Raw genomic sequence first — 72,089 nt, 5'->3', positions numbered from 1 at the left:
GTAACGCGTTTCGGAGCATGCATATCAGAGCTCCTTCGGCAGACCGATGCGTTGTTAGCGTGGATGGAGGAATCTGTTAGTCTGAATTTAAAAAATCATATAGCATGTGGCCAACTTCATTTTCCTAGACACCATAAACAAATTGGAGTGAACTGTTTACAAAATGTGTTCTACCCTCAGTTCATGTTCCTAATGATGATGACAGTAGTCAACTTTATTTTTATCTTTAGTGTGACACTTGCTGTTCCTGGTCAACATAAAGTAACAGTGAAACAAGATAAGAAGAGATGTGGGGAAAGCAGTGTACACACATAAGTAAACTATAAAAAAAAGTAGACCATGCCTAAAATGACCAACATCTGTAGGTAGCTGTAATGTTTTTTGCATGTGCCGAATGAATCAAATGCCATTTCCATTGACAAGAGAGCAAGAAAACATTTCTTGTTGCCTTGGATCAAAATGAAATTCTAGCCTAGCACTTGTGACTTCAAAAAATAGCTTGTACTCCTAATTGCTGCAAGAGATTATAAGATCGTTGTGTCAGGGCACCGTGCCTGGAACACTGTGTATGGCTATAAGCGCCTTTCTGAATGCAAAATGTGAGTTGTGTTCTGCATCATATCCATGGCTGTCTACAGGAATCCATTATTAGCTGAGACAAATCACAGCCAAATCTAGCTGGGCCCCCAATTCTACAACCAGTGCCAATATGTTAACCACTTCAGCTTCAGAAGATTTACATGACCAGGCCTTTTTTTTTTTTTGCGATATGGCACTGCGTTACTTTAACTGAAAATTGCGCAGTTGTGCGATAATGTACCCAAATAAAACATACAGTGGATATTAAAAGTCTACACACCCCTGTTAACCACTTCCCCCTAGGTGGACGTCGTATGACGTCCAAACTTTGCGGGGGTATACCGGGATGATGCCTCTAGCTAGAGGCATCATCCCGGTACCGTTGTTTGAAGCCGACGGTCGGCTTTCCGTCGGAACCGATCGATGCGGCTGGATGGAGTCCCGATGAATGCCGGAAACGGCATCGATCGGGTCTCCGATGACGTAACCCGGAGGCGGCGTCCATGACGTCACTTCCGGGTTAGTGTGCTGCAAAACGGCGCCAAATTTGAAAAACGGCTGTATGCAAAAATGCCGTTTTCGGCGTTTTGCATACAGGGAAGTGTAGTGGAGGGGTCTAGGGTCTTTTAGACCCTCGATCCCTCCATAATGTGTACCTGTCACTGCATATTGCTGTCACAAGGGATGTTTACATTGCTTGTGACAGCAATAAAAGTGATCAGATTTTTTTTTTAAAAAACTGTAATAAAGTTAAAAAAATAAATAAAATAAATGGGAAAAAAAAAAAAAAAATTTAGCCGCCCCGATGACCGTTAGCTCGCGCACAAAAAAAATATATACGGAAGTCGAGCCGCGAATGAAATCGCTGTTCAAATCACACATGTGAGGTATCGCCGCGATCGCCAGAGCATGAGCAATAATTTAAAAAAAAGAGCTACACTCTAACTCTAAACTGGTAACCGTTAAATAAATTTAAAGTGTCGCCTATTGAGATCTCTATTGACCGTAGTTTGTCGCCATCCCACGGGGGGGGGCGCAATTTTAAACCGTAACATGTTGGGTATCTATTTACTCGGCATGACATCATCTTTCAATCTTTCACAATATACAAAAAAAAATTGGCTAACTTTACTATTTAGTATTTTTTAAATGCAGTGAAATGTAATTTTCCCCAAAAAAACGGCGTTTTAAAGACCGCTGCGCAAATACCGCGTGACAAAAAATATTGCAATGACCGCCATTTTATTCTCCAGAGTCTTTGCTAAAAAAATATATATAATGTTTGGGGGTTCTAAGTAGTTTTCTAGGAAAAAATACTGGTTTTAACTTGTAAACACAAAGTGTCCGAAATAGGCCTGGTATGGAAGTGGTTAAAGTGTCAGGCATCTGTGATGTAAAAAAATTAGACAAAGAGAAATAATTTCAGAACTTTTTCCACCTTAAATGTAACCTATAAATGTGTTCAACTCAGTTGAACAACAAACTGAAATCTTTTAGGTGGAGGGAGGTAAAAATAAAAAAATGTAATGGTTGCATAAGTGTGCACACCCTTAAACTAATACTTTGTTGAAGCGCCAAGTGTATCAGCATGGCACATCATGACTTGGCAATATTTGCCCACTCTTCTTTGCAAAAACACTCCAATTCTGACAGATTGTGAGGGCATCTCATGTACACAGCGCTCTTCAGATAAACCCACAGATTTTCAATCTGATTCAGGTCTGGGCTCTGGCTGGGCCACTCCAAAACTTGAATCTTCTTCTGGTGAAGCCATTCCTTTGTTGATTTGGATGTATGCTTTGGGTCATTGTCATGCTGAAAGATGAAGTTCTTCTTCATGTTCAGCTTTCTAGCAGAAGCCTGAAGGTTTTTTGCTAATATAGACTGGTATTAGGAACTGTTCATAATTCCCTCTACCTTGACTAAGGCCCCTGTTCCAGTGGAAGAAAAACAGCCCCAAAGCATGATGCTGCCACTGCGACGAGCCAGAACCACAGGGGCGACACGTGAGGTGCACGGTGGGCCGATGAGAGACAGCAATAATACAGTTCATCGGTTTACTCACGGTTAGCAGAAAGCCTCCCTGGGCTGGTCGCACAGTGAAGAGGAAGACAGCACGAAATCCTCCGGGGCACGCTCTGTGATAGGGAAACGCCAGCCAAGATGGTGGTTGAGGTGCCCGTGATGACAGGGGTGTTTAGAGTGCTTGTGGCGGCTGGGTCCCTTGATGGTATTTGTCGTGACGCCAGTACCGTTAATGGTGTTACAACCAGTTGTAATAGCAATAGTGAAGAATGAGGTAGACAGTGGTAGGATACAACGCACAACTTTTACTGTGACTGGTTTTGATTGCAGCATAAACATCCAGATAGAATACAGTCTCTGGGTAAATAGAGGAATTCTGCTGATCCACTGTTAATAGGTTTTGGTAGGTCTTGACTCAGGCTGTGATTCAGTATAATGCTTACTTGTAAGTGATTTGGCTTCTGGTACCTTTTGAATCCAGTGAAAATTTGGTGAGGTTGCCAGTGGCTAAGGAATCCTTCACCTTTATTCTCAAAGGTCTTGCTGCTGTTTGGTGGCTTTTACCCTTTGATTTTAGCAGTTCCAATTTGTCCCTTCTCTGGACTGACCTTCACTAACCTTCTACATGGTGCTTCTCTCCTGTGTACACTGACTTCCTGAACTGAACAACTGACCACAGATAAACCTGAGCTGGGATAGATATCCCAGGGTGGTGCTATCCCCATCTTGTGGTGGGAAGTATGAAGCACACTTGACCAGCCTATGAACAGGGATTAAACAGGTGTAGCAATGCACATGCAAAATATAGCAATGACAAAGAAATAATACATTTGCAGTTCCCACGTGTCCTGAGTGGGATGCTGCATACCCCCATGGTAAAACGTGTGTCGACCTCGACACATATTTGACTCGATGTTGTGTCTTCCTGTAAGATATAAGAGAAAGGGAAAAGCATGCATGCATAGGAAATAACAACATAACCCCATTCTTGTACTTCTTGTATCTGCAAGTAAAATGGGTTAGGCAAACATATCTCAGGCAACAACGAAATGTGTCAAAAGGTGACAAAAAGGGGTGTAGTTTTTCCTCTGAAGACTGGTGATGTATGGCAAAACCAGAATAGTCCACAATGAGATGGAAAAAGGAAAACAAAACAAAAATAACATCTCAGGAGGCTCACAGGGTATGAGTCCGTTCCCTGGGCACAGGAAAACGTCAACAGAAGAATATCACAGAGGCTCAGGTACGTGAAAGTCTATCTCCGGGTGCAGGCTTGAACGTTGCAAAACAGTAGGTAAGTAGTCCTTTTAAAAAGTCCTTTAAAGGAAATGAACCTGACATCACAAGTAAGTCTTCTTCTCACTCTGGAACTCCAGACGATGTAAGGATGCATTCAACGATGAGATGGCAGGGCTGGTAGTTGTCTTCTTGGCTGCTGGTGCAGGAAATCCTAATAACGGACAGGTGGTTGTCCTCTTGTAGTCCTGTCGGATCTTCGTAGCGGCTGAGTTTCTACAGGCCTTGTTTCAAGGGAACTTGGTGTCTCTTGAGCTGTAGTAGACACTTCTTGAGATAGCTCCTCTGGTTGAAGTGTGGTTGTATTGGTCTTGGCAGGCACTAAGATATTGAGCCATGGTGTAAGGAACCACTGTAAAGGATCAGAGTCTAATAATGCTTTTCCAAAAGACTGTAGTGGACCCTCTGAATCAGATGATTTTGTAGGCTCTGGTTCCATGGATTGAGTTTCCTCTTGGACAGCTTCTTCTTGAAGAGTTTCTTCTTGAGTACTTTCCTTGAGACATAACTTAAGGCGATTGCGATGTACTACACGTGATTTGTTTTCTTTGGTGATCTCATAAGTATGAGTCTCTGGATTGCGAATAGCTGTAATGGTGTAAGGTTCTCTCTCCCATTTGCTATCTAACTTGCTGGTGCGATGGTCGTTTTTTAACAACACATGGTCACCTATTTTGAGAGGTTCTGCTTTGGCAGATTGGTTATAATCTTTTTGTTGCTTTTCATGAGCATGTTCCATGCGATGTTGAACAATTTCTTGTGCATCAATTAAACGTCTTTGGTGTTCACTCACCCAATCAGTCTTTGGTAGAGGGTTGATTGCATCAGGCACTTGTACGCCCAAAGTATGGTCAGCAGGTAGTTTACCTTGTCGGCCAAACATGAGATAGTAAGGTGTATACCCAGTAGAACAGTGAATGGTGTTATTGTAGGTGTACATCAATTGAGGCAATAGAGTAGGCCAATCACTTCTTGTAGCAGGTGGTACTGCTCTTAACATCTCAATTAAAGTTTGGTTCATTTTCTCACAAAGTCCATTCCCTTGGGGGTGGTAGGCTGTGGTCCTGATTTTCTGGCAATTGTGAAGTGTACACAGTTCTTTGAAGAGTTGCGACTCAAAGGCAGATCCCTGATCTGTAAGGATTCTTTCTGGGCATCCATATGGCAATAGGAAATGTTTCCAGAAGGCATCTGCAGTTGTTTTAGCGGTCAAGTCCTTGACAGGTACGGCTACAACAAATTTGGTATAGTGATCAATGATGGTCATGGCATATGTGTAACCTGAGCGACTTGGTTCCAGCTTCACATGGTCAATTGCAACTATTTCTAGCGGTGTTTGGCTTACAATGGGATGTAAGGGTGCTTTTTGGTCATGTTTTTCATTTCTTCCAACAGCACAGGTGGAACATTCTCGACACCACTTTTCAATGTCTCCTCTCATCCCAATCCAGTAGAATCTCCTACGGATGGTAGCTTCTGTCTTCTGCACGCCAAAGTGTCCCGATTGGTCATGATACATCTCAAGAATGATTCTTGCATCTCGGCGTGGTATTAAGATTTGGTATAGACGATCCCAGGTAATTGGGTCTAAAGTTCTTCTTAATAGTAGGCCCTTCTGTAGGAAGAGATGTTTTCTGTGTCTCCAAAGTTTTGACAATTCTGGATCAGCATTTCTTCTGCGAATTCTTTCAGTTGTTCTTCCGCTGGTGAAGAAATCTTGCAGTTCTCCCAACACTCTGCTTTCATTTTGCAGCTTGATCCACCTTTCTTTGTCCTCTTGGGATCTTGGATCCACTTGTTGTTGAAGGTTAAGAACTTTTCTTCCTTTGATGGTGATAATGTCTTGTTGGGCAAAATTTTTGTAAAAAGCTGGCATTTCTACCTCTTCCCAAACCTCTTCCTGTGTAGTAGGGTCTTCTTGGGTAGGCAGACGGGATAATGCATCCGCATTTTCATTTGCTTTTCCTGTTCTGTATTTTATGGTGAAATCGTAGTTAGCTAGGCGTGAGGCCCATCTTTGTTCCAATGCTCCCAATAGGCTTGTGACGGTATCAGATTTTCATGCTGCGATTAATTGATTAAGGTTTTGCCACGGTATACGGTATTATCACGGTATTCTATTATTAAATTTAAATTATTAAATTTCCACCTCACTTCAATTTCATTGCTGAATTTAGGGGCTTTGGTTCACTTATGCACATTATTATATAGTCAGTCAGTACAGACTCTGTGAACCAGGCCTAAAATAGGTCATCAAGCAGTGTCTGGCCTAACTGGTGATAACTGGTTCTGGCGCTCGGCTCCGATCCGATGGCCTGGTCATTAAGAGGGCAAATCCTTGTGGTCAAGAAGTGGTTAAACCTGAAGGAGGTGTTGTTTATAAATTACTTTACTATTGCTTTAGGCCTGGTTCACATGTATGCGGGTTGGTGGTTCACATTTGCACAGGCATAGCAGCCCATTGATTTGAATGGGCTGCTATGCCCTCATTTTCCGCAGAAAAAAGGTGCATGCAGCATTTTTTTAAAATTCAGTGGCCTTGAAATCCATCCTGCTTTTGCACCATGCGACTAACCTGCAGTTCCTGCTCTGGCAAGCTTTCTGCATTTTTTGTATACGTGGGCACGGCATTTAAAAATAAACAGTTTGCGTGTGCAGCAACGGCAGGTAAGTCGCATGGTGCAAAAGAAGGATGGATTTCATGGCCACTGCATTTTTTTAAATTCTGCATGCACCTTTTTTCAGCTGAAAACGCAGGCATAGCAGCTCAAGCCCATTCACATCAATGGGCTGCTATGCCTGTGCAAATGTGGGCCCCCAACCCGCATACATGTGAACCAGGCCTAAAGCAATAGTAAAGTCATTAATTGGTTAAACCTGCAGGAGGACCGGTGTTTTTATCTATTAATGACTTTACTATTGCTTTAGGCCTGGTTCACATGTATGCGGGTTGGGGGCCCACATTTGCACAGGCATAGCAGCCCATTGATGTGAATGGGCTTGAGCTGCTATGCCTGCGTTTTCAGCTGAAAAAAGGTGCATGCAGAATTTAAAAAAATGCAGTGGCCATGAAATCCATCCTTCTTTTGCACCATGCGACTTACCTGCCGTTGCTGCACACGCAAACTGTTTATTTTTAAATGCCGTGCCCACGTATACAAAAAATGCAGAAAGCTTGCCAGAGCAGGAACTGCAGGTTAGTCGCATGGTGCAAAAGCAGGATGGATTTCAAGGCCACTGAATTTAAAAAAAATGCTGCATGCACCTTTTTTCTGCGGAAAATGAGGGCATAGCAGCCCGTTCAAATCAATGGGCTGCTATGCCTGTGCAAATGTGGGCCGCCAACCCGCATACATGTGAACCGCCAACCCGCATACATGTGAACCACCAACCCGCATACATGTGAACCAGGCCTAAAGCAATAGTAAAGTCATTAATAGATAAAAACACCGGTCCTCCTGCAGGTTTAACCACTTCTGGATCGCAAGGATTTGCCCCTTTAAAGACCAGGCCATCGGATCAGAGCGCCAGGACCAGTCATCACCAGGTAGGCCAGACACTGCTTGATGGCTATATAATAATGTAATGTGGGCTGCTAGGCGTGTGTGTGTGTATATATATATTTATTAGAGCTGCACGATTCTGGCCAAAATGAGAATCACGATTTTTTAGCTTGGAATAAAGATCACGATTCTCTCACGATTCTCTGTGTAACAAAAAAAAAAAAAATTGGGATAACTTTACTGTTACGTTTTTTTTTTTTTTTTTTATTCATTAAAGTCTAATCATTGCGTTTGAAAGACTGCTGCGCAAATACAGTGTGACATAAAATATTACAACAATCGCCATTTTATTCTGTAGGGTCTCTGCTAAAAAAATATATAAAATGTTTGGGGGTTCTAAGTACTTTTCTAGCAAAAAAAAAACTGATTTTAACTTGCAAACAGCAAGTGTCAGAAAAAGATCCAGTCTTTAAGAGGTTAAACTTCCTTTCTCCCTGGCAGAGGGAAGGAAAAGATACAAATGTAATCATTTTTGTTTATAGTTAGGAGACTTAATGCTGAAAGGTGTTAGCTGAGTGAGTGAATGAGTCATCCAGCTCACTGAAATGTATCAATTCACAAGTCAGGCAGACTTGACAGAGAAACTCGGTATTTTAAAAATGCCACAATAACAATACCGTGGCTATGCAATACCGCGATATATCGAATTACCGAAAACCGGCATATGTCTAGCTCCCAACTTAGCGGTATTAAGATGTGCTAGTGGGTTGTTATCTGTGAAGGCCACAAATGGTGTTGCGGCAAGGTAATCTTTAAATTTTTCTGTAACAGCCCACACGAGTGCGAGGAATTCCAATTTGAAGGAACTATAGTTTTGGTCATTTCTTTCAGTACCTCTAAGAGATCTACTAGCGTAGGAAATAACTCTTTCTTTTCCTTCTTGTACTTGCGACAGGACAGCTCCCAGACCTTTCTTACTAGCATCTGTGTAAAGATGAAATGGCTGCTGGTAATCTGGATAGCCTAGGATTGGTGGTTCTGTTAACTTCTTCTTCAGGAGCTGGAAGGCAATTTCTCTTTCTGTGTTCCATTCAACTGGTATTGGAGACTTTTGGTACCTCTTAGGATGTCCTCTCAGAAGTTCTAGTATTGGCCCCGCAATTTGGGCAAAATGAGGAATAAAGCGTCTGTAGTATCCTGCGAAACTGAGAAAACTCCTCACTTCTTTCACTGTAGTAGGAGTAGGCCAATTTCGAACTGCGGCTATCTTCTCTGGATCCGGTTTAACACCTTCAGAGCTTACAATATGCCCTAAGTATTTGACTTCTGACTTCAGTAGATAGCACTTAGATGGTTTGACTTTGAGTCCATGTTTAATGAGGACTTGAAAAACTTCGGCCAAATGTTTCAAGTGATCTTCATAAGATTTGGAGTAGATGATGACATCGTCCAAGTACAACAGGACGGTTTCAAAATTTTTGTGTCCTAAGCAACGCTCCATTAATCTTTGAAAAGTTCCGGGCGCATTGCAAAGTCCAAAAGGCATGCAGTTGAACTCAAATTGGCCCATAGGGGTGGTAAATGCAGTCTTCTCACGATCTTCAGGTGCCATTGGTACTTGCCAGTATCCACTGGTTAAATCAAGGGTAGAGAAGTAGGCTGAAGATCCTAAAGCTGTCAAAGATTCCTCTATGCGTGGTAAAGGGTAAGCATCCTTGTGGGTGATTTGGTTAATTTTTCTGTAATCCACACAGAATCTGATGTTACCATCCTTTTTACGGACAAGGACTAGAGGTGCAGCCCATGGACTATGGCTGTCTCTAATGACATTGGAGTCCTTCATCTCTTGGATCATTTGCTTTACTGATTGGTACATAGTTGGTGGTATAGGCCGATATCTTTCCTTGATCGGTGGGTGTGAACCTGTAGGGATGGAGTGCTTGATGATATCCACTTCTCCATAGTCTGTGGAATGCTTACTGAAGGCACGGTGAAGCTCCTTCACAATTTTTAGTACTCCCTCAATTTGGTTTGCTGGTGTGGAAGCATCTCCCACATGAAGTTCTTTCCACCAGGATGTGTTTACATTTTGGTCCTGTGGGTTCTGTCTCTTGGTAATTTGCTCTGTGGTAGCTGTAGCCACACTGATGACATCTTGAAAAGTGACTTGGATTAGCTGTGCGATAGGACGGTGTTTTGTTAGTGTTACACTGCTATCACTCAAGTTTAGGAGTCGTATAGGCACTTTACCTTCAGAGACAGTTACTAGGCTCCTTGCAGCTCTAACTAGAGGATAGTCTTCCAAAACAACAGGCTCTACCAGGGCTTGGTAGTCTTGACCCTGAATTCCGACTACAGCTCGGCACCACAAGAGAGTTTCGGTGTTGGGTTTGAGGATCACAGGTTGCTTATCTCGGATGCGGGCACAGCAAATTTCTCCTTTTTCGTTGGTGAATCTCTGTTGCGCATTTAGTACACGGATGGTTTGTTGGATAACCTTCTTAGAATCAGGAGAGGCAGTAGGCACTAACTGGTGCAAGGCTTCTAGCATCTCAACATAACAGTTCCTGAGGACATTCATTCCTAGGACGATTGGAGGGTTAGGGTTATTGTCTCTGACTCGTACCACAATAAGGCCTTGTCGAGGTAGTGTAGTTCCTCCTACTTGAATGGTAGGTTCCCAATAACCATGGACTGGTACGGGTTTGCCGTTACTGGCTATGAGACTCAGCCAGGATTCTGGAGGCTGGGTAAGCTGATTTTGATCCCAGTATTTTTCAAAGGCTGCTTGTTGGATGGTGGTGACTTGGGATCCGGTGTCAACTAGGGCAACAAAAGGAACTCCATTTATTTGAAGTGTCACTTCAGGACGGGATCCAACATATCTTGGCATCCAGTGGGGATCTTCTGGACCTATTGGTTTACCTCCCGAGGGGTGGTCCTTGGCCTCGGGGGTTTCCCTGTTTAACTGCCAGCAGGTTGCTTCTGTATGGCCTGGTTTGTGACAGTATGTGCAGATTGGCCGCTTAGGGGTACTAGTGCGGTCAGGGGGGCGTCCGCCAGAATTTCTGGAATAAGTCTCTCTATAATTAGAGGGGAAGAGTCTTCTGGACACAGGTTTCTCATCCTCTAGCATTAATGGTTTCTCCCATTGTTCCAACTTTTGGTGGACTTTCTCCAGACTTTTAGTCAGGAAATGGACTTGCTCAGTCAAGGCAGCAACTGCGTCAGGAACTGGAGCTTGGGTTGTCTGACTGACTATAGGTAAAGACTTTACAGGGGTAACCAGCTGTGATAAAGGCACTTCAACAGATCTAACAGGTTCTGTTGGTGGGCTTTTTCCCAGTATGCTGATAGCTAATTCTTTAAAATCTAAGAAGGTAGCTCCTGGATGTTGGGCGGCTAACATTCTTAGTTGGCTCTTTAGATTGTCTGTATGGACGCCTTCAATAAATTGTTCTTTCAGGGTTTTGTCCTGATTCTCTGCCTCACGGGGGTCTACTTGGATAACAGCTCTAAGGGATTCCTGCAAAGATAATGCAAAATCTCTGAGTGACTCACCAGATTGCTGTTTCTTGCTGAAGAACCTCATCTTGACCTCTGACACGGTCCTGGGTTCAAAGGTGGTGTAGAGACGTTCAAAAATCTGCTCCATGGTCTTTCTTTCTGAGCTCGGCCAAGATTTCACTTCTCTGAGCGCAGCTCCTTCCAATTGCGCAAGAAGAATCTCCATCTGTTGCTCTGAGGATACAGGGTACAATCTGAACACAGCAAGAATTTTTTCTTTAAAGTCCCTTAAAGTATGAATTTCTCCAGAATATCGTGGGAACCAGGGGGCCCCAAAATAATAAGGCATGGTTAAAGGCATTAAGCTTGGTGCTGCAGCGGTTGGTATTGCACTGGGACCGACTGCAGCTGCTGCAGGGGGTCCGCTGAGGTCAGGCTGCACGTCATCTTCCTGCACAGACATGGTGACAGCAGGTGAATTATAGTTAGGTAAGTCAAATGCGTTTTTAGACACTTTTTGTGCGGTGTTGCTATGGGCAACCGCTGTCTTGCGGGTGTATGGCCCTTTAAGAATTTAATGTCGGCTGAATACAATGCTGCAGCAATGTTGATTTTGGGTCTCTGGCAGAGTTCCTGCTATTAGTGCTGCTTATAGTTAGTAGAGGCAAATGACAGGTTGCGATTACTGCTCGGACGGCAAGCAATGCGATTATTTTCTCTTTTGCTCGCATGCAAAGTCTCGTGACTTCTGGGGCGTGCGCTTGTCACACTCTCCTCCCAGGATTGACACAGCAAAGGTAAGGCGGACTGGCCGGACAATTTTGCATAAATGGGTGGCACCAAAATTTCCCGCTATTCAGGGGGTGTCACTAACTTATCCACAGTGATGGCGCAGAAATTTTTAAACAAGAAGGTCTCCGGCAGCCATTTTAAGTGAAAAGAAACAGTCAATTCAAATACAGCAAGCAGTTTTGTTGACACACCAATGTCTGATTTCCTCTCTTTGGATGCTGCGATTTTTATGCTGATAACTGGGATAACACTTCCATGCGACTTTGAAACAGTTTAAACAGTTCTGTGGCCCCACACAGTGTGCAATAAGTAAACAGTCTCTCAATAAAGCAAAGGGGCTTATTCTGATGTGACAGTCTTTTAGATAAGGCGCAGGGGTTAATATCCTGTTCGTGACGCCAAATTTTTATGCGACGAGCCAGAACCACAGGGGCGACACGTGAGGTGCACGGTGGGCCGATGAGAGACAGCAATAATACAGTTCATCGGTTTACTCACGGTTAGCAGAAAGCCTCCCTGGGCTGGTCGCACAGTGAAGAGGAAGACAGCACGAAATCCTCCGGGCACGCTCTGTGATAGGGAAACGCCAGCCAAGATGGTGGTTGAGGTGCCCGTGATGACAGGGGTGTTTAGAGTGCTTGTGGCGGCTGGGTCCCTTGATGGTATTTGTCGTGACGCCAGTACCGTTAATGGTGGTACAACCAGTTGTAATAGCAATAGTGAAGAATGAGGTAGACAGTGGTAGGATACAACGCACAACTTTTACTGTGACTGGTTTTGATTGCAGCATAAACATCCAGATAGAATACAGTCTCTGGGTAAATAGAGGAATTCTGCTGATCCACTGTTAATAGGTTTTGGTAGGTCTTGACTCAGGCTGTGATTCAGTATAATGCTTACTTGTAAGTGATTTGGCTTCTGGTACCTTTTGAATCCAGTGAAAATTTGGTGAGGTTGCCAGTGGCTAAGGAATCCTTCACCTTTATTCTCAAAGGTCTTGCTGCTGTTTGGTGGCTTTTACCCTTTGATTTTAGCAGTTCCAATTTGTCCCTTCTCTGGACTGACCTTCACTAACCTTCTACATGGTGCTTCTCTCCTGTGTACACTGACTTCCTGAACTGAACAACTGACCACAGATAAACCTGAGCTGGGATAGATATCCCAGGGTGGTGCTATCCCCATCTTGTGGTGGGAAGTATGAAGCACACTTGACCAGCCTATGAACAGGGATTAAACAGGTGTAGCAATGCACATGCAAAATATAGCAATGACAAAGAAATAATACATTTGCAGTTCCCACGTGTCCTGAGTGGGATGCTGCACCACCGCCATGCTTCACTGTGGGTATAGTGTCCTTTTGGTGATGGGCAGTGTTTTTGTGCCAAACATTTTTTTTGGAATTATGGCCAAAAAGTTCAACCTTGGTTTCATCAAGCCATAACACATTTTCCACATGCTTTTGTGAGACTTCAGATGTGTTTTTGCAAAATTTAGCCGGGCTTGGATGTTTTTCTTGGTAAGAAAAGGCTTTCATCTTGCCACTCTACACCATAGCCCAGACATATGAAGAATATGGGAGATTGTTGTCACATGTACCACACAGCCAGTACTTGCCAGATAATCCTGCAGCTCCTTTAATGTTGCTGTCTGCCTCTTGGTAGCCTTCCTGACCAGTTTTCTTCTCATCTTTTCATCAATTTTGGGGTGCTGTCCAGTTCTTGGTAATGTCACTGAAGATCAAATGAAATGGAATCAGTATACAGAGGTTTACTTCTTCTGAGAGATATTGAAGGAACACTCTAACCACCATGACCCATTCAGTGATTTGAAGTGGTCATGGTGGTAGGAGTCAGAAACACTGCACCTGCTCGCCTCAACCCTCCCCTGGAGGCAGCCTCTGCCTACCATTAGTTGGAAGCCGCTGTGGCCATGCCCCCGACTCGACTTCCTTCCTCCCCAGCAAAAAAAAATTGTCAGGGGTCAGTGGGCCGCATTGCCTGGGGTTCCGGGCCGCATGTGGCCCCGGGCCGCAGGTTGGACATGCCTGCTGTAGGATATGACTAAGAAAATGTCAGGAAAGACCTACTAGAACAGCTGAACTTTATTTGGGATTAATCAGAGGCACTGATGGTTGGTGTGTACTAACTCCTATTTAACATGAGCTTGAATATGATTTCCTAATTCTGAACACAGCTACAGTTATAAGACGGTGTGGACACTTATGCAACCACATTATTTTCGTTTTTCAGTTTTTCTTCCTCTCCCTAAAAGATTTCAGTTTCTTTTTAAATTGAGTTGTACAGTTTATAGATAAACATACATGTTCGCCAGCACACCATGGATCTTGCACAGCAGTCTAAAGAAACTTTTTATTGCAAAGGGATCACATCAGGATAAGTGCAACGTTTTGGAGTCATGCAGGACCCTTTTCGTCAGGCATGTACAGTTTATAGGTCACATTAAAGGTGGAAAAAGTTCTGAAATTATTTATCTTTGTCTCATTTTTTTACATCACAGAAACCTGACATTTTAACAGGGGAGTGTAGTCTTAGTGGATCACATTGATGCTACTTTGAAATCGTGATTGTTCACTTAAGTCCCGTACACACGCACAGATTGTTGGCCGTAAATTGTTGGCCAACGTCCGATCTGCCGATTGTAGGCTTGTTAGTATGATGCTTCCGACAACCAACTGCGAATTTTCGGCCGAAAAAAATCTGGTGTGCATGCTATAAAATTTTTGTTGGCCAACAAAGAACGGCCGATTGTTCCTCAGTCAGTACAGATTTCGCAGACAAAAATCAGATGAGCAAGACTGGGCATGCTCAGAGAAGAAAAAACACACGGAAAGTCAACCATCACATGACATCACTTCTAAAGTTGGTTTTTGTTGGCCAACAAAAGTCCATTGCAAGTCTAGAGCACATTTCAACCAACAAACAACACTGGACAAAAGTTGGCCAACAATCTGTGCGTGTGTACGGGGCTTTAAGGTAGCACGATTTCAAAGTAGCAGCGCGATATTAGGTGCTACCTGAAAGACATCTGTGCAGCTTCAGGCACAGATGTCTATTGAAGTTGCACCTGAAATCGGTAAAAGTAGTGCATGAACTACTTTTGCAAATCTGTGCGGTGCCGCAAAGTTGGCGTTGCACCGAGTGGAACGGTGCCATTGCCAGCAATAGGCTGCGACTTGTTAGGCGATTTGACCTGATAAATCGCATGACAAGTCACTCCAACATGAAGGAGGGCTTAGGGTACATTCACACGGACAGAAAAAGGCAGTGCGTTTCATATGGTACACATACTGCAACGTTTCAGAGCCGAGCAGGGCCCCTCCGCCAGACAAGTGACTTCGCCATCACTTGCCTGATAAAAGGGCCCTACGTGGCTCGGAAACATTTCACCATGTGTACCGTTTGACCATGTGAATAAAGCTTTGGACCCTTTTGAGGAATCCTTGGTGTGCTGATGGCATTTCTACACTCTAATTGTCTACGGTTTCCAGCCGGTGGTCATTGCAGCACCCAGAATTATACCAGCCAATATCAGGAACATGCGTGTGGGGAATATTACCCTTGGACCTGTATGGGTAAACACAGCCCTCCATTGGCGTACACCTCAGTATACCCGTGTGAACGAGGCCTTAGGAGGGTATTTCCAGAAGTGTGAGGAGATTTTCTCTCACTTCCTGTCCTGTTTGCATGACATGAAGAAAAAGGACCTGTTCTCAGTGGGACAAAAATGCATTTTATTATATATAGAGATTTATTATATTCATTGTCTACATGGTGGGGGTATAGTATATGCGTTTTCCCCTCACATCCCTGTACTGTGTGCCATGTCAGTGTGTGGAGGGGAATGTTTCAGTCACACAGGCACAGTGATGAGGGGGCAGGCTGTGTCAGGGGGAGGCCTCATGCTCGGTGTCAGGCGGCCTGGATCACACAGCTCTGTAGACACAGGCAGGCCTGGAAGTGACGTCATTTCGGGGCGTTCCGAGCTGTGTGTTTTGTGCGGGTGTGGGATCTGACCGGGGAATCCCATTGAAGAATTGAAGAGAAGGGCGCCCGGTACCCGGGGGGGTGAGGCAGCCATGTCCATGGAGGATCCGTTCTTCGTGGTGAAGGGGTGAGGAATGGCGGGGAATGGGGGTGCCATGGACGGGGGGGGGTATACAATGTATGAGGTGATCTATACAGGGGCCCTGATATCTGAATGAGCCCCAGCAGGTAGGCCATAGACTTGTATGGCACAGAGGAGTGCTGCTTATCTGTAACAATGGTTTTATTACCAGGTATGCTGTGATTGGCTGGGAGGGGCTCATTCGCACGGTCAGGAAAAGCGCTGCGTTTTGGATGTGTCCAGCAGATAGTTTTATAGTAATCAGTCCGTACCCACATCCAAAAATGTGCGCCGCACTTAGTCGCACACATGAAAAAAAATAGGACACGTCTGCAGATTTTACACGCACAAACGCTACGAGTACTTCAGGGGTTATTTTACACCGGATCTTATGTTCTTGGAGAAAATACGCTTCTAAACGCAGCGCCTTTTTCTCTCCGTGTGAATGTACCCTAAGCCCTCTTTCATGTTGGAATGACGGGTCAAATCGCCTAACAAGTCGCAGCCTATTGCTGGCAATGGCAACGTTCTAATCGGTGCGACGCCAACTTTGCCGCACCGCACAGATTTACAAAAAGTAGTTCATGTGTTTACCCATACAGGTCCAAGCGTAATGTTCTCCACACGCATGTTCCTGATATTGGCTGGTATAATTCTGGGTGCTGTAATGACCACCGGCTGGAAACCGTAGACAATTAAAGTGTAGAAATGTCATCAGCACACCAAGGATTCCTCAAAAGGGTTCAACGCTTTATTCACATGGTGAAACGGTACACATGGTGAAATGTTACCGAGCCACGTAGGGCCCCTTTATCAGGCAAGTGATGGCAAAGTCACTTGTCTGACGGAGGGGCCCTGCTCGGCTCCGAAATGTTGCAGTATGTGTACCATGTGACCATGTGAAACGCACTGCCTTTTTCTCTCCGTGTGAATGTACCCTAAGCCCTCGTTCACGTTGGAGTGACAGGTCAAATCGCCTAACAAGTCGCAGCCTATTGCTGGCAATGGCACCGTTCCAATCGGTGCGACGCCAACTTTGCTGCACCGCACAGATTTGTAAAAGTAGTTTATGCACAACTTTTACCGATTTCAGGTGCGACTTCACAAGACATCTGTGAATGAAGCTGGACAGATGTCTTTCAAGTACCACCTAATATCGCGCTGCTACTTTGAAATGGTGCTACTTCAAGTGAACAATCACGATTTCAGTAGCATCAATGTGAACCAGGGCTAAGACTGAGTTCACACCGCTATCTGCGGATAGTTTGCTGCATTCTGTGCCCGCTAAAAGCTCCCTTCAGGATGCAGAACCACGCCGCAGTATAAGGCCCCTTTCACATAGGGGAGTCCATCGGCGCACTCAGCTCAGCGGGGGATCGATCAGATAGCAGTTCTGTCTCTGCGCTGTATGCAGAGACAGAGCTGTCAGGTCCCCGCTGTTCTCTATGGGGGAATCGGATGGGAACGGACCGTCTGTCCATTCTCATCTGATCCCATCTAATCCGATCCGCTGGACGGATGGAAAATAGGGTTTCCATCCGTCTAGATTTGACAGATCGGATCAGATGTCAGCGGACATGTCTCCCCTGACATCCGATGCCCCATAGAGATGCATGGGGCATCCGTTCAGATCCGCCAAAAAAACAGACAGGCGGATCTGAACTGTCCGCCTGTGTGAAAGGGGCCTTAACGCTTATAAACTGGCTGATTTCCTGCGGCCAGAATGAAGGAGAATCGCTGACCCTGAGCGCACACACTGGCTGCATCCCCAGTCAGCTGTTCTATGTAACTGATCGGGTGATGGGTTACACCAGAACTGCAGTGTCTGATAGCCGCCATCAGTTGCGCACATTGGAGGGGTTCCATAAAGCTGCTGCACCGATTTTCTGGTGTTAGGGCTGGTTCATACCAGAATTGCACAGGAACGCAATCTGCGTTGCCCTGCAGAGTGGGGTGCACCAGATTGTACAAAAAGTACTTTTGAAAAAAATGCATTACACCAAAGCACGTGGTACTGCACTACTGTGCGCGATCTAGTGCCCACACACGCATTGCATTTGCGATGCCGTTAACAGTGTATTGGCATCTGCAGCAGATGAATAAGGCAGTGCGTTTTGAACACCGTGCAGGAAGGACGCATGGAACGCACCTTTCTGGCACTGCATGTAGGTGTGAACCAGCCCTTAAAGGCTTTTATTTTTTTTTTCCATTAAAATAATAAACATAATATACATACCTGCCCAGTTCCTTCTGTTCTCCGGTCCCTTGCCGGTGTTCTATCAGAAAACCATACCCCATCAGAATTCCATACCTCCCTCATTTCCAGTGCGGATCAGCTGTGGCTTCGTCATGCACTAGCTGTAGCCGTGTCACACCTCTTAGTGTGCATGCGCGTAATAGGCAGGGAATTTAGATAACATCGTAACGGATCATGCAAAAGTCCTAGTGCGCATGCGCACCAACGGGTCGGGCAGCGGCATCTCTTATAACAGACATCCATCCTATCTTCATGCCCCACACTGCACCGATCCAACAATGGCACATAGCTATCAAATGGACAGTGGGCATGCGCGTGGGGGTAGGGAATAGGATTGTCCCATTGTCGGGCCGGTGCAGTGTGGGGCAGGGAGATCGTTTGCATGTTTGTTATAAGAGATGCCACGGCCTGACCCGTTGGTGCGCATGCGCACTAGGACTTTTGCCTGACTCGTTGCAATGTTATCAAAATTCCCTACCTAGTCCGCGCATGCGCAGTAGGACTTGTGACGCGGCTACAGCTGATGCATGACGAAGCCACAGCTGATCTGCAACTGGAAATGACGGAGGTATGGTTTTCTGATAGGGTAGGGTATTCTGGCAGAACACCGGCACTGCTGGCTCCTCCCTCCTGTTAATTGCCCCCACAGCAAGCAGCTTGCAATTGGGGCACCCGAACCAAGCCGCTGCTCTGTGTGTCCATTCACACATGGACTTACGGCTTGGCCCCAACCCCTCCATCTCCTTATTGGCTCACTGTCTGTGATTGACAGCAGCAAGAGCCAGTGGTTACTGCTACTGCCAATCAGGAGTGCAAGTCTTCGAAGAGGCAAAGCTATCACTGGATCGAGAGGGGGCTCAGGTAAGTATTAGGGGAGCTGCTGCACACAGAAGGTTTTTTTTACGTATGACGGTAAAAAATCTTATGCCTTTACAAACTTAAAGCCGAAGCAAACCGATCGATTTGATTGTTTCAAAAAAATGGTTATAATTCCCGGCATGCCAGAAATGCTTGCTGTCACATTGGTTGTGCTGTGAACCAAACTGTCAAACCATCCAATGGCTGGTATAACTGATCACATGTGCAGCATCATGGCAGTTGCAGATTAAACAGAGGCCAAGATGGCAGCTTCCTTGGCTGAAAATGAGTGGATTGCTTACTTCCACTTTAAAGTGATCCTAAAGCCTTGTTTTTTTTTTTTTTTTTAACTTTAAACCGGAACTAAACCCGTCAATTTAACGGTTTCAAAAGACAGTTACATTCCAGGAATGACAGGAATGTAATCGTCACATTTGCTTGTGCTTTCAACCAAACTGTCCAACCATCAAATGGCTGGAGTCATACCTGATCACATGTGCAGCACCATGGCAAACAGAGGCTAAGATGGCATCTACTATGGTTGAAAAGTATAGGAGGGTTTAGTTTTGCTTTTAATGCTTTCCCTGAATTAACCACTTCCATCCTGTTGAAGTGGGTATACTAGGATTGTGGTTGAGGCTACAACCATGATACTGGTATCATTCTTTACATTTGGCAATTCCCTACATGGTAAAAGCAATCCTAGCAGCTATACAGACGCTGGATTACTTTTACAGGTGGCAGAAGGGGTCCAAACCCCCTCCCGCAGCTGTCTTTACCAGGCTCTTCCATCTGATCAGGGGAGCCTGGTAAGTATACAACCGGTAGCATTGGCTTTCCCGAAAACAGTAAGAGGAACTGGTGCTCCTCCCACTGTGTGATGTCAGAAACCGGAATCAACAAGGGTTTCAAGCTGTTGCTGGCTTGTCAATCTTGGTTTGATCTGCTACTTTGAAGGTCAGAGGAGAGATCTGGGGGTCTAATAGGCCTGCATTTTGTTTTTCTAGGCCTTACCTTCCAGGCATTTGTCCGGTATCTTCTTCTTTTTTTTTTTTTTTTTTTTCAGGCGGTGATAGGCTTTAATGTAAAAGTGGTCTTAGCAGGTAATTAGCCGATGGATCGCTCTTACATCCTGAGCTTTCCCATTCCACTGGGGAGCCTGGGACTGAAGCTAGCGGTTCCTCCAGCTAATTATAGAGATGACTGAGAAGCGAAACTTCTCTGATCAACCAGAAGTAACGAGTATTTTGTCACTTCCAGTTTTGGTCGAATGTAAACAAGCCATTACCGGCCCGTGCAAGTATCGTATCAAACCTATCTTGGTTTGATCAGATGCTTTTAAAGGCAGAGGAGAGATCTGGGGTCTAATTGATCCCAGATCTCTCAGTAAAGATTACCTGTCACTGCCCATGCTATCACAAGGGATCTTTTTCCTCCCTTGTGATGGCAATTAGGCTCGATTCACACCTATGCATGTAGCTTTTGAGCATTTCTGTAGTGCTTTTTGCTGTGCTTTCCACATTTCTTTTATTAATGCAATTTTACAGCGATTTGCCATTTTTAAATTTTTTTTTATGCTTTTCTGATGGGCAAATTTAAAAATGTAAAATCGCTGAAAAAACGCAATACTTGCATTTTGAATGCGGGTCCATTGAAGTCTATTACATGCAAAACACTGCATTTTGCAGGACAAAAAGTTCCTAACCCTTTCCAAAAACGCAGAGGCACAAAAAAAGCATTGATTTCAACGTGTTTCATAGGAACCCATGTTAAAAAAAATGAAATGCATTTCTGCAAAAAGCATGAAAAATGCATTACTGTGCATGGAGCCTAAAGTTGTAAAAAAAAAAAAAAAAAAAAAAAAAGCACCCCTTTCCCTCCGTGCTCACGCACAAAGGCAAATGCATCGCCGCAAACGTCAAAATGAAAGCAATGATTCTACCACTAGACTTCCTGTGTAACTCTAAACTGGTAACCTGTAGAGGCTTTTAAAACCTCCCCAATGGATAATTTATTGTACCGTAGTTTGTCGCCGTTACACTAGCATCGGCAATTTTAACCACTTAGAGCCGGTTCACATAGGCGCGACCCGACTTTGCACCGCGACCTCGGAGCGGCATGCACGGACTTCATATCATTGAAGTCAATGCAGGTCGCTCCAGGTCGCCCCAAAGTAGCTCAGGACCCTTTTTCTAAGTCGGAGCGACTTGTGTCGCTCCTATTAGAACGGGTCCTGTGCTAATCTATGGCAGGCGACGCAAGGCGACTTGTCAGGCGACCAGGTCACCTGACAAGTCGCCCCAGTGTGAACCGACTCTAAAGCCCCAGGCCTATTTCAGACACTTTTTGTTTACAAGTTAAAATCAGTATTTTTTCCTACAAAACTACTTAGAACCCCCAAACATTATAGATATATTTTTAGCAAAGACTATGGAGAATAAAATGGCGGTCATTGCAATATTTTTTGGCACGCGGTATTTGCGCAGCGGTCTTTAAAGCGCCATTTTTTTTGGGAAAAATTACGAAAAATCACATTTCACTGCATTTAAAAAAAAATTAAACAGTAAAGTTAGCCCATTTTTTTGCATATTGTGAAAGATGATGTCACGCAGAGTAAATAGATACCCAACATGTTACGGTTTAAAATTGCGCACACCCGTGGGATGTCGACAAACTACGGTCAATAGAGATCTCAATAGGCAACGCTTTAAATTTTTTTAACGGTTACCAGTTTAGAGTTAGAGTGTAGCTCTTTTTTTTTTTTTAATTATTGCCCACCCTCTGGCGATCGCGGCGATACCTCACATGTGTGGTTTGAACAGCGATTTCATTTGCGGCCCGACTTCCATATGCGTTTTCTTTCGTGCGCGAGCTAACGACGATGGGGGCGGCTAAAAATGTTTTTTTCCTATTTTTTATTTATTTATTTTTTTTTTTTTAACATTATCACAGTTTTAAAAAAAAAAAAAAATCTGATCACTTTTATTGCTGTCACAAGCAATGTAAACATCCCTTGTGACAGTAATATGCAGTGACAGGTACTCTTTATGGAGGGATCGAGGGTCTAAAAGACCCTAGACCCCTCCACTACACTTCAATGTATTCAAAATGCCAAAAACGGCATTTTTGAATACACTGTTTTTTTAAATTTGCCGCCTTTAGCAGCAGAGTAACCGGGACGTGAGGTCATGGACGCCGCCTCCAGGTTACGTCATCGGAGACCCGATCGAAGCCGCTTCCGGCTTTGATCGGGACTCCATCCAGCTGGCGGACGTGCCGGCTGGGTGCTCGGGTCTCCTGGTGGGACGGGAGACCCGGGCAAAGCCACGGAAGGCGACGGGGGGGCGTCCCCTCCCGTTCGCCGGGGTAACGACCGAGCGGCTCCCAAGCCACATCGGTCGTTACCGCCGGAAGGCCGACCGCCGGCTCTAAACAACGGTACCGGGACGGTGTCTCTAGCTAGAGGCATCACCCCGGTATAACCACGCAAATTTTTGCCGACGTAGCCCTACGTCACTTTGCGTTAAGTGGTTAAAGTGTGAAATGTTAGATATCTTTTTACTTAGCGAAAGATCCTCTTTTATATTTTAACAAAAGAACTGGATATTATTTTGTGTTTGTGTGCACTAAAAAGTGTATTTATCCCAAAAAAATTGCATTTGAAAAAACGTTGCCTAAATACTGCATGATGTAAACAATTGCAACACCCACCATTTTATTCTTTTGGGCCTCTGCTTTAAAAACAATATACAATGTTTGGGGTTCAAAGTAATTTTCTAGCAAAAAAAATGTAGATGTTTACATGAATGTGAGAAGTGTCAGAATTGGTCGGGGGCTGAATTGGTTACAGTCCCTTTTACACATGTGAATGGGGCCATTAGAAAATACATGTGAGAGACCCAGGGGGGTTCCCAGCGACTAGCTGCAGAAAGCAACCCCACTGAAAGCAATGGAAGGCTGACAGCCCCATCAGCTAATCATGGCTGTTCATCTGAGCAGTTACAGTATCTCACAAAAGTGAGTACACCCCTTAAATTTATTTAAATATTTTATTATACCTTTTCATGTAACAACACTAAAGAAATGACACTTTGCTACAATGTAAAGTAGTGAGTGTACAGCCTGTATAAGTGCCAGTTCACACCAACGCGGCACGACTTCGGGGGCGACCTGTGAAGTTGCGTGCGGCGCGACTTGCACGAACTTCACAGAATGAATGTCTATGCAAGTCGCCTCCAGGTCGCCCCAAAGTAGTACAGGAACCTTTTTCTAAGTCGGAGCGACTTGTCTTGCTCCTATTAGAACGGTTCCTGCACCACACAATGGACTGCGACTTTTCAGGCTGACAAGTCGCCAGACAAGTCGTATTAGTGTGAATGGGCTCTTACAGTGTATATTTGCTGTCCCCTCAAAATAACAATGAATAAGCACATGGTGTGAAACGCGTTTGCTGCTATCCTGTTTGTCTTGCTACATGTCGATGTTGGACTTTTTGATTTGAAGAAATAAAACTCAAGTTTCTACTTTCCTGAGACTGGAAGTGCCGCTTTCTTTCTACATGCATATGGCCCTCAAAATAACAACACAGCCATTAATGTCTAATGGGCAGGCTGAATGTATTAAGTTGATTGAAGTTGGTCACTAGTTATGACCACTGTCCAATCCCAGTGGGGACGGCTTCCCCCCCTGACCGCTTTCACCCCCCATCTTGGAGAAGACAATTGCTCAGCAGGAGGGATTTCCCTGTCAACACAGTCTGTGTTGATGGGGGAATTGTGCAAATTTCTTTCCTTCAACCCGTGGTCTATGGCCTGCCTTACTGCACTGTGCCTGAGAAAGCTGCAGCTCTCATATAGTATGGTGATCCTGCCATTTACCATCCCTTTCCTCTCCTCTTGTCCATTCACAGAACTCCATGTATTCTGTGAACAAGTTAGAGGGTTAGGGAGAAGAAGAGGGGGGGTGAGAGAAGGGTAATCAAGAGGTGCAGATCGAACCATTCTGGGCTCCCCTCTATTGTCAGAAATTCGAATCCTTCCTCACTCTGCTAAAAAAAATCTCATTACTTCCTGTCCTAGCAGGAAATGAGAGGACGTCTCCCCAATAAGACTAGAATCACACTGTCATGTTTTGTGTGGCTCGTGATTGCGGGGCACAGCAGCCTATTTTGATTGAATTGGCTGCTGTACATGCAGGAAAACGCAGGGAAAAGGTCCCTGCACCTTTTTGGCATGGCAGTTGCTCAGACAGACATAGTGTTTTTGCACTACGCAGTTTCCCGCACCCAAAAACGTATTGCTTTTAAAGATGCTTGGGGGTGCCATTAGCAAGAATGGTACCCCCACACATTTGCATAAAAGCAGTGCTTTTGGGCTGCCTGCGGGCGCTTGCAGGTGTGGTATTATGTTGATTTACACGCTTTCTCACACCTGCAACAGAGTTAACCTGGCCTAGGAACACAAAAAAAGGAAAATAAATAAAAATAGCCTGCAACCTTTCCCTAATCCATCCAGAACAAAGTAAAACAATTTGTCTGGAGTTGTGCTTTAACTTTGATGTATCTCTAAACTCTGGCAGTTGCCCCACCCCCATCTCAGAGCCCGAAGCAGAAGCCCTGTAGGGTGGCATTGGGCTATGGGATGACAAACAAGGGGGCGGGGGCACAGTTGATGTGGAGGATTCCTGGACATGGGCATTCAGGCTCAGAGAGCTAACTGGAAATGATTTACTTCCAAAGATACTGCCAGAAAGGCCTACTGATTGTTCGTTTCTGTGGCACTACAGGTAAACAATAAAAAACGCTGCTGATATCATAGCTAATGTGATATAATAAGATAGTATTTATACCTAATTTCAACCGGTGAGGAAAGAATAGTGAGAGCTGGCTCTGATGGTTATATGTGCAGACATCAATGCTGTCATTAATACTCAGTCCCTGGAACTGGTATGCAGCAAGTAGAGATGGGCTCAAGGTCCTAATCCCAACCAACCTGCCTGATCCCACCAGGGAGCCGACACTGCACACCGCTAATCACAGGCAGGGAGACATTTCCCAGTCTGCACAGATCTGGAAATGTCTCGCTGCCTGTGATTAGCGGTATGCAGTGTCTGCTTCCAGGCGGGATCAGGCAGGTAGGTTGGGACTGTTCTATCGAATAGTGCAGATTGTCGGATAATGCCTCTGATGATCTGCACATGCGCAGATGGTCTGAGGCATTATCCATCAATCAGAAAAGCGCTGAGGGAGAATGTAATTGTCAGATTCTGCCTGGCTGTCTGCTCATGCGTGCAAATTGACCGATCACGTGACAGGCAGATTTGGGTGTGTTGCAGGGCAGGTTTTGGTGTGTCAAAGTGTGTATTTGAAGCCAGGCAGAATATGATGATTACATTCTCCCTCTGCGCTTTGCTGATCATCAGATAATGCCTTTGACGATCTGCGCATGCGCAGTGTTGTCATATCAGCTGATCGGAAGATCCGCCGGAGTGACTTTAAGTATTGCGCATACGTAGATCGCCAGAGGCATTATCCGACCATCTGCACTATTCGATCTAAAAAGAACTACGACCCTGAACATGCCTGAGCCCATCTCTAGAGCCAGTGAGGTATAAAAGCACAGTTTAAAAATAAACAATAAGGAGAACCAGTTTCTCTGTCGCTCATTGACAGACGTAGTCCTCTTGATTAATATCAGATTGGGTTATGCTGCCCTCTACAGGAGTAGGACTAGGCAGAAGGAAAAACGTTCTGGCCACACCTTAGGGGCAGTCCCAGAGGGTATATCCTCTTCCTGTCTGCTGCAGGAAATCAGTTTTTTTCTGTCTAGTCAGGAGAGCGAGCGGACCAGGGAGTCTCTGGTCTGGTGTCTTCGGTCTCCGATGCTCAGCCAGGGGAATTCATTCTTCCAATATACTGGACGATTGTCACCACGGATGCCAGTCTATCCGGGTGGGGAGGAATTCTCGGTCAATTATCTGCTCAGGGGCTTTGGTCCCTGGAAGAGTCCAGGTTACCGATAAATGTATTGGAACTAAGAGCGATCAGACTTTGTCTGATGCATTGGATCGAGCAGCCCCGGGGCAGCCCGGTGCGGATCCAGTCGGACAATGCCACAGCAGTGGCTTATGTCAATCATTTAGGGGGCACCAGGAGTGTCCTGGCGGCCATAGATGTGGCCAGCATTCTTCGTTGGGCGGAACGATTGTTCCAGCTCTCTCTGCGGTATTCATTCCGGGGATGAATTGGCAGGCAGATTATCTCAGCCGTCAGATTCTGCATCAAGGGGAATGATCTCTTCATCAAGAGGTATTCCACCAACTGTGCCTCCGTTGGGGCACCCCGAATGGGATCTGTTGGCATCTCGGCTCAACAGGAAAGTGCGGAGGTTTGTGGCTCGCTCCCACGATCCTCTAGCAGACACCGCAGACATGCTGATCGCCCCGTGGGGGCAGTATCAGCTACTGTATGCCTTCCCTCCTCTCAAGTTACTGCCGAAGCTTCTTCGCAGGATAGAGGTGGAGGGAATCCCAGTTATCCTGGTAGATCAGGACTGGTCTAGTCGGGCTTGGTACGCCGACCTGGTCAGGCTCGTCGCAGACGTTCCTTGGCGACTTCCTCTTAGGAAGGATCTGCTATCGCAGGGACCGATCTTCCATCCTGCTTTACGATCGCTGGCTTTAACGGCCTGGCTATTGAAACCCAGGTGCTGAAGGACAAGGGATTGTCAGCTTCAGTTATTCCTACTCTAGTTAAAGCTAGAAGAGCGACTTCCAGAAAGATTTATCATCGCACATGGAAGTCTTAGATTGCGTGGTGTGAATCCCTTGGGTTCCCTCCACGTTGTTATTCGGTGGGCCGAATATTGGCCTTTCTGCAACAGGGGGTTGAGTAGAAGCTGGCCTTGAGTGCTATCAAGGGTCAGGTTTCAGCATTAGCAATCTTCTTTCAGAAGCTTTTTGGCTATTCATTCCTTGGTGCGGAATTTCATCCAGGGGGTGCGACACCTGGCTCCGCCAGTGCGCGCGCCTTTACCACCCTGGGATCTTAATTTGGTACTGTCGGTTATTCAGAAACCTCCCTTTGAAAATATCAGGGAGATTCCCTTGCTTACTTTTTCCCAGAAGGTGGTCTTCTTGGTGGCTATCACTTCTGCACGCAGGGTGTCAGAACTGGCCGCATTATCCTGTTGTTCCCCATATCTGGTGGTTCATAGGGATAAGGTTGTTCTTCGTCCGAATCCATCCTTCCGTCCTAATGTGGTTTCAAAGTTTCATTTGAATGAGGACATGGTATTGTCTTCCCTGTGTCCTAAGCCCAGTCATCCTCGAATTCGCGTTGCATTCCTTGGATGTAGTTCGGGCGATCAGGGTATACTTGAATACTACGGATTCATTTCGTAATACGGAATCACTGTTTGTGATCACGGATGGCCCTAAGAAGGGGTTGCCTGTTTTTCTTCCGCGACCATCTCTAGATGGATCAGACAGACGGTGGTATAGGCTTATTCTATTTAAGGGTCGGGATCCCCCGTTCCCTGTTAAGGCGCACTCTACGCGGGCGCTTAGTGTTTCCTGGACCTTCCGCCATCAGGCGTCAGTGGTTCAGGTTTTCAAGGCGACTACTTGGTCGTCGGTTCATACCTTTACAATATTGTATAAGGTTTATGTGATGGCATCGTCAGATGCCTCTTTTGGCCGCAAGGTTCCTGCAGGCCGCTGTTTGAGGAGACTGTTGGTCTACCTCGAGGGTTTGTTGGGTAGGTCTCATCTGTTTGCTCGATGAGTCCCTTGATACTTCTGGTTGGCTCCGGTTGGGCCTTCTGGATTTTGATTTCTGTTCCCACCCCTCATTTGTGGCACTGCTTTGGGACGTCCCAATCTGATATTAATCAAGAGGACTACGTCTGTCAATGAGCGACAGAGAAAAATAGATTTTTGTAAGATCTTACCGTAAAATCCTTTTCTCTTAGCTCATTGACAGACGTAGTACCCGCCCCTCTACTGTTGAGTTGGGTTGGGTTAAATTCTCTGACACTGCTTTGTGACAGAACTGATTTCCTGCAGCAGACAGGAAGAGGATATACCCTCTGGGACTGCCCCTAAGGTGTGGCCAGAACGTTTTTCCTTCTGCCTAGTCCTACTCCTGTAGAGGGCAGCATAACCCAATCTGATATTAATCAAGAGGACTACGTCTGTCAATGAGCTAAGAGAAAAGGATTTTACGGTAAGATCTTACAAAAATCCATTTTTTTCCTTAAAGCCTGTTTGACATGGGCTTTAGCTTGTATAAGCGCAGTGCTAAAAGTAAGCTTTTACAAAGTATTTGCAGAGCTATTGAAGCTTTTAAAATACCATTCAGCTCCAGTTTGTAAATGATGAACAGATATTTTAAAAGGAGTGCTATTGATTGTCACTTTAAACCAGCTGCTAGCAGGCTTCAGCACTTCTAGAAGCGTGTTGAAAGCCTACTAACAGCTTGTTCAAGTAATTGTAAAGTCTTGCTGTTTTTTTTTTTTTAAATAACAAACATGTTATACTTGCCTCCTCTGTGCAGTTGGCTTTGCACAGAGCAGCCCGGATCCTCCTCTTTTTGGGTCCCTCTTTGCTGCTACCAGCCCCTCACTTCTGTTGAGTGCCCCCACAGCAAGCAGCTTCCTATGGGGGCACCCAAGCTGACCTGCAGCTCTTTTTGTCCATTCAGACACAGAGCTGCTGTTCAGCCCCGCCCCCTCTCTTTCCAGATTGGCTGACTGACTTTGATTGACAGCCATGGGAGCCAATGGTGCTGCGGCTGTGTCTCATCCAATCAGGATGGAGAGTCCCAGACGGCCGAGGGACTCGTGGACATTGCTGGATAGAGATTGGGGTTCAGGTAAGTATTAGGGGTGCTGGGGAGGCTACTACACACAGAAGGCTTTTTATTGTATTGCATACAATGCATTAAGATAAAAAAAAACCTTCTGCCTTTACAACTCCTTTAAAAGTGGCAATCAACACTTCCATTAGGATTGGTGTTCAACGTTTACAAACTGTAGCTGAATGGTACTTTAAAATCTTAAACAAATCTTGCTGATAACTCTCCAAATACTTTGTAAAAGCTTGCTGTTCACACTGCCCTTATACAAGTTGAAGCCTGTTGGGAACAAGCCCTAGGGAGTGCTCTGATAGTCATTTAGGCCCCTTTCACACGAGCGATCCGATCAGATCCGCCTGTCAGTTTTTTAGGCGGATCTGATCCCCCATGCACCCCTATGGGGCAGCGGATGTCAGCGGAGATATGTCCGCTGACACCCGCTGCCATCCGCATCCGATCCTGTCCGTGAAATCAGGACAGATGGAAACCCTATTTTCCATCCGTCCATGGGATCAGATCGGATGAGAGCAGTCAGGCGGTCCGTTCTCATCTGATTCCCCCATAGAAATGCATTGGGCTCTGACACCTCCCTCTCCGCACACAGAGCGGAGAGGGAAATGTCACCTGTCTGCTCAGCAGGGGATCTGTGTTTACGATCCCCTGCTGAGCAGCACGGATCCTCCTAGGCGGACCGTGTGAAAGAGCCCTAAGGCTCCATTCACACTTGTGGGGCTTATCATGCAACTTTGGACATCAAAGTTGCATGACAAGTCGTTAACCATGTTTTCCAATGATAACCATTCATATATGTGCGACTTTAATTTGCAGCGACTTCAGAGTAGTTCATGCACTACTTTTGCAACTTAAGGGCCAAAAACTTGATTGTTAACCCTCAAACGTTGCATGAAAGATGTACCTGAATGTTACCCAATGCAATAGTTGTCCTTTATCACTGGTAAAAGTCAGTCATATCCAAGTCGCACCCATCCAAAGTTGCGCTCCAAAGTCGGCGCAACTTTGGAGTTGTACAAGTGTAAACTGGGCCTTATGGAGGCTTTGGAGAAGCGGTGAAGCAGCAAGAAAGTGACATGGGGTATAATTTAGGATGCAAAGCAGTGCAAACCTGAACAGTGTGTACAGGGCTGAAAGGTAACTCATTTTGTTTTTTAGTAATGGTTGCTCTGATTGGCTTTCAGAGTTCTTGAAAAGCGCAGGTCAAATCCCACAATTAGAAGGAAGTGTAAATGAGGCCTTAGACACTTTCATTCACGATACTCCATGCAGCACATATTTAGATAATACACTGCTCAAAAAAATTGAAGGAACACATTGAAAACACATCCGATTTTAATGGGGAGAAATGTCATGCTGGATATCTATACTGATATGGACTGGGTAATGTGTTAGGAATGAAAGGATGTCACATCAATTGATTAAAATTAAAACTATCAACCTACAGAGGGCTGAATTTAAAGCGGTTGTATCCCGCTTTTTGACACTTTTACCTACAGGTAAGCCTATAATAAGGCTTACCTGTAGGTACAAATAATATCTCCTAAACCGGCACGGTTTAGGAGATATTTACAGTGCATGCAGCCGCTCGCGCGAGCGGCGCATGCGCTCTGAAGGTCCGGGGGGACCTTCAATTAAGTTGCCGGGAGCTTTCCGGAAAAATCACTCCCGCGCGCATGCGCGGGAGTGACGTCATCGCGGCTCTGGCCAATCAGCGAGCTGGAGCCGTCTCTTCCGGCCAATCAGCGCGCCGGAGCCGCCGAACCCCGAAGAGACGACGAGGGATCATGGCAGCGCCCGCATCGATGTCCGGGGGTCCGTGTCGGGGCTTCGTTTTAAGGTAAGTTAAACATAATGGGCTAGTATGCGATGCATACTAGCTCATTATGCCTTTGTCTTGCAGGTTTTTTTTTTTGTTTTTTTTTTATAGGGTTTACAACCGCTTTAAAGACGCCTCGAAAATCAAAATGAAAAAATGATGCAGCAGGCTAGTCTTATTTTGTTAAAATGTCATTTCTGCAACTCAAAATGGTACTCAGTAGTGTGTATGGCCCCCATGTGCTTGTATGCATGCCTGACAATGTCAGGGCTTACTCCTAAGGAGACGACGGATGGTGTCCTGGGGTATTTCCATTTTCCTCCCAGAACTGGACCAGGGCATCACTGAGCACGTGAACAGAGGTGCAACCTGGCGGAATTGGATGGACTAAAAAATAATGTCCCAGAGGTGTTCTATTGCATTAAGGTCAGGCGAGTGTGGGGGCCATTCAATGGTATCAATTCATTCACCCTCCAGGAACTGGCTGCATACTCTCGCCACATGAGGCTGGGCATTGTTGTGCACCAGGAGGAACCCAGGACCTACTGCACCTGTGTAGGGTCTGACAATGGGTCCAAGGATTTCATCCCAATACCTAATGGCAGTCAGGGTGCCATTGTCTAACCTGTACAGGTTTGTGGGCCCCTCCATGGCTATGCATCCTCTGACCATCAATGACCCACCACCAAACTGGTCATGCTGAATGATGTTAAAGGCAGCATAACATTCTCCACGGTTTCTCTAGACCTTTTCACATCCGTCACATGTGCTCAGGGTGAACCTGCTCTCGTCTGTGAAAAGCACAGGGCACCAGTGGCAGACCTGCCGATTCTGGTGTTCAATTGCAAATGCTAATTGAGCTCCACGGTGCTGGGCAGTGAGCACAGGGCCCACTAGAGGACATCGGTCTCTCAGGCCACCCTCATGAATTCTGTTTCTGATTGTTTGGTCAGAGACATTCACACCAGGGGCCTGCTGGAGGTCATTTTGTAGGGCCCTGGCAGTGCTCATCCTGTTCCTCCTTGCACAAAGGAGCAGATACAGGTACTGCTGATGGGTTAAGGACCTTCTATGACCCTGTGCAGCCCTCCTGGAATCTCCTCCATGCTTTTGAGACCTTGCTGGGAGACAGCAAACCTTCTGGCAATGGCACGCTTTGATGTGCCATCCTGGAAGAGTTGGACTGCCTGTGCAACCTCTATAGGGTCCAGGTATTGCCTCATGCTAGTAGGAGTGACACTGACCCTAGCCAAATGCAAAACTAGTGAAAAGCAGTCAGAAAAAAAGGAGTAGGGAAAAAATGTCAGTGGCCTCCACCTGTAAAACATTCCTGCTTTGGAGGTTGTTTCATTGTTGCCCATCTAGTGCACCTGTTGTTAATTTCATTAACACCAAAGCAGCTGAAACTGATTAACGACACCCTCTGCCACTTAACTGACCAGATCTAGGAGTTTAATTGACTTGATGCTATACTCTGATTAAAAAGTGTTCCTTAAATTTTTTTTAGAGCAGGGTAGTTGGAGAGCTCCTATTAATGAGTACATGGTTTTAGGGCTCGTTCACACCAGCCTGGTGTCCATTGTGTAGTGGCAGTGCTTTGCATTGCTACAACGCAAGGTGCTATTTACTTTTTTCTTTATTGAAATGTCAAATAGAGATGCTTTGTTCAAGTGTACATGCTGCAGTGCAGTGACATGTAATGATTTATGCTGCATAAGGCCAGGTTGATCCTGGTGAGCTGCGTTTTGCACGCACCATGGGTGTACGCGCAGCTTACCACGTGTTTTTAGTCGCAGTCCCATTGACTTCTATTAGGTTCACCTTTTCTGAAAGTACAACAAAAGTGCTGCATCTTTGGTGCGTTTTCAGAGAACAAGGCAAAAACACACTTCCTAAGAGCCGGTTCACACTGAGGCGATCCGACTTCGGGGGGCAACCTGTGAAGTCGTGTGCACCGCGACTTCGGCGCAACTTGCAGGGACTTCACATAATGGAAGTCTATGCAAGTCGCTTCCAGGTCGCCCCAAAGTAGTACAGGACCCTTTTCTAAGTCGGAGCGACTTGTGTCGCTCCTATTAGAACGGGTCCTATACTACTCAATGGACCGCGACTTGTCATGGCTGACAAGTCGCGCTAGTCTGAATGGGCTCTAATAGAAGTCAATGGGACCATGGCTAAAAATTAGTGTAAACAGCACACGAACCGTGCATACATCTGCGCTGCTGCCAAAATGCTAGCATAGAATGACAAAAGTGATCCAAGTGCGCTGGGGTTGTACTCCTAGGACGGGAATGTTCTTGTGTTGATGAGTTTTGTCTGGATGACAGGTACTGAAGTTGTTCCATGTGTTCCGCAACGCCAAAAAGTAAAACGGTACCCTATGATGCTCATTGTAAGGTGATATGACTGATAGAATCCCTGTTGCTGGTTAGCCTCTCCTACAGAGATATAGGTTTCTTTTGTTTGCTACCTTGTGTGAAGCACACCCCCTGTGATTTTTATGGTGTACAGTACATTGTCCTGGGAATTTTCGCTAATTTGTCAAGTGGCGGCCTGCAGTTGTTTAATAGCCCTACAATACTATGAAATGTGTGCACAAATGATGCTGTAAATCTAAATTGGGAGGTGTGAACTGGTGGAATGAATTTCTTTTATTTTAAGTGCAGAGGAAGGATGTGTCTATTTGGGAAATTATTTCTATTTAAGAGCCGGTTCACACTGAGGCGACACGACTCCTTACTACTTCGGAGGCGACTTGTGCATTACATTGCACCACGACTTCGGAGCGACTTGCAGGGACTTCACATAATGGAAGTCTATGCAAGTCGCTCTGAGGTCGCCCCAAAATAGTACAGGACCCTTTTTCTAAGTCGGAGCGACTTGTGTCGCTCCTATTAGAACGGGTCCTGTAGCGCTCAATGGACCGCGAGGGAGCGCGACTTGTCAGGCTGACAAGTCACCTGACAAGTCTCGCTAATGTGAACCGGCTCTTAGTGTTAAAGAGGTTGTAAACTCGTTTAAAAATATTTTTTTTTTTTTTACAACCTGCAAGAGAAAGACATAATGAGCTAGTATGCATCGCATACTAGCTCATTATGAAATACTTACCTTAGAACGAGCCCCCGCCGTGCCGCTCTCTTACCTGTATGACGGGCGACATGACATGTCGCCCGTCTTCCGGGATCGCGGCATCCGGTCATCTGATTGGCCGGAGCCGCGGTGACGTCACTCCCGCGCACGCGCGCGGGAGCCGACGGTCACGGCACGGGGCTCTGAAGGAACGGCACGATCAGCCGTTCCTTCAGAGCGCATGCGCCAGTGACGTCACTGGCTGCATTAAAGGTAAATATCTCCTAAACGGTGCAAGTTTAGGAGATATTTACAGTACCTATAGGTAAGCCTTATCATAGGCTTACCTATAGGTACAACTTCCTGAGGAGGGTTTACTTCCTCTTTAAAGTATAAATAAAGTGGAGAAGGATTAGAACCCATGTCGGGTTTTATTGCTGACTATGCCCCAGTTAAGAAGATTCATCCTCTCTATTTGTCCTGTTTATCGTCAACGTTAAAAGTGAAAGTAAAATAAAATCCCAAATTTTGGGTTGTCCCCAAAAAGTAAATTTTCTAATGGAGACACTAGTTCTAGTGACTTGGGACCCAAGGAATCCTCTTAAATTGTATTGATGTCCTCTCACTTCCTGTTTGGCTATGGGACAGGAAGTGATAGGAAATCCCTGCAATAGGACACAGATGGCCAGAAAAAAAAAAAAAATCTGACGGGTTATGACCCTCTCTTGCTTTATCCAAAGTGAAAAAAAAAAAAATTGCGTTTTTGTTCTACTTTGTGTTTAATTGCATACTTGTGTTGCTAGAACCACCACGCAGTGTAGGTTATGGTCAGAATTCCCTGTAATTGGTGTATTGTGGGGCTGCCATATTTCAATACTTCAGGCAAAGAGAGAGAAAACTCCTCACTCAATCAGCTTTGTGCTACAAGCATTAAGCTGGATACACACTATACAATTTTCTTTTAGACTTGCCAAAATCGTATAATATGAGGTCAGACCTAAACACTTTCAATTTGTATGCAATTAGGCAGGCCCTTGCACTACATAGTTGAAGGTAAATCTAATGGAAATCTGCCAACAAAAGTTGTATAGTGTGTATCCAGCTTTAGTCTACAGCCAACGATGGGAAAGAAGGGGATGGTCAACATCACACACCATATAACCAGTTCACCATACCTTGGCAGGATTTATTTCTTGGTAGCGTCAAGATGAATTACAGGAGGTAGTTGTTTGGGCTGAGCTTGTCACCAGAAATCTAAAACATAATAGATGACCTACTGCATATTTTTATTATGCACGGCCTAGTTCATTTATTTTGCCATTACGACACACTGGTCTCAGTCCAGCCTCGAGTCAGGCTTTCTATGCCATTTCCTTCACATTGCATTATACATTTTGTTCAAGCTGTTTGTTCCCCCAAAGTGCTTTGGCTGTATTTGATTTCCTCCTAACCACATACTCCAACATTGTTCATCTGTTGAGCAATTTGACTTTTATGGTCAGAGAGCAGCTTAGGCCAAGAACCGGGTACCTACCTGGACCACAAACTACACTCTGGCGAGGAAAACACACTTTATTCTCTTTTTTTTGGTTGAAATAATATCTGTATACCTCAGTCCAGCACTATCATACCCATCTCAGACTTTGATATATATTCAGTAACACCATGTTTGAATCTGGCCATGTGAGGTCATATGTGGCAAGATATTTACCTACTGTGGTCATGTGCTGACACCTACTTGGCTCCTTTTATTTTGTTTTTCAGGGAAGTCCAGAAAGCAGTGAACACAGCACAGGGTCTGTTTCAGCGATGGACAGATCTTCTTCAGGATCCTTCTATTGCTACCCGGGAGGAGCTGGACTGGACTACAAATGAACTACGTAACAACCTGAGGAGCATTGAGTGGGACCTTGAGGACCTCGATGAGACAATAAATATCCTTTTATAGTTGGGGCCTTATGTAAAGTGCTGGCAGTGCAGCCATGGAATCCCAGTTCATTCTGATCAGGAAAAGTTTCAACACCATGTTGGAATTTTTTATGTTTGCCTGGTCTAATCTTGTCCTATCCACAGCTCTTCATATTGATAGGCCAAAAGGAAGGGGACAGGGGATTACCCTGTGAAGGTTCAGACGGGATAATGGTCATACCTAGCCTACAAACCTAAAATCATTATCCAAAGAAGCTGGATCAGGCAAACATACTTGACTAATTAAAAATAAAAAAAAAAACATGAAAAATGCTGTTGTTGCCCACAGCAACTAGCCAATTTCCAAATACTTTTGTACTGTTTCCTTTGAACAGGCTAGTGAAAACAGATGTCTGACATTTTACTTTGTCAGCTTAGTTGCCAGTACTCCATGTACTTTTTCCAGACACTGCACAGACCAAGCATAAATCAAGCTGCAATAATGTTCCATTCACTACATGGGAAATGTGTACAGAAAAAGTGCTGTGTTCAGTAAATCGTGCTTTAAGGCCACATAAATGGCATTCACTATCTGTCAAAGCATAGTACAGTGCATTACAGATAGGTGTAAAGTATCACGTTGGAAAGGCACCAATAGATCCAGATATCCGCTTAAAGAGTAACTCCACTTTTGTCGAGGAAAAAAAAGATTCCCCTCTGGATGATTGATGTATGTTACAAGGATTTTGACAAACTTTGTTGCAGATTCCTACGTTTTTATTCTGAAGAAATCCCTGTGCGTTTGCCTGTGCCCATGTGCAGAAGTGAATCTAATAGGAGTGGTTTCTTAATTAGCAACCAGCTGCTGCATCTGCAAAGCTCTAATGCGGGGAAAATTCCAGGGTCTGCATCCCTTTAGAAGTGATTTCCTATTTGGAGTATCTTACCAAAAGGCCTTTAGCACACGCCTCTTGCACACACTCAGTACAGCCTTTTATTTTTTTTACTGAGCTAGAATACAGCCCATTAATTTTAATGTGCCTATGTATACAGGCGCATAAACAAGCGCTGTGCTATTCTAGGCTACAGGGCTGTGTGTTTGCTGATGCACACAGTGTAGGAAGACTCCTCTCTAGTCCCTGCATGTAAGGATGGCTCCATGAGATGCTGCAAGACAAAGAATCAGGAAACCTGGGGCAGCAGTGATTACCACGGATGCCAGCCTGTCTGGTTGGGGAGGCGTCCTCGGCAAATATTCTGCTCAGGGGATCTGGACATGGGAAGAGTCCAGACTACTGATCAATATCTTGGAACTCTGAGCGATCAGACTATGCCTGGAACATTGGACGAATCGTCTACAGGGTTTTCCAGTGCACATTGAATCTGACAGTGCCAAGGTCGTGGCTTATGTCAATCACCAGGGGGGCATAAGAAGAGTCCTGGCGGCTCTGGAGGTAGCTAGTGCGTATTCAATTGGACAATGCCACAGCCGTGGCTTATGTCAGTCACCAGGTGGGTACGAGAAGTGTCTTGGCGTCTCTGGAGGTAGCTGGCATTCTAAGGTGAGCAGTTCGTTCCAGCCCTCTCCGCCGTATACATTCCCGGGTGGAAAAATGGCAGGTGGATTACCTCTGTCGGCAGGCGTTGGACCAAGGGGATTGGTCTCTTCATCCGGAGGTGTTTCATCAGTTGTGTCTCCGGTAGGGCATCCCGGAGGTGGATCTGTTGGTGTCTCGGCTCAACAGGAAGGTGCAGAGATTTGGAGCTGCTCTGTGCAAAACCACTGCACAGAGCAGGTAAGTATGTCATGTTTTTTATTTTATTTTTTTTTATTAATGAACCTTTAATGTCACTTTAATATATTCCCCCATCAACGCTCAACAGTGTGGATGGAGGAAACTCCACTGCAGGCTTTTATATTCAAGCACCTGCAGCAACTGTGGCTGTCTGAATACTGATTGCATCTCATTGGCTGCAGTCCCTGTTCAGATGAGTTTTTTCCACAGGGCCACCCAAAGCTCGAATTTTAATAGGATTCTGCCTAAATTCTAGCCTTGTATGTCTAGCTATAATTTGCATCTGAAAATCTCTGCCCTCTAAACCAGCAAGAAACACAAGCTTTCCTGATTGGTGCACTATTGTTGTGACATGGCAGGGGGTGTGTCAGACTGCTGCGGTGAGACTGCTGCACTCAAACAGAGCGCATAGGTCTTTACTTGCATACTAATGCTGGGCATGATGTTCTCTGCTACAATGTTAACACAATAAACGCATCTTTTTGAAATCAGTGTTTAGTGGTGCTGACCCTGGAAGGGACAGTTTTTATCCTCTTACTGATTTTTTTTTTTTTTTTTTTTTGTATTTGCTGTATTTAAAACTACAATGGGATTTAAAAAAAGTGATGAAGGGCCTGTTCTCACTCATGGTCACCGTTTAGCGCAGATGGAGAAATCTAACCACTAAAGGTCCGTACACACGATAAGAAAATCTGAAGGGAAAATTCATCCGACGACCGATCTGCCGATTTTCGGATTGTTAGTATGGTGCTTTCGACAGCCAACTCCGACTTTTCGGCTGACAAAATCCTGGTGTGCAGGCTATAAAATTTTTGTCGTCCGTAATACAACATCCGATTTTTGTCTCATTAGTACAGATTTCGACAGAAAAAAATCTTAAGAGCAAGACTAGGCATGCTCCGAGACGAAAGAACACATACAAAACAATCCAACACATGACATCACTTCTGAAGTAGAATTCTGTCGTACGGGAAAATTGGTATGAAAAAAACCTCTTCACTTTCCACATCAGACTAGCATGCCACAAAAAATGGAAGACAGATCGTTCGATAATCTGATCGTGTGTTCGGGGCTTAAGGCTAGTAAATGAATGGCTGGCAGGGATAATCAGGGTTCATGCGAAACTGAAGGGATTCCAGGATTGCCTTCTTTCATATGAGTGGGAAACATTTTCCTCTGCCCTCCCCTTATTATGTTCTTTTCATACTTGCTTCGTGACACCTTACTGAAGGTACACTATATTGTCAAAAGTATTGGGACACCTGCCATAACACACACATGAACTTTAATGGCATCCCAGTCCTAGTCCGTAGGGTTCAATATTGAGTTGGCCCACCCTTTGCAGCTATAACAGCTTCAACTCTTCTGGGAAGGCTGTCCGCAAGGTTTAGGAGTGTGTCTATGGGAATGTTTGACCATTTTTCCAGAAGTGCATTTGTGAGGTCAGGATCTGATGTTGGATGAGAAGGCCTGGCTCACAGTTTCTGCTCAAATTCATCCCAAAGGTGTTCTATTGGGTTGAGGTCAGGACTCTGTGCAGGCCAGTCAAGTTCCTCAACCCCAAACTCGCACCATCCATGTCTTTATGGACCTTGCTTTGTGCACTGGTCCAAATCATTTGGTGGAGGGGGGATTATGGTGTGGGTTTGTTTTTCAGGGGTTGGGTTCTGCCCTTTAGTTCCAGTGAAGGGAACTCTTAAGGCGTCAGCATACCAAGACATTTTGGATGATTTCATGCTCCCAACTGACCTCAACCCGATAGAACACCTTTGGGATGAATTAGAGTGGAGACTGCAAGCCAGGCCTTCAACATCAGTGCCTGACCTCACAAATGCGCTTCTGGAAGAATGGTCAAACATTCCCATAGACACACTCCTAAACCTTGCGGACAGTCTTCCCAGAAGAGAGATGAAGCTGTTATTAGTGCAAAGGGTGGGCCAACTCCATATTGAACTTTATGGACTAAGACTGGGGTGCCATAAATATCTTTGCACCAATGGAACGCAAATATTCGGCCTCAGCTTCAGGAGGTTGTACCGGGGTGATGTCTGCATTTAGAGCCATCACCTCAGTACTGTTGTTTAGAGCCGACGGTCTGAGACCCGAGTGACCAGCCAGCACGTCCCCCGGCTGACCGAAGACCCGAACTAAGCCAGTTTCAGCGTTGATCGGGTCCCCGATGTAAGAACCAAGGGTTGTCATGGCATCACTTCTGGGTAAAGGGGCCAAATTTTGAAAAAAATTACAGCATTCAAAACAGCCAAACTTGGCGTTTTGAATGCTTTTTTAGTGCAGAGGGGGGATTTGGGGTCTTTTAAACTCCAGATCCCTCCATAAAGAGAACCTGTCACTGTCTATTACTGTCACAAGGGATGTTTACATTCCTTGTGACGGCAATAAAAGTGATCAAAAAAACATTTTTTTTTTTTAAAGGGACAGTGTAAAAAGAAAATAATTAAGAAAAAAAAATGTAAAGCGCCCAGGCCCTCCATGTTAGCCCGCAGAAGCGAACACATACGCAAGTCACGTCCGCATACAGTATCTCACAAAACTGAGATCACCCCTCACATTTTTGTAAATATTTTATTATATTTTTTCATGTGACAACACTGAAGAAATTACACTTTGCTACAATGTAAAGTAGTGAGTGTACAGCTTGTATAACAGTGTAAATGTGCTGTCCCCTTAAAATAACTCAACACACAGCCATTAATGTCTAAACCGCTGCCAACAAAAGTGAGTACACCCCTAAGTCAAAATGTTTGAATTGGGCTCAATCAGCCATTTTCCCTCCCCAGTGTCATGTGACTCCTTAGTGTTACAAGGTTTCAGGTGTGAATGGGGAGTAGGTGTGTTAAATTTGGTGTTATTGCTCTCACTCTCTCATATTGGTCACTGGAAGTTCAACATGGCACAGAACTCTCTGAGAATCTGGAAAAAAATAATTGTTGCTCTACATAAAGATGGCCTAGGCTATAAGATTGGTAGGACCCTGAAACTGAGCTGTACCACGGTGGTCAAGACCATACATCGGTTTACCAGGACAGGTTCCACTCAGAACAGGCCTCGCCATGGTCGACCAAAGAAGTTGAGTGCACATGCTCAGTCTCATATCCAGAGGTTGTCTTTTGGAAATAGACGTATGAGTGCGGCCAGCATTGCTTCAGAGTTTGAAAGGTGTGGGTGGGGGGGGTCAGTTTGTCAGTGCTCAGACCATACGCCGCATACTGCATCAAATTGGTCCGCATGGCTGTTGTCTCAGACGGAAGCTTCTTCTAAAGATGATGCACAAGAAAGCCCTCAGACATTCAAAGTCAAGTGTGTCTTGCCTACAGTCAAGCATGGTAGTGGGAGTGTCGTGATCTGGGGCTGCATGAGTGCTACCGGCACTGGAGAGCTACAGTTCATTGAGGTAACTATAAATGCCAACATGTACGGTGACATACTGAAGCAGAGCATGATCCCCTCCCTTCGGAGACTGGGCCGCAAGGCAGTATTCCAACATGATAATGACCTCAAACGCACCTCCAAGACCTGCCTTACTAAAGAAGTTGAGAGTAAAGGTGATGGACTGGCCAAACATGTCTCCAGATCTAAACCCTATTGAGCATCTGTGGGGCATCCTCAAACAGAAGGTGGAGGAGCGCAAGGTCTCTAACATCCACCAGCTCCACGATGTCATCATAGAGGAGTGGAAGAGGACTCCAGTGGCAACCTGCAAAGCTCTGGTGAACTCCATGCCCAAGAGGGTTAAGGCAGTGCTGGAAAATAATGTTGGTCACACAAAATATTAACACTTTGGGCCCAATTTAGAAATTTGAACTTAGGGGTGTACTCACTTTTGTTGCCAGCAGTTTAGACATTAATGGCTGTGTGTTGAGTTTTTTTGACGGGATAGCAAATTTACACTGTTATACAAGCTGTACACACTACATTACATTGTTGCAAAGTGTAATTTCTTCAGTGTTGTCACATGAAAAGATATAATAAAATATTTACAAAAATGTGAGGGGTGTACTCACTTTTGTGAGATACTGTATGTAAACGGTGTTCAAACCACATTTGAGGTGTCGCCGCGATCACTCTATATAGGCAACCGTAAAAATTATTTTAAAGTGTCGCCTATGGAGATCTTTTAAGTACAGTACCGTAGTTTGTCGCCAACAAATATGCGCAGTTTTAAAGCATAACATGTTGGGTTTTTATTTACTCGGCGTAACATCATCTTTCACATTATACAAAAAAATTGGGCTAACTTTACTGTTTTTTTTTTTATTCATGAAAGTTTCTTTCTTCCCAAAAAAATTGCATTTAAATGTTTACTGCGCAAATACCGTGTGACATAAAAAAATATTGCAATAATCACCATTTTATTCACTAGGCGCTCTGCTAAAGAAAATATTTATAATGTTTGGGGTTCTAAGTAATTTTCTAGCAAAAAATGCTGATTTTAACTTGTAAGCAACATATGTCAGAAAAAGGCTTAAGCTCCAAGGGGTGAAAGTTCACGTGCATATAAAGGCGTATCCCAATGCTTTTGACAATATACTGTATGTGGTATATAGAAAGGATGATTAGGGCTAGGTGCATTAAATACCATGCTTTTTTTTTTTTGAGCAATGTAACCAGGAATCATTTTTGTTCTGGGGGTTTTATGACAGAAGGCCAGTCCTGCTATCCTTGCAGATTCAGTCAGCTCTTGTGGTACAATAGAGCTGAAGCAAAACAGGAAAGTCAATTGTTGTCTCTATTTACTACGGTGTTTTCCTTTATTCTGATCACGTATTGTTGAATCCAATCCTCGCAAGTTCAGTCTGGATCCAGCAGAGATGAAGCAGAGAAAAGCTTTCATCGGCGAAACCCGGCAGTGTGTCAAGGTGAGAATCCCAGCAGGGATCTGAGTGAATGTATAGCATTGGCTTGTGTGAAGGCACAGGGAGAATTTTACATAAAGTGGAGCCATTTCCCACAGGTATTTGGTGTCTGCCTAGAACCCACCTGCAAAGTGAATTACAGAGGCCTTTCATATTTTTGTGTGTATGTCCGTGGAAAAATAGGCATGGGGGTTGATTTTCTAAAACTGGAGATTGCTAAATCTGGTGCAGCTGTGTATGGTAGCCAATCAGCGTTCAGTTTTTTTTTTTGTCAAAGCTTAATTGAACAAGCTGAAGTTAGAAGCTGTTTGGCTACCATGCACAGCTGCGCCAGATTTTGCGGTTTAAGTAAATCGACCCTATGGTTTCTATTCACTGTCAACCTTATAAGCCCCGTACACACGCACAGATTGTTGGCCAACTGTTCGGCCAACTTTTGTCCAGTGTTGTTTGTTGGTTGAAATGTGCTCTAGACTTGCACTGGACTTTTGTTGGCCAACCAAAACCAACTTCAGAAGGGATGTCATGTGATGGTTGACTTTCCCTGTGTTTTTTCTTCTCTGAGCATGCCCAGTCTTGCTCATCTGATTTTTGTCAGCCGAAATCTGTACTGACTGAGGAACAATCGGCCGTTTTTTGTTGGCCAACAAAAGTTTTATAGCATGCACACCAGATTTTTTTCGGCCGAAAACTCGCAGTTGTTTGTCAGAAGCATCATACTAACAAGCCTACAATCGGCAGATCGGACGTTGGCCAACAATTTACGGCTAACAATCTGTGCGTGTGTACGGGGCTTTACAAAATCTTCATTGTGCAGCAGCAGTGAGTTGATTCTTCTGTTCTTTTGTTATCTGCTCACTATTTAATAATTATTTCATAGGAAAGCAATGCTACATCTTTAATTACCGGTAGTTGTCTATATTTTGTAAATATAGTTTATAACATTTTTTGAGTTGTACTGGATTTCTTTAATTGTATTTTATATATTTTGTTGATTCTTGTCATGATTGTATGCACTTTTTACAATATCAACTACCTTGATAAAAGTGGAATTTTGAGCCCTGTTCACACATGCAATGACCTGCATGTTACTGCACTGGAAGACTACAGGTCACCGCAAGGACACATAGGAAACCATCGTTTTCTATGTGTCATGTTCACACCACAACGCGTGTGTAATGTGCGGTGCGTTGCTACATGTATGCATTTTAATGCAAGGCACATTAATGCACATCAATGGAATACTATTTAAAAAAAAAAAAAAAATGTTTTTTATTATGCCTTACAAGAACCCATACAGCAGCCACCTTGGAGGGTGCAGTTGGAAGTGGCTAGTGTAGTTCAATGGCAGGGTTTGTAGAAATAGATTGTGAGTGACATCCTTGTATAAGCCTTGTATAAGGTCCAAAACGGCCCTTTACTGTCCCGTTGTGTGAGCAATGGCCGGACTCAATAGTACCATTTGGCTTGCCCCAGTCCCATCCGCCTCCTCTTCAATATGGCTAGCACAATCACAATGATTAGGGTCGTTCTGCAAGACATCCCATTTGCCAATGCCTCTCCAAAAAAACAAAAATTTATTTGTGTCTCTATTTTTCTCCCTCACTCCTTTTCTCAACCCACAAACAGGAAAATGACAGGACGTGGTGTCAGAGGAAATAACCTGTAAAATGCATAGCAATTTAACATTCAGCACGTAAACACTTGATAAAAAAAAACGTCAGCACACTTCAATGGAAGGCAATGCATATCCATTTTTTTCCCCCAGGTCAAAGTCTTCAAGGTCCACTATTGGTCTGCTTAGATCATGTAACTTCTGTGCATTGTGCTGGAGTTACATCATCTTGGCACCCAGCTGCATTCCTAACATCTTACAGACACCAGGAGTGTACACTGCATGCCCATAGACCTGTACAAAAATAAACTGCTGGAAGAAAGAAGACTTTTTTTTTTTTTTTGCAGCTGCAACTTTACATAGAACTTGGCCTCTTAGCAGGTTTTATCAAGACATTTTTGTTCTGCTTTGACAACTGATGAAAATAAAGTGAGGAATTATGTTTTTAAATCAATCAGACCTGACTGGTAGACTTACAAAAGAAACAGAGGAACATTAATAACATCACCTTGTCAGAACACAACTGCTTAGTGGGGGTGATTGCTGTACTGATGGTGGATCATTAGTACAGCAGCTCCAAGCGGAGCTGACAGATTTTTTTTTAGTTCAACCCCAAAAACTAATTGTGTGTACCAGGCTTAAGACAATGTGTATAAAACAGATAAGGAAGAGATATCCCCTACAATGACAGCATTTAAAATTAAGCTAGCACCCAATATATTTTTTCATGTTGAGTGCATGCATGCTAAATTTGTAAGCGTAAAACAATCAGGAATTTGCCTATCACAGAGGTCCAGGTACTGCTGATGACTTTAGCCGTTTTTCTGTTACTAAAACTGGAGAGTGTAAAATCTGGTGCAGCTCTGCATGGTAGCCAATCGGCTTCTATCTTCTGCTTGTTTAAGCTTTGACAAAAAAAACTGGAAGCTGATTGGTTTCTATGCAGAGCTGCACCAGATTTTGCACCCTCCAGTTTTAGTAAATCAACCCCACCATCTTTGTTCATGCATCGTTCACGGTCAGCATTCACTACCTGGACTGAGATACCAGCTAAGGCATGGTTCACACCTTCGCAGGTTGCAGTTTGCATATTCCAGGTGCATTTTGCATTTTTCAATACACGTTTTTGATCCATTGAAGTTTATGGAACCAAAAATCTGAAAAAAGTTCCTGGCCCTTTCCATAAAATGCATAGATGTAAACATGACTCGTAGGAAACTAAATTAAATGGACTGTAGTGTTTCTGCAACTCCCGGTGCCTGTGCAGTGCTTGACTGTCACTAATCAGCCCCTGCGCCAGCCTCTCATCTTGTAACTTTCTACAAATGTTGCAGTGTGAGGGGAATGGAAACTAATGGGCCATACACACTATAAGATTTTCTGAAGATTTTTTCCTTTAGACTTACCAAAACCATATAATATGAGATCAAACCTAAACACTTTCAATTTGTATGCAATCTGGCAGGCCCTTGCACTACATAGAAAAGGTAAATCTGAAGGAAATCTAACCACAAAAGTTGGATCTTGTGTATCCAGCTTAAAGCTGGATACACACGATCCAACTTTTGTTGTTAGATTTCCTTTAGATTTACCATCAACTGTGTAGCCCAAGGGCCTGTCTGATGGCATACATCTTAAAAATGTTTAGGTTTGACCTCATATTATATAGTTTTGGTAAATCTAAAAAAAATTGTATAGTGTGTATCCAGCTTAAGGAAATGCTTCCTTCTGTCTGCAGCAGACTGACATAAACGTCTTCGCTTCGGCAAAGTCACTGGATTAGAGCTAAAGGATTGCATTCAATGATAAGAGACCGTTTTTCTGAAAAATATTTTGTTAATCTCTATAGTGTGACATGTCAGGAATTTGTTACTGACAAAGTAGCAACCCTTCCCAGTTTGATTTAAAATTAAGAGAGGTTTTGGTTGGAGTTGGGCTTCAAGGCCTTTAGCCGGAAATGAGAAACTAAAGCTTGTGCTTTTATGGCTGTTCAATTCCTTTTGAATTGTCATGTGATTGCCATGAAGAGTGCTGACATTTTCCTGTCTGATTTATTGCCTGAGGTGAAAATCGATTTGAAATACATTGCTAAATTTGCAGCAGGTCATCACTTTTTTCTTTTATCTTTTTTAGTTATGCCATTTGTTGTCACAAGCAAAATCGTCTTTAGATTTTCAGTTCCCAAGAGCTGATGGACAATTGATTTAGATTTCAAACTGTAACTGATAAAGGTATTTTTGTCTTCCAACACAGGAAATGAAGGATCAGATGACCAGTCCATCTGTTCAGGCCTTAGCTGAAAAGAAAAACCGGCAGGTGAGCGAGATCGCGCTTTCTAGCAGCTGTTTGAGTCTGTGACGTGTCGTCTCCTTGGTGAACAGTACTAGGTCATACTGTGGAGGGAGTATGTGTGTGCATCACTTGCTCTGTTCTCAGGTTACTAGACTTATTGTCTGTGCTGTGGTGGCCAAATAATGTCCTGGATCTATACCAATCAAAGGCGCCAACCCTGTAAATGTGTAATAAACTTGCAAAATAACTGCTGCCCCTGTAAATGTGATACACACACACACACACAAAACAATTAAGTAAATAGTAAAGTAAGGCAGGCACTGTTATGGAAAAAACATATGTTCTCAATATAAATGAATAAACCTGAAGAAAAAAATGAGTGTGTGTGCATCACCCCAAAAAAACATAAAACCAACAAAGTGTCAGTGGAATATAAATGAATATCACAGTCCACTGCAAATAAAGTGACGATAGTTTGTGTTGCACATCAATCTCTGTGACCACAACCAGTGTAGAATATTGGACTTAAATCTCTTCCCATAAATCAAGTGCTCCAACATGTGAAATACAAAAATAGTGCGCTCACCAGAGGTCCCAGGGACCACTAACGCTTTGAATGGATAAAAGCACCAAAACATCCAGAGATTCTTCCACAGCAACCGCTTTTCACCTTAGTGCATGTCTTCCCCATCAGACAGCAGATGGCATGTAGCATAAAAGCAAAAAGACAAAGGTGATCGTGCAACACAATTTATTTAAAAATTCCCAATAAAAAGCATCTATATAGTAGAGCTGCACGATTAATCGTACAGGAATCGCGATCTCAATTCATCCCCCGCGATCACAATTTAGAATGTTTACGATTCTCCGTGTTATGTGTCTATGACACAGACAGCTGCTGCCCGCATGCCAGAGACTTGGGATGTCTGGCTGACACACGGGCGGGCGATATCGCAGCTGTCTGTGTCAGAGCTGAGCTGACAGAACGGAGCCGATGCTTCCTGTGTAGTTCTGGCTCTGTTCTGTCACAGGCGGAGTGATATAAAATGCACTCCGCCTGTGAGAGGAGACCGAGGAGAGCGGAGCTGCAGGAGGCATCGGCTCTGCGCCACTCCTAACTTCGCAAACAGTACCTACAGCACTACCCACCACCAACAGTACCCACAGCAGTACCCACCACCAACAGTACCCGCAGTGGTACACACCACCAACAGTACCCGCAGCGGTACACACCACCAACAGTACCCTCAGCAGTACCCACCACCAACACTACCCGCAGCAGTACCCACCACCACACCAGCCAGCATTACTCACAGCAGTACCCGCCAGCCAGCAGTACCCACAGCAGTTAACTTGTGCAAAAGTTTTTGCGTCTACACAAACTAGGGGAAAGATTTTCTTTCTTTTTTTTTTTTTTTTACCAGTAATGGCGGCAATCAGCGATTTTTAGCAGGACTGCGACATTGCGGTGGACAGATCAGACCCATAACTGACATTTTTTACACTTTTGGGGGGACCAGTGACATTACTACAGTAATCAGTGCTAAAAATATGCAGTTACTGTACTAATGACACTGGCTGGGAAGGGGTTAACACCAGGGGTGATCAAAGGGTTAAATGTGTCCCTAGGAAGTACTTTCTAACTGTGTTCATTCAGTAAGCCTTTCTCCCACACAGAAATCTGTGTTCCTAAATAGGAGGAACACAAGACGTGTTCATTACAGACAGTACCGCCGCTCTGTCTCTACAGGGAGCGATCGCGGGTGCCCGGCGGACTTAGCAGCCGCCGGATCTGCTGGGTGGCTCCCCCTTTGGCCAATAGGTGCGCATGCCCCCCACTAGCGGTCTCGCGAAGCGACGTACAGGTACATCGTTTCACGGGACAGAGCCGACCTGCCGCATTAAAACTTAAGCAGCTGGTCGGCAAGCGGTTAAAGAGGACCTGTTGTGTCCATTGTGCTTTCACATAGGGGCACACATAGCCCAGTCTCTAAAATATTTTTCCATGCATATATTTGGCCTAATCTGACAGCCTTTATATTTTCAGTGAAACAAAACATGAGTTATACTGGTGATAGTAGAAAGAGTTGTATGTTGCAAAATTTTTTAGTACATAGGACCAGCAAAAATAGTTCACATAGTTAAACCTATTCGAATAACATTGTTTGCTAACCCAAGAGACCGTTGTGAATATATGCCTAAAGTAGGAGAACAAATTACTCGCTGAACTTGCTGATTTTTATTTTTCTGTTATATGATCTTTCTCACTGATTATACATACATACACTACGTTGTCTTATTTTTGTAAAAATTATGCATTAACCCATTAAGGTTTAAAAGTAATTTTATACTCTAGATGCTAACCATTTCTAATGTGATTTTTGCAGGCACTTTTAGGTGAAGGGACAAGACGGGGCTGGAACAGTGAACCAGACAAGTATAAAGGGCTGGACCAGGAGATCCAGTCAGCGAACTCACAATTTTTAGATGGGCAGGTTTCACAGCAGCAGGTAAGATGTCCATAATGCAGGAAGAGTGTGGCAGGCATATTGTCCAAGGGTGTCAAAGTGTATGTCGGGGCAAAACAAAAAGAAAAACATGCAGTACATCTCTGCAACACATGCACATTTTCCTAAATCTTGTGCCTTTTAACCCTTTCACGGTTTAAATTTTATAATTTCTGACTAGTTCAAACTCCAAACATGTGCATATTTTCCAAAAGCAGACATCCTAGAAAAGAAAATTGTGGTAGTTCCAATTTTTTATGTCGCACATTTTTTGTGCATCGATTTTTCAAGTACAAAATTTCAGTAAAAAATACACTAAAGTTAATTTAAGGGCACACAAACACAATAGATTACCCACCCAATTTGTTTGTTAAAAAATAAATGTTGAGGTTGTGCGAGTAAACAGATATCCAACATGTCACGCTTTAAAATGGTTGTAAACCCTTAGAGTCGGTTCACACTATGGCGACAAGACTTCGGGGCGACTTGAACAAGTCGCCGTGCACTTCACATAATGGAAGTCAATGCAAGTCGCTCCGACTTCGGCCAAAAGTAGTGCAGGAACCTTTTCTAAGTCAGAGCGACTTGAGTCGCTCCATTAGAACGGTTCCCATTGCACAGAATGGAGCACGACTTGTTAGGCGACCAAGTCGCCTGACAAGGCGGAGTAGTGTGAACCGGCACTTACATGTACCCAGTAAAGTGAACAGCCTAAGATGATACCTAAGATGGTTCTTCGGCGTATCACCTTGCAGAAACACTGGTATGAGGACCAGACTTCTAAGAAGGCCTTATATGATTTCCCCCCCCCCCTTGTAGGGGATTGCCTGTTTGAAGCTTGCTTGGATGACATTGTTAAGGGTCTCATGGGGGGGGGGGGGGGAGCGTACCTGTTTTTCCGAAGGCTACCAAGGGCAAGGAGCCCCGTTGTAGACGTGGGCCATTCTCCTCGGCTCAGAAGAGGTTTTTTTGTACCTCAGGGTCTCAAGACAAGGGATCAAAAGTCAGGGCCTGCACTGGAGGTTCCAGGAGGACCTGGTCTGGCAAGCCACGAGCGGGCTCTTCCAGACATTCGGACCAAGCTGGCTGTGCATGAAGGGGTGCTCTCACCCGCCTCTGGGGTGGGGTGGAGTGGACGTCTTTGGTTTCTGGATCCATGGTCCTCCCTGGTATAGGACATGTGGGTCCACGAAGTTATTCCAACCTGCACTTGTCCCCAGATAACTTACAGGTCTCTTTGTGGTAGTGAAAGACTTGTTCCTTCAAGGGGTGATGGTTCTGATTTCGGAACATTTTCTGGGATTTTTACTCCAACCTCTTTACAGCTCCCAGGAAAGAAGGCAAGGTACGTCCAATTCTGGACCTTAAGGCGCTAAACTGTTGGTATGAGTACAGAAGTTCCGGGTGGAGTCCATTCACACGGTAGTGGCATCCCTACATCAGGGAAATTTCTTCTCGCTTCTATCGACATCATCAAGGACGCCTACCTGCACATTCTAATATGTGCCGGTCACCAACGCTTCCTCCGTTTTGCCGTGGATGAGGAGCTTTATTGGTTTGTGGCGTGAACCTTTGGTCTTGCCTCCGCCCCTCGGGTCTTCACAAAAGTGTTGGCCCTGGTGCTGGCATTGTGTGACTCAGCGGGGCATTGCGGTACTGGGGTCCCTGGACGATCTTCTGCGAGCAAAGGGAGAATAGCTTTTTTCCTGTCTTTGCAGTGCTGGTAGATCGGTTGGTTCAGGAGCTACAGTTTGTCTGTCTGTGATGCCTCTTTGGATGCGGCTCCTTTGATTTCTAGGCTGTCTGTATCAGCAGTGGTCCTTCAGGGTATTGTTTGGCTCAAATGCTGGTCTGTGGATTAGACTTCTAAGAATGCCTTATCTGATCTCCCTCTTCGTCTCAGGATCTCAAGATTGGGGATAAAAAGTCAGGGCCTCCACGAGGTTCCAAGAGGACCTGGTCTGGCAAGCCACGAGCGGGGTCTGCCAGACCTGCGGACAAGGCTGCCTCTTCATGAGGGGGCACCCTCACCCGTATCTGGGGTGGGGGGATGTCTTTGCTGATTTCCAGATCCACGAACCTCCCTGGTACAGGTCAAGTGAGTCCTCAAAGTTATTTAATCAGGCTACGAGATTGAGTTTGGTCTTGTTCTCCGGAAAGGTTTTTTCCCTTCCAACCTGCACTTGTCCCCAGATCATTTGCGGGGTTGCTTTGGGGCAGTGCAAGACTTATTTCAAGGGGTGATTGTTCCGGTTCCGACTTCGGAACATTTTCAAGGATTTTTTACTCAAACCTCTTTACAGTTCCCAGGAAGGAAGGCAAGGTACATCCAATTCTGGACCTCAATGCGCTAAAACTGCTTAGTGCAAGTACAGAAGTTTTGCATGGATTCCATTCACATGGTAGTGGTGTCCCTACATCAGGGGGATTTCTTCTCGCTTCTTTCAACATCAAGGACGCCTACCTGCACATTCTAATATGTGCTGGTCGCCAGCTCTTCCTCCGTTTGCCGTAGACGAGGAGCATTATCAGTTTGTGGCACTGACCTTTGGTCACACCTCCGCTACTCAGGTCTTCACTGGATTGTTGGCCTCGGTGCTGGCATTGCTTGAGTCAGTGGGGGATTGTGGTACTGGGGTACCTGGATGATCTTCTGCGAGCGGAGTCGGCAACTGCTCTGATGGACTTCGGAGGGATCCTGAACATTCAGGAATCTGCTTTGGTTCTGTTCACTAAAAATGGCCTATCTGGGTCTGACTCTGGACTCGGCTCAGTCAGAGTGTTTCTTCCTCAGGAACAAGTCCAGACATTGCAGGAGGCAATTCAGTTTCTATTGTTCAGCAGACAGTCATCCCTCCAGGCTTGCATGCACGTGCTGGGCCTGATGGTGTCTACCCTCGAGGCTGCCTGTTTGCACAATTCCACACAAGATCTCTGCTAAAGAGTTTCTGGTGATTTGAGTCAAGGATCCACGGTCTTCAGAGGTGGCTTCGCTCTCTGGCACTTCGACAGGGAAAATCCTTCTCCTGTACTCACTGGACGGTTGTCTCCACGGATGCCAGCCTGTCCTTGTAGGCAGGCGTCCTCAGCACAGACATGCTCAGGGGATCTGGACTCTGGCAGAGACCAGACTTCCAATAGTGTACTGGAACTCTGAGCATTCAGACTTTGTCTAGCTGGTTGGACAATCGTCTTCAGGGGTGTCAGGACTAATTAATTTGGACAATGCCACGGCCGTGGTCTATGTCAATCACCAAGGGGGCACAAGAAGTGTCCTGGCGGCTCCGTAAGTAGCCAGCATTCTAAGGTGGGCTGACTGATTCGTTCCAGCCCTCTCAAACTTCTGCCACGACTCCTGTGCAGAATTCAGGCAGAAGGGATTGCAGTCATTCTAGTGGCTCCAGACTGGTCTCGCAGGTCTTGTTATGCAGATCTGGTACGGCTGGTCCTCGATGCTCCTTGGGGACTTCTCAGAGAGGATCTGCTGTCCCAAGGACCAATCTTCCATCCTGCTTTATGGTTGCTGGCTTTAACGGCTTGGCTGTTGAACACCAGGTGCTGAAGGGTGGAGATTTGTTTGAATCGATGATGATTCCTACACTGTTAAAAGCTTGGAAATCTGCCTCATGGAAGACGTACATTGCGTGGTGTTAGTCTCTTGGAGTTCATCCTCCCTCCTTTTCAGTGGATTGGATCTTAACCTTCCTTCAATGGGGGGTTGAACAAAAATTGGCCTTTGAGTACCATCAAGGGCCAGGTATCCCGTTTTGGCTGTCTTTTTCCAACGACCTTTGGCCACGCACTCCCTGGTGCGTACCTTTTTTCTTCAGGGTTTCCGAGATTTGGTTCATTCGGTGCGGACTCTGTTGCGGCCCTGGAATCTTAATGTAGTGCTTTCAGCTCTACTGAAGCTCCTCTTTGAAAATATTCGGGAGGTTTCCCTGTTTACGTTCCCACAGAAGGTGACATTCTTTTGCGGCTATCACCTCTGCATGCAGAGTGTCGGAACTGATGGCGTTATCCTATCATTTACCTTATGGTGCTTCACAGGGATAAGGTGGTGCTTTGCCTCTGTCCGTCATTCTTTCCTAAGGTGGTCTCTAACTGTCATTTGAATAGAGACATTGTGTTGCCTTCCCTGTGTCCCAGGCCTTAACATCTGAAAGAAATTGCCTTGCATTTTTCAGAGGTGGTCCAGGCAATTAGGGTGTACCTGGCAGCTACGGAGTCTTTAAGGAATTCAGACTCTATTTGTGCTCACGGTCGGACCTCACAAAGGGTTGTCTGCTTCTTCTGCTACCATTTCCAGATGGATCAGACAGTTGGGGGTTCAGGCCTATTGCATCAGGGGTCAGGTCCCTCATTTCCCTGTTTAGGCACACTCTACTAGGGCGCTTAGTGTCTCCTGGGCTTTCCGTCCATCAGGCGTCAGTGACGCAAGTTTTGCAAGGCGGCCACCTGGTCGTCAGTGCACACTTTTACAAAGTTTTTTGTAAAGTGGTTGTGTTGGCATCTGCGGATGCTTCTTTTGGCTGCATGATTTTGCTGGCTGCTGTTTAGAGGACCTGGTCCTCTTTGAGGGTGTATTGTGTGTGTTTTTTTTTTTTTTTTTTTTTTTTTTTTTTTTTTGTGGTTGAGCTCCATGTTACCTGGTTGGCTATGGTTAGCCTTGGGAATTATTTTCTGCTTTCTTTCTCACCCCTCATGTTTAACACTGCTTTGGGACGTCCCTGTGGTTAAGAAGAATCAGGAGCTGTGTCCGTCAATGAACGAAAGTGAAAATGGGATTTTTGACTTACCGTAAAATCCATTTCTTTGATGTTCATTGACGGACACAGTACCCACCCCTCTGTGGAGTTTGCTTTCTTCGGACACTGCTTGTAACAAAACTGATTGCTTATAGCTGAGAGTGGGTGTATACCTCCCTGGGACTGGCCATATGCGTAGTCAAGCTTTTTCCTACTTTGTGTCCTACTCCTGTAGGGGGCAGTATAACCCAATGGTTTAGAAGAATCCGGAGCGGTGTCTGTCAATGAACATCAGAGAAATGGATTTTACGGTAACTCAAAAATCCAATTTTTTTTTTACACTTATGGGGGGACCAGTGACATTACTAAAGTCATCAGTGCTAAAAATATGCACTGTTACTGTACTGGCAGTGAAGGGGTTAACACCAGGGGCGATCAAAGGGTTGAACTGTGTGGGGGATGGGCTTGCTGCATGAACACAGAGACCTGTGTTCCTAAATAAGAGGAACACAGGATCCCTGTGTTCATTACTGACAGAACAGTGGTCTGTCGTGTTTACAACGGCAGATTGCCGTTCTGTCTCCACAGGGAGCGATCGCGTGTGCCCAGCGGACGTCGAAGCCGCCGGTCCCGCTGATTGGCTCCCCTCTAGCCAATCGGCGCATGTGCGGGCCTCCATGAGCGGTCCCGCAAAGCGACGTACAGGTACGTCATTTTGCGGGACAGAGCCAACCTGCCGCCAAACTACGGTGGCTGGTCGGCAAAAGGTTTAAAAAAAAAGGGGGAGGGAGTGAAGATTGAGATATAAAACCTACAACTGTATGAGATTTAAAGGGGTCAACATTCTAGAAAATAGTAGCTTCTTATTTGGATTCCCCCCACCCCACCCACAAACACACATCTGGCATCACATCAGTTGCAATATAAACAACATTTTTAAGACCACTCCATCTTACTAAAAATTGGATCTCAGAGAGACAAAGAGCATGTAAACTTTACCTTGCTATGACAAGGAGACAAGAGCTCACAGTTAATACCTCGTTATCACTGGACATGTGGCTTCAAGTCTGTGCTGCCCAGCACCAGAACATCATCTGTGCTTTTTCTATAGAAAGTGAGCGGGAAGGACATAAGTCTTTTTTGCACAGCTGGGTTAATGAATGCCTAAAAGTATGATATCGGGCAGAGTGAATGGTTTTGTATCATGCAGTGTAAATCCACCTCTATTCTGCAGATTGCCTCTCCTGTGGAGTGCCTGTGATGAATGCATTGTAAAATGGGCACTGGGCTAAATACACAACTCCATCCAGATCATAATGATTATATTCGGATTGTCCGCCTGTGGCCTATAATTCCATAGTTCCAGATGTCTGTAGCGCTACAGTCAGGATTACATTTTATTTTTTTCTCTTTTTGTAATATTTCGTGCTCTGTTGATTAAGTCAAGCTGTGTATTTTAATACTTGAGCACCCCATAGATGAGTCTTTTTTTTTTTTTTTTTTCCATTTAACCAGCGGGTTGAATGAGAAAGACAGACCCTATTTCCCCATCCAACATATGGATGGGGGAATCCACCCCGCTGAACTATTGTATTCTGACAGCAGGGAAACGTCCTCGCCACCAGAATACACTGATCGGTTTTGCAGACTATAGTCTGCAGCGCTGGTCGTGCAGGGAAAATTTGGGAGGGCATTTGTTAGAAATTGGTAGATTTGAATTCTTTACAACCACAGTGCCAATACATGGATCAAAATTCATGCTGAACCAGCAGAATTTCAAACTATATTTGGCCAGCTTTGGCGTTGTGATTAGTTATCATACATTGGTTATCATTGAAAAGGAATATTTTTATTGTTTCCTTCTACAAACAGCAAAGCAAATAATACATGATTGGAGTACCAGTTTTCTTTAAAGGGAACCGTCCAGTCATAAATGCATAAAAAAACAACAGTGTATCCAAGTTTCAAGCACGTTTGTTAACCTAATTTTTCTGTGTACTAAGCAGGTGCCTGACTCTGCTAGCACACTATCTAGAGGGTGTTGACTTGTTCCCCCAGTTGTGAGCATAGCCACCACCAATCCTTCCATTCATTAGACTAAAGTGACACCGCTGCTAGCCAGACCTAGCTCTGGGGTGGGTGGAGCTTAAGTAAGTCAGGGCAAACGTCAAGATTCTCTGTTTAGCGTGCATTTGGGAGCCAGGGGGTTACTTGGGTGTGCAGAAAACCATGTAAGGAACTGTATACTTTTATGAGCTGAAAGGTACAGTTTAAGGGCTGCCTAAACCAGCCTTTCTCAACTTTTTACCCTGAGGGTATTGGGGGACATCCGCCAGTTCAATAGAAACCAGCTGACATTCGGCCCGTGTGTACGGCAGCCAGTCCGACAGAAGCCGGCCGTTCAGCTGACTTCTGTCAAAGGGGCACGACCGAAAAAGGTCTGCCGATTGGCATCCAATCAGCTTTCTCAGGTAAATGGCTGAGATAGCGCTGACCGGTGTGTTTTGGCAGGGAGCAGCCTCCCTGTCAAAACACAATAGCTCAGCGGGGGAGATCGCTGTACTAACATTGCATAGCAAATACAGCTGCTCCTCCCAAGCTCTTCAGTTTTTGTTTTTTTTTTTTTTTTTTTGAATGAAAAAAAAAAAAACAACTAATAGTGTGTACCAGGCTTTTAGGTAGTGGTCAGAATGCCACCCTTACAGATGGCTAAAAATCATCTGTGTGACTGTGTGCAATTGGCCCCAAAATTGTGTTTGTTATTCTGAGGTGTGTGTACAATAAAATGAATGATTTCTGAACTGCAAACATTTTCTACCATGAAAAATCTAGGTTTGTATTAGGATACACCTTCAAGGCTTTCATGTGCTCTTTTTAGACGTTTTTTTTGCCTTGGGTGTTCCTAAGTACACTGCTCAAAAAAATTAAAGGAACACTTTGAAAACACATCGGATCTCAATGGGGAAAAATATCATGCTGGATATCTATACAGCTATGGACTGGGTAACGAAAGAATGTCACATTGATTGATGGAAATAAAAATTATCAACTTACAGAGGGCTAAATTCAAAGACAACTTGAAAATCAAAGTGAAAAACGATGCAGCAGGCTAGTCCATTTTGCTGAAATTTCATTGCTGCAACTCAAAATGGTAGTTTGTATGGCCCTCACGTGCTTGCATGCATGCCTGACAACGCCGGGGCATGCGCCTAATGAGACGACGAATGCTGTCCTGGGGTATTTCCTCCCAGATCTGGACCAGGGCATCACTGAGCTCCTGAAAGACTGAGGTGCAACCTGATGGTGTCGGATGGACCGAAACATAATGTCCCAGAGGTGTTCTTTTGGATTTAGGTCAGGCGAGCGTGGGGGTTATTCAATGGTATCAATTCCTTCATCCTCCATGAACTGGCTGCATACTCTCGCCACATAAGAGCCGGCATTGTCGTGCACCAGGAGGAACCCAGGACCCACTGCACCAGCGTAGGGTCTGACAATGGGTCCAAGGATTTCCTCCTGATACCTAATTGCAGTCAGGGTGCCATTGTCTAGCCTTTAGAGTTCTGTGCGTCCCTCCATGGATATACCTCCCCAGACCATCACTGACCCACCACCAAACCAGTCATTCTGAACGATGTTAGAGCATAACATTCTCCACAGCTTCTCCCGACCCTTTTACGTCTGTCACATGTGCTCAGGGGGAACCTGCTCTCATCTGTGAAAAGGTGGACCTGCCAATTCTGGTGTTCAATGGCAAATGCCAATTAAGCTCCCCGGTCCCGGGCAGTGAGCACCGGCCCCGCTAGAGGTTGTCGGGCCCTCAGGCCACCCTCATAAAGTCTGTTTCTGATTGTTTAGTTAGAGACATTCACACCAGTGGCTTGCTGGAGGCCATTTTGTAGGGCTCTGGCAGTGCTCATCCTGTTCCTCATTGCACAAAGGAGCAGATACGGATCCTGCGAATGGGTTAGGGACCTTCTACGGCCCTGTACAGCTCTCCTAGAGTAACTGCCTGTCTCCTGGAATCTCCTCCATGCTCTCGAGATTGTGCTGGGAGACACAGCAAACTTTCTGGCAATGGCAAATATTGATGTGCCATTCTGGAGGAGTTGGACTGCCTGTGCAACCTCTATAGGATCCAGGTATCTCTTCATGCTACCAGTCGTGCTACTGACTCTAGCCAAACGAAAAACTAGTGAGAAACAGTCAGAAAAGATGAGCAGGGAAAAAAAAATGGCAGTGGCCTCCCACCTGTAAAACCATTCCTGCTTTGAAGGTTGTCTCATTGTTGCCCATCTAGTGCACCTGTTGTTAATTTCATTAACACCAAAGTAGCTGAAACTGATTAACAACTTCCGCTGCTACTTTAGTAGTTTACTTGACGTGATGCTATGCTATATTCTCATTAAAAAGTGTTCCTTTTTTTTTGAGCAGTGTATATGTGGCTAGACTGTGCTGATTTTGTCATCTCTTCATTCACATTAGATGATCATGGAGCAGCAGGACGAGGAATTGGGGCTGGTATCTCAGAGCATCGGAGTGCTGAAGAATATGTCACAACGCATTGGAAATGAGCTGGATGAACAAGCTGTGTGAGTGTCCACATAACTAGAAGCTTAAGTTAGGGTAGAGGGAGTGAACAAAAAAAAATAAAAAATTTCAGTGCTATATACAGTATATTAATTTTCAGCTCTTTTGACTAAACCTGCTATTTTCACTTTAACCACTTCCCACCCAAGGACGTATCAGTATGTCTTGGGTTTCAGTGGTTATACCAGGATGATGCCTGCACCCACAGGCATCACCCCGGTACCATTATTTTCAGCCGGCGATTCTGTAGAAGGCAGAAGTGATCTGAGTGTCTAATTAGCCCCTCGATCACTTCTGCGGGTGGCGGAAGGGGGTCCCACCCCCCCCTCCTGCTGCCTCCTCTCCCGGGCTCTCCGGTCCCATTGAACAGGCCGGGTGTGATGCGGCCAGTGGCAATGGCTGCCTGGAATAGAGAGGGAGGAGCTGACATTGTTCCCCTCTCTCTGTAATCCTGGAAACCAGGAGCAATGAGCATTTGTCACTTCTGGTTCCGCCCCTTTGTTTACCTGGCCATCAGCGGCCAGAGAAGCAGCTGCATGGGTGCCAGAGGAGAGATTTGGGGTCTAATAGACCCCAAATCTCTCCATACAGAGGACCTGTCACGGCCCATGCTATCACAAGGGATGATGTTCATCCCTTGTGATAGCAATAAAGTTTGTACAAAAAAAAAAGTGTAAAAAAAATTATAATTTTTGTATAATGTAAATGGTGATTGCAACACACATGTAAGGTATTGTTGCGAATATCAGATCGCGAGTAATATTTCTAGCACTGGCCTCCTGTGCCACTCCAAATCGGTAACCTATAATATAAAGGCATTTAAATCGTTGCCTATGGAGAATTTAAAGCACCGTAGTTTGGCGCCATTCCACGGTCAGACGCAATTTTAAAGCATGACATGTTAAGTATCTATTTACTCGATGTAACATCATTGTTCACATTATACAAAATAATTGGGCTAACTTTACGGTTGTGTTTTTTTTTTATTCATGAATGTATTTTTATTTCAAATAAAATTGCGTTTGAAAAACTGCTGCGCAAATACCTTGTGACATAAAAAATTGCAACACACACCATTTTATTCTATAGGGTCTCTGCTAAAAAAAAAAAAAAATATATATATATATATATATATATATATATATATATATAATGTTTCGGGGGTTCAAAGTAATTTTCTAATAAAAAAAAGTATATATTTACATGTAGGATCGTCAAAGTGTCAGAATAGGCCTGGGAAGGGGCTGATAAAGGCACTATTGGAAACCCACAAGTTTCATATATAAACAGGCACTTAGTTACTTTGATTTACGCTTCTAAACGTTCCCATTCTCTTCTCTTTTTAATTTTGTTATGTACAGTGGAAGGCAACATACAGTATTTAGGTTATCAGCCATTTTTAGATTGAGAAAAGACTAACTTTATTAGAGTTGTATAGAAATATGTTAGAAATATGTTAGTTATATGTAGCAAAGCGCAGCACAATATTTAATTATAGTGCAACTGAAATTACATTAAAATCTTCAGATAAAAACCTTTGTCATTTTTCTTCACTTAAGAATGCTGGATGACTTCTCACATGAATTGGACACAACACAATCTCGAATGGACAATGTCTTAAAGAAGTTGGCGAAGGTGTCTCACATGACTAGTGGTGAGAAGAAATGCATCAGCCAAACATGGTCATAATATTAGGAACGTTGCTAGAAATGCCATTTTCAAATAGTACTTCTAAATTTAAAGCTGTGTAACTTAATCAAAATACATGTCTTTTCTATTTTGGCTTCATGTACATGGTCGCATACGCCTGTGCAGCTTAAAGTGGTATTAAGGCCCCTTTCACACAGGCGGACCGTTCAGATCTGCCTGTCCGTTTTTTTTGGCGGGTCTTAACGGTCCCCCCATGCATCCGTCCAGCGGATCGGATGAGAACGGACCGACGGTCCGTTCCCATCCGATTCCCCCATAGAGATGTATGGGGAACTGACAGCTGTGTCTCCGCACACAGCGAGGAGAACAGCTGTCACCCTCCTGCTCAGCGGATCGATCCGCCGCTGAGATAAACGGAGTCTGTCCGACGGACGGATAGTGTGAAAGAGCCCTAAGAGCCGGTTCACACTGAGGCGACACGACTCTGTACTACTTCAGGGGCGACTTGTGCATTACATTGCACCACAACTTCGGAGCGACTTGCAGGGACTTCACATAATGGAAGTCTATGCAAGTCGCTCCGAGGTCGCCCCAAAATAGTACAGGACCCTTTTTCTAAGTCGGAGCGACTTGTGTCGCTCCTATTAGAACGGGTCCTGTAGCGGTCAATAGACCGCGAGGGAGCGCGACTTTTTTTTAAATAACAAACATGTCATACTTGTCTGCTTTGTGCAATGGTTTAGCACAGAGTAGCTCCGATCCTCTTCTTCTCGGGTCCCCCACTGGAGCTCCTGATTCCTCCACCTTGACGAGTGCCCCCAATAGCAAGCCGGTTGCTATGGGGGCCCCTGGTGCTTGCTCGCTCCTCAGTCCCGCTCTATGCGTCCATAAGACACATAGAGCCATAGCTGGGCCCTGACCCCAGCTTTCTCCTCATTGACTCACTGGCTATGATTGACAGGCATGGGAGCCAATGGCTCTCGCAGCTGTCTCAACCAAAGAACCAAAGAGGAGAGAGAGACCCAGGACAGCCGAGGCTATGGTACACCACATCGCTTGAACAGGAGGGGGCTCAGGTGAGTATTAGGGGGGGCTCTGGAGAGGGGAAGGGGAGCAGGAAACACAAGCTTTTTTTTTTTTTTTGCATGAAGGTAAAAATCTTCAGCCTTTACAACCACTTTAAATATGTTGCATATTTATGGTTCTCGTGATGTCCTGGAGCTGCATAAAGCCACTCATAGGCATGAATTGGTAAAGGTGGCTGAATGCAGCTAAGCTCCACTGTGAGGGTAAAGTAGCACAGGCGTAATATTCTGAACGCAGGTACTGTGCGTTTTAGGGATTTAGGTCTGTGCTCATGCACTACTTTCCTTCTTTTCCCCACTCTCTCTCACTCTTATCCACTCTCATACATAGCATCATAGAAATGTAATGTAGAGACGTTACTTTTTTATAATAATACCTTTATTGGTGCAGTGGATACAGTGGAGATTTTCTATAGGAGTGGTCTTAAATATGGTCATCCCTGTATGTGCGGTAATGTTTCTCCTATTTGCTGTATGAACATGTTTTCATTGCTATTGTGAGCTTCCATTAAGCAATAGTACTGAATGAAGATGAGTGGATATTTGTTATCTGTTTGTGTTTCTTTTTATTATTATATACCCAAAAGTACAAAACATTTCCTTTTAAAAAGATCCATACAACTTTTTCAACTTTTACAAAAAAAACTGTAAACCTTTGGTGAAAACATTGATGTTGGTGTACATAACACTAATGGTAAATTAGGGCATCCCTCAAATAATCCAGAAGTTAGAAAGTAAAGATTTACTATCTTATAGGTAATATCTAGAAGTTGTTTTGAATAAGCAGTACCCTGGAAAATCTAGCTTCCTGTGTCTTCAGCCTCATGACATTTGTTGATTTTACTATTCTCCTGCTCACTGTTGTCTTTGCTGCAGGAATGCCACCTGCAGTGCTATTGTATTCTGCTGCAGGGGCAGGGGTGGAGGCCTTCCTGGATGGCAGAACACAATGAATACTGCCAGCAGCTATAGCCACCGATGGTAATCTCTTGTAAAAAAAAAATCAAACAGTTTGGTTGTACCCAAGTCGATTGATGGATCGACTTAAGTACAATAAGGCCTACACTCCTACATGGATCTAATCTTGGCTGGTCCCTGTTAAACTGGATGAATATTCGATCCACGAATTTCTGGCATTACTGTTGGTCAGTCAGACATCATATAACCTTAAAAGAGAAGTATGTGAATGTTGTTTTTTGAATCATACTTGCCTAGGTGGATGCAGCATCTGTCCCCCGCTGGCTCTAAGACTAGTAACCAAGTGATCAAACACCTCCGATTGCTCGGTTCTTACACCTCCCTGAGCAGAAACCTGGGAATTTTATTTACCGCTCTCTGCTGTACTGTCCCCCCCCCCCCCCCCCCCCATAATCACTGGAGTTGGGTACCAGTCCACCCAACCCCAGTGATCACGGGGTGGGGGGGGCATGTGGGTGGATCCCGACCATATGGTCGCGATCTTTTGCCGAGCCATGACTGGCTTTGTGACTTCGGCTGACAGCGGGCTAAAAAACGGGTCACAGGAGTGCAGAACGAACTGCACTCCTGTGATCCACAGAAGTACAACCAAATGAGATTTCTCTATCGCTCATTGACAGACGTAGTCTTCTTGATTCTCAAGAGCTGGGTTATGTTGTCTCCGCAGGAGTAGGACTAGGCAGAATGACAAAACGTTCTGGCTCCACCCTAGGGGGCAGTCCCTGAGGGTATATCCTCCCTCTCTCTGCTACAGGGAATCAGTTTTTTTCTGTCTAGTCAGGAGTAAGGACCTAAGTTCCTTGCTGGGATCTTTTGGTCCTGGCAAGACTTTTTTTCTTTAAGAAAAAGACATTTTTTAGGTAGTTTTCTCCAGTGTTTTTTTCCTGTGAGATCTTCAAGCAAAAATGCCGGACTGGGCGACACTTGTGGTCACCCCAGCCGGCCTACGAGCGCGTGCAGACCATGGCATTGCGCTTGGTCGGCCGCGACATATTCAAGTAAGTATGCGGGGCCGGGCGACGGGCTGGATGTTGAGATCCAGTGGTCACCCCGGTTTCTGCCTAAAAGCGCGTGCAGACCAGTGCGCTGAGTCGGCCGCGACGGAGTCCCAGTAAAGGGACTGACTTTGCGAGTTAAAAGCTCGCTTGGACGCCAGGACCAGAGAGTCGAGGCGTCCACAAACCCCCACCCCGGTGGAGAGGGTATTGTGAAGAGAGGGTGCCTGTCGGTTCGGTATGGTGAGTAAACGTTCCCTTTTTTCCTCATTATGAGGCAGTATATATTATGGGCCCCTCCATATATGGTCAGTATATATCTGATACTTACAAGTCCCCCTTGTAATACAGCATGTGTTTGTGGGAAGTGGACTTGGTTCAAGAGCTAACACTCTACCCAGCAGACTGTAACATTACAGCAGACATAGGAGGTATAATCCTACCTTATGTGCAGTATATCTCTGTAGATCCATATGTCACCTCTCAGCAGAGTGCAGGTGGATGTGCTGGGAAGACGATATCGGCGGTCCGCCGCCATTTTGCCGTAGACCGAATGCATATATGTCCTCAGGTCACGCCGGCCGCCATGTTTTTGGAGTCTTATGTCTCTTCTATGGGGGCGGCCATGTTTTGTGAGCCCAGCTTCCTCGTGGAGGGCTGGGAACGCCGGAAGGCGTACACAGGGGGCGGAGCCACGCCTTCTGCCCGGGAAAAAGTAAGACAGACGCTGACTGCAGTTTGTTGGAAACTGCACTGCATCGGTTGGTGAGCCTTGGGGGTCCCTCTCTCTCTCTCTGGGATCGAGAAGCAGGTACTCTGAGGGGCGCTATTGCGCTAGGGGGAGACACAAAAAAAAAAAAAAGTTTTTTTGTTTTTGCTGGCAAAAGTGTCCTGTATTAACATGGACCCTGCCACTCATGTATCTCCTCCGGATCCCCTCGAGGGGTCTGCGGGATCCTCCAGCACCCCATTGACAATTGAATCTTTGTCAGCTATTATGGAAACTTTTGTGTCCCGGGTGGAAGTGGCTTGTCAGGGACAGGGCGCAAGAAAGCGACCCCCGCCTAACCCCTTATTATCTGAAACCTCGGATTCAGACTCTGAGCCTATTTCTGCAGTTGCAGGTACTTCATCTGGTATTGGTGTCTCGGGTCCTGTCTCTTCAGACAGTGAGGAGGATGTTTCGGCATCCGCCATAGCCCGAGAGGAAGCGTTGGTAAACGCACTCATTGTATCTGTTCAAGAGACTTTAAGGTTACAGGGTATTCCATCAGAAATAGCTGAAACTGAGATCCCCTTTGGGACTAAAAAGCGCATCAAAGTAGCAAAGGTTTTTCCATTGCCCAAATGTTTTGGCAATCCAATCGATGAAGAATGGCGTCTGCCAAAACGCACTTTTAATATTTCTAAACGCATTGACAGGCGTTATCCGTTTGAGGAAACCCTTATTAAGAAATGGACAGAACCACCTGTGGTGGATTCACCTATTGCTAGATTGAATAAAGCCACGGTTATTCCTTTAGAAGACGCTCCGTCTTTTAAAGATCCAGTGGATCGCAAGATAGAAGCTATGTCTCGCACCATGTTTTCCTTGATTGGATCAGCTTTCAGGCCAATAATTGCTATTGGTCTGGTTTCGCAGGCTGTAACTGAATGGACCAAGTGGTTACGCCGGGACTTAGAAGAAGTCCCTCAGGCGGTATCAGATTTGTTGGAACAAATGATACAGGGGTTACAGTTTGTATGTGATGCGGCGTTAGACGCCACTCCATTAATGGCGCGAGCATCAGTCTCAGCAGTGGTTCTCAGGCGTACACTGTGGATAAAAGGTTGGTTAGCCGACCAAGGTTCCAAAAAAGCATTGGCTAATATCCCCTTTTCAGGAGAGCGTCTATTTGGAGCCAACTTAGATGAGATCATTAAGGATCTCACCGGTGGGAAAAGCACCTTTTTACCGCAAAATTTTAAAGGTAGAGGAACTCGTCAAAGACGAGGGCCTTCTTTTTCTGCTCACAAGAGGTTTTTTCGTCCAGCGGGTGAAAAAACTAAGTCCTCCAAAGCTCCTGCAGGAGGCGTCAGGGGTCGTTGGTCGGGCAAGCAAAAGCCCGCCCCCTCCAGACCTGAAGATAAACCATCCAAAGCCTGAAGGTGCGCCCCCACCCATAACTGGGGTGGGGGGACGTCTTCGCCGGTTCCCGGATCCATGGCTTTCCAGAATCCCGGACAAATGGGTTTGCGAAGTCATAAAGTCAGGGTACAAGATCGAGTTTCGATCTCTCCCACCGGCGCGATTCTTCCCTTCCAATATCCGACTATCTCCGGATCGTCTAGAAGATCTGCGGAGAGCAGTCACAGATCTACTACAACAAGGAGTGGTAGTCCACGTTCCTTGGACAGAACGGTTTCAAGGGTTTTATTCAAACCTGTTTACAATACCCAGGAAAGAGGGCAAAGTGCGTCCAATTCTGGACTTAAGAGCGCTCAATTCTTTCGTCAACATAAGAAGATTCAGAATGGAGTCCATTCGCACGGTAGCAGCCTTCCTGCATCCAGGGGATGTCCTAGCGTCCATAGACATCAAGGACGCCTATCTTCACATTCCCATTTTCGCAGGACATCAGCGTTTTCTACGCTTTTCCGTAGAGGAGAACCACTATCAGTTTGTGGCGTTACCTTTCGGTCTCGCCACGGCTCCGCGGGTCTTCACAAAGGTGTTGGCCCCAATGTTGGCACTTCTGCGCCAAAGAGGTATATCGATTCTAGGTTACCTAGACGATCTTCTGCTTCATGCAGAGTCTCCTCAGACCTTGCTACAAAACATAGAAATTACTATGATTTCTTTACAGGAATTCGGGTGGCTGGTGAACCAGCAAAAGTCATTTCTGGTTCCCACCCAGAGGCTCGAATATCTGGGTCTAATTCTAGACACAGTCAGGACAAGAGTTTTCCTTCCGGTAGGGAAACTCCGAAAGATTCAATCAGCAGTCCAGTTGTTACTGTCCAACAGCTGGTCTTCCCTTCGGACTTGCATGAGGGTTCTGGGGTTGATGGTGGCTTCATTCGAAGCAGTCCCATTTGCCCAGTCCCATACCCGAATTCTTCAGCAAGAGATTCTTCTCAGATGGAATCGGAATCCGGAATCCCTGGACAATCAGATCCGATTGAGCAAACAGACCAGAGAGTCTCTGGTTTGGTGGCTTCGGTCTCCAATGCTCAGCCAGGGAAAGTCATTTCTGCCAATATATTGGACGATAGTGACCACGGATGCCAGTCTATCCGGATGGGGAGGAATTCTCGGTCAGTTATCTGTCCAGGGACTTTGGTCCCCGGAAGAATCCAGATTACCGATAAATGTATTGGAACTGAGAGCGATCAGACTTTGTCTGATTCACTGGACCGAGCAGCTCCAGGGCAGCCCGGTTCGGATCCAGTCGGACAATGCCACGGCCGTGGCTTATGTCAATCATCAGGGGGGCACCAAGAGTGTCCGAGCGGCCAAAGAAGTGGCTTGCATTCTTCGCTGGGCGGAACGATTTGTTCCAGCAATCTCTGCGGTGTTCATTCCGGGGGTGGAGAATTGGCAGGCAGATTATCTCAGCCGTCAGACCCTGGATCAGGGGGAATGGTCCCTCCATCCAGACGTTTTCCACCAGTTGTGCCTACGGTGGGGCACCCCGGATGTGGATCTGTTGGCATCACGATTCAACAGGAAAGTTCAGAGATTCGTGGCTCGCTCCCGCGATCCTCTAGCAGAAACCGCAGACGCACTGATCGCCCCGTGGGGGCAATACCAGCTAATATATGCCTTCCCTCCTCTCGCGTTACTGTCAAGACTTCTTCGCAGGGTAGAGGAGGAAGGAATCCCAGTAATCCTGGTAGCTCCGGACTGGCCTCGTCGAGCTTGGTACGCCGACATGGTCAGACTGGTGGCGGACGTCCCATGGAGACTTCCTCTCAGAGAGGATCTACTGTCTCAGGGACCGATCTTCCATCCTGCTTTACGATCGCTGGCTTTAACGGCCTGGCTATTGAGACCCAGGTGCTGAAGGACAAAGGTTTGTCAGCTTCAGTTATTCCTACTTTAGTTGAAGCAAGGAAAGCGACTTCCAGAAAGATTTATCATCGCACATGGAAGTCCTACATTGCATGGTGTGAACCTTTGGGGTTCCGTCCTCGGTCTTATTCGATTAGTCGAATATTGGCTTTTCTGCAACAAGGGGTTGAGCAGAAACTGGCCTTGAGTACTATCAAGGGTCAGGTCTCAGCATTAGCTATCTTCTTTCAGAAGCCTTTGGCTACTCATTCCTTGGTGCGGAATTTCATCCAGGGGGTGCGACATCTGGCTCCGCCAGTGCACGCGCCGTTACCCCCCTGGGATCTTAATTTAGTGTTGTCGGTTCTTCAGAAACCTCCCTTTGAAGATATTAGGGAGATTCCTCTACCCACGTTGTCCCAGAAGGTGGCCTTCTTAGTGGCTATTACTTCTGCACGCAGGGTGTCAGAACTGGCCGCATTATCTTGTCGTTCACCATATCTGGTGGTTCATAGAGATAAGGTGGTTCTTCGTCCGAATCCATCCTTCCTACCAAAAGTGGTTTCAGAATTTCATCTGAATGAAGAGATTGTATTACCTTCCCTGTGTCCTAAGCCCAGTCATCCTCGGGAATTTGCTTTGCACTCCTTGGATGTGGTCCGGGCGATCAGGGTATACTTGAAAACGACAGACTCGTTTCGCAAGACGGATTCACTTTTTGTGATCCCAGATGGACCCAAAAAGGGGTTGCCTGCATCTGCCGCGACCATTTCCAGATGGATCAGACAGACGGTAGTGCAGGCTTATTCTATTAAGGGTCGGGAGCCCCCGTTCCCTGTTAAGGCGCACTCCACTCGGGCACTTAGTGCGTCATGGGCCTTTCGCCATCAGGCGTCAGTGGTCCAGGTGTGCAAGGCGGCTACCTGGTCGTCGGTGCATACCTTCTCTAAACATTATAAAGTTGATGTAATGGCATCGTCTGATGCCTCATTTGGCCGCAAGGTTTTGCAGGCCGCAATTTGAGGAGACCAGTGGTCTACCTCGAGGGTTTTTTTCCGTTGGAAAATTTTTTCTTTTAGTCTCATTCTTTGTTTATAATGAGCCTTTAAAACTTCTAGTTTGGCACCGGTTGGGCCTACTAGATTGGATTTGATTTTGTCAATCCCACCCCTCATTTGTGGCACTGCTTCTGGATGTCCCAGCTCTTGAGAATCAAGAAGACTACGTCTGTCAATGAGCGATAGAGAAAAATGGATTTTTGTAAGAACTTACCGTAAAATCCTTTTCTCTTAAGCTCATTGACAGACGTAGTACCCGCCCCTCTATCATTGAGTTGGGTTGGGTTAAATTCTCTGTACTGCTTTAAACAGAACTGATTCCCTGTAGCAGAGAGAGGGAGGATATACCCTCAGGGACTGCCCCCTAGGGTGGAGCCAGAACGTTTTGTCATTCTGCCTAGTCCTACTCCTGCGGAGACAACATAACCCAGCTCTTGAGAATCAAGAAGACTACGTCTGTCAATGAGCTTAAGAGAAAAGGATTTTACGGTAAGTTCTTACAAAAATCCATTTTTGGCTGTACTTCTCCTTTAGGGAACCAATAAAAAGGTGTCAGGGGAAGGACAGAGCTGTAACTTCAGACCTGGGTTCACTTTTTTGGATAAATAAATGCCATAGCTGCCAAAAATAGTAGGTACCTACTGTTAAAATCTCTGGACAGTTTGAAGACCTAGCTTTAAAAACAAGAGGCAAGAGCTCTGGTGTGGTTGAAGACATAGGTGTTAAATGGGCTTTTGCATCTTTAGCCTTTGTATACAAGGTGTAAGGCTATAATGTTCCCACCATTCAGTGGCCTGATGGGTAAAGATTAGCCCTTTAAGAGCTATGTTGAGCACCCGTAACAGTTGAAAATGCTTGTTATTGGTATTTGTCATGTTTCTGTGGGAACCGACCAATCTTTCTATTTTCTCAGTAAGTAAAGGGAAAAAAACTCGCCTACGCAGGTACTGTAGGCCAAATTGCAGAAAGAAGTGTGATGGGTCCTGGGGCTTTTAAGGATGGCCAGATGTCTCCCCCACCTGTTCTCAGGAAGACATCTGCCTGCCCATGGCAAGCCTAAGGCAAAAACTGGATAACACACAGTCAGCCATGTTTAGCAGCTCTATTTTGCTTTTTTTTTTCCATCTTATGTACCGCTAGTATGTGTGTATGTGTGTTACAGTTCAGGTCTTTTACTCATTAAAGTGTACCTGTCATAACATGATGTAAGAACCGTACAAAGTTAGCATTGTTCTTACCATTCATAATAAAAGGACGTAATAATTTCTCTTATATTTTAGTGATTGTTGTGGTTAAGTGTTGATGATAACATTGGGGTTAAGATAAATGTAAGTTTAGGCACCTAGGGTGCCTAGAAGCAGAAGTGCAGATGTGCCATTTGTTAGAGGGACACATTTACTTTAAAGTATAACTAAAGGCAAAACATTCTTTTGTTTTGGATATAGTGGAGAGGGATTAGAGTGCTTGTCAGTTTTTATTGCTGTCTGTGCCCCCTCTATTAGTCCTGTTTACCATTATCATTGAAAGTGAAAGTAAAAATAAATCTCAAATTTAGGGTTGTCCCTAGAAAAGTAATAGTGGGAAATCTTCCAATGAGAACACTAGTTCTGGTGACCTGGGGACTCCAATGAATTCCCTAAATTTGCAGGGATTTCCTCTCACTTCCGGGAAATCTCCACAATGGGGCACAGATCCCCCCCCCAAAAAAAAAAAATCTGATAGGGGTTATAACCCTCCTTTACTCTCTCAAAAAATAAAAAAAAGTGTTCGCTGTATTTTAAAGAATTCTGTCACATTTAGGGAAAGTGACAGGTTCTCCTCAAATAGAACTGACACCCATCGACCCTTATATTCACCATACTCTGCCACTGCTTCATTACTTTGCTGAAGCCCTCTGTAAATAGCATCCAGTCTCCATGCCCTAACATTACCATGACATGGAGCTAATATAGGAATGGGACTCTTGGCTCCAGGGTAGTGCAGGGAAAATGGGTATTACTGGGTCTGGGGTTCTTTATGCTAGAGAGCATTTGCTTTGGAAAGCGATCTGTAATTTCAGTTTTGTATATTGCACCTTGGGAGGTTCCTCCTAAGACCTCCTGCTCTCTAGCTCCCTTGTCGCCTCCTCCCATGCTCGCCTCCAGGACTTTTACCGAGCCTCTCCCATACTATGGAACTCCCTACCCCAGTCTGTCCAACTATCTCCTACTCTGTCCACTTTTTAGGTGATCCCTGAAAACCCTTTTTCTCTTACTTCCTCCGACAGTCGCCGCCGCCTCTAATGCCCCGTACACACGTGCAGATTATCTGAAGACTTTTGTCTGCAGACTTACCAAAACCATATAATATGAGGTCAAACCTAAACACTTTCAATTTGTATGCAATCCGGCAGGCCCTTGTACTACATAGAAAAGGTAAATCTGAAGACAAAAGTCTTCAGATAATCTGCACGTGTGTACGGGGCATAAGTCATCACTGTTGGGTATTGACTTCCGCTCCGAGGCGGCGTCGACTGTCGGAGGACTCAGAGAAAGGAATTTTACAGGTTTGATTTTACAAAAATTCCATTTTTCCAGAGAAGCCTATCTAGCCTCCACCTAAAAACTGAACTGTTATTTTACCTATTGGCTCATCCCTCACAGTTCTTACCTTTTTGTAACACTTAAACCTCCCTCCTAGATGGTGAGCGAGCAGGGTCATTTGATTCCTCCTGTGTTAAATTGTATTGTAACTGTACTGTCTGCCCTCATGCTGTAAAGCTGTTGGCGCTATATAAATCCTGTATTATAATAATAAATTCACACTGTTATGTTCTGTCTGCAGAACGCCGTCAGTGGTGTGCCATCGTTGTGCTCCTTGCTCTGCTGCTCGTGGTGCTGATCCTTTTTTTTGCGCTGTGACTTACAAGTTCCTCCTTCCATGGAATTCCAACAATACATTTTACAGTATCACAACAAACTAAGGTGTATTAATGTGTGAATTGGCATTGCCGTGACAAAAGGGCATTTGTGATTTTTGAAATTAAGTGGCTACAAACCACAGCACCATCTTCAGGAGGTGCAGGACTACGGCGTCTCCTCTTTATCGGAAACTTGCCACAACACGCAGAGAGCCCAAATTTTTTCTGCTTTTATCCTAAGCAGTTTACACACTGGATTACTGCTGTCTGTATTCTGTGTTCCTGCCTCATCTTCCTTTCCAAAGGAAACACGCCTGAGCTTGCCTGTCTGCCGGAACATAAGCAAAGGAGAAACCATGGGCCTGTGGCTGCGGGGTGTGCTGTTTTCAAAAGGGGAGATTTAAACCACATGTGACCTGACGGTACTGAAAAGCTGCTTGGCTAGGAACCGTTAGCATCTGGAGTAAATTACAGGCCTGCTTCAGCTTCCGGCAGAATCGAACCTGGACGTGGCCACAAGATCTGTTTAACGCTAGTACCATTGCGGTTGACGGCTTTATTTTTGTAAGACTGTGTGCTACGTTATATAACAATGCCTGCATTCATTCTGCTATTACATGTCTGTGACCAGAGGTCCTCATCTGCTGAACAAGATGCCTTTCTGAGAAACAAAGACCCTGTCTACAGTACGGGAACATGGATACCATGACATTAGAAATCCAGGAGAGTTGATAATGAAGATTGATGATTTTGTCTCATGATATTTTAATTAGTATGAAAAGGATGCTTTACATCTGGAATGATATAGCTGGATAGGGAGCGCCATTGAGTGAGATTACGGTTTATACAACTGTGTTAAGACTTGATAATAGTACTGATTCTGTGTGCACTCTACTGATTTTATTTTTATATCTGTTCTATTGATAGGCAGGCTGTGTTGTCTTACGATTCCTGATGCCACATTTCACCCCCCTCCCCCACCTCAAGCTTTTGTCCGTTGCCTGCCTTGTACCGTCTTTACTGAATGTGTTTTGTCCCTGTCTGTTTGTACCATATGTGTTGTAATTACCCACATTCTGTCGAACCAAACACTACATCTATTCCAAACTCTGGGAACTGTCATGGAAAGTTGGCAGCATCCGTTATGTAAATCTGTTTTTGAGCCGTTGGACATGGGAGGGACATGACCGGCTGTTGTGAATGAATCGTCACCTGAGACTTTATTGGCTGACATCCATGGAGCTATTTATTTAACGAAACAGTGCTAGTTCTGACAAATCTGCAGACTTCATAAATAACTTTATTATTGCTTGGTGCTAGATATGAAGGCTATTTTGACTACTTTGTGGATTTATTTTAGATATAA

The 72,089-nt window shown here is 45.1% G+C and overlaps 1 protein-coding gene across 1 annotated transcript; it reads left to right on the top strand.

The window, feature by feature from the left end:
- The first annotated feature begins 15,678 nt into the window (after nucleotides 1–15,678).
- On the top strand, nucleotides 15,679–71,768 carry STX6 (syntaxin 6). Its single transcript, XM_082264782.1, has 8 exons — nucleotides 15,679–15,833; nucleotides 35,460–35,629; nucleotides 42,182–42,276; nucleotides 46,142–46,204; nucleotides 48,568–48,690; nucleotides 57,921–58,027; nucleotides 59,585–59,679; nucleotides 70,648–71,768. The coding sequence occupies exons 1-8, from the start codon at nucleotides 15,799–15,801 to the stop codon at nucleotides 70,722–70,724; spliced, it is 765 nt and encodes a 254-aa protein (XP_082120908.1). The 5' UTR covers nucleotides 15,679–15,798; the 3' UTR covers nucleotides 70,725–71,768.
- The last annotated feature ends 321 nt before the right edge of the window (nucleotides 71,769–72,089 follow it).

This window comes from Pelophylax lessonae (genome assembly GCF_965119305.1).
Source record: "Pelophylax lessonae genome assembly, chromosome: 8".
In the NCBI taxonomy this organism is placed as follows: domain Eukaryota; kingdom Metazoa; phylum Chordata; class Amphibia; order Anura; family Ranidae; genus Pelophylax; species Pelophylax lessonae.
This window is presented reverse-complemented; position numbering and strand designations above follow the sequence as displayed.

Excerpts from the sequence above, each read along its gene's own strand:
- STX6 (XM_082264782.1), top strand. The coding sequence starts at position 15,799 with ATGTCCATGGAGGATCCGTTCTTCGTGGTGAAGGG. Across the intron at positions 46,205-48,567 it reads CTGAAAAGAAAAACCGGCAG|GCACTTTTAGGTGAAGGGAC; the intron begins GTGAGCGAGATC and ends TGATTTTTGCAG. Across the intron at positions 59,680-70,647 it reads GGTGTCTCACATGACTAGTG|AACGCCGTCAGTGGTGTGCC; the intron begins GTGAGAAGAAAT and ends TTCTGTCTGCAG.